A 57,601-nucleotide genomic window follows, 5' to 3' on the forward strand; every position below is an offset into this window, starting at 1 on the left:
TTCACCCAGTCACTCCTGTATCAAGACCAGAAACTTTTGGGGAACTCGAGTATAGCTTTTAGAAAGACATCCAATCTTGTTTGAAAGACTTAAATACACCAACTCTTTATCTGGGCCTCTCTGTAGTTACTATGGTCCATAATAGCCATTATGTGGCAACACTTTGGAAGAAGGCACAGGTTTTTCCTGTGCCTGTAATGCAGTATATTAGAGTTGCCTTCACCCTTCTATCTTGTTTGACATGCCAGACACCTTCATTCCCAATAAGTAGGACAGCCAGCAACTGCCCCAGATAGCAGATAGCAGTTTCCTGGTTTATTTTGACTGAAAGTGCAGATGCACACTGAAAAAGTATTGCAAAAATGGCACGGAGCAGGAGGGTTTCCATTATGATTGTGTCTAACACTTCTTGCTCACTTTCCAATTGGGAAAAAGAGTTGTTTTAATTGCCAATCCTGCAAACTCATCCTGTTATCTGAAAGTCAAAATGAGTTCTTTCCTGCTTGCATACCACCATATTGGCGCCCCCTCCCCCCACAGTCTGGCACCTGAGGCAGCCGCCTCAGTTCGCCTCATGGTAAGGCCAGCCCTGGATATTCTTCTCAGCTGAGGTGGATTTCCTTTTCTTTGTGGTTCTCAACACAGTCTCCTTGAACGCACTAACTTAGGCCAGCATGAGGTACTGAGCATCTTATGTCAGGCGCTACTGTCAGGAAGATTAAAATTCATACCAAGGGCCTCTTTATTGTTCAATGCCACTGGCCAAAGAAGATAAGCATTCGTTTGACATAAATAAAAATAATGTTTAGGATAATGGTGGGCATCTGTCAGCACACCAAAGAAAACCAAGTTCAGCAAGTAAAAGCAGGAATATAATTTGGTCATTCAAAAAAGCCATCTGGTTTAAAATTAATCTGGTTTAAAACGAAGTAGGTGGAAACCTCAGGTCACATCCACACACAGACACACACACACACACAAACCTGATTAACAACTGCAACTAAACTTGGTTGCCACTCAACTCTGTTCTTACATGGTATAGCCCAGATTGCATGGATGGGTCAGAATCACGTTATAATGGGATTCAGAACCCTATCCCAGTTGTTAGGAACAAGCTTGAACTTCAACCAAATTTAATGACTGTTTTAGGTGTGGTTGGTTTTAGCTTGTAAATGAGGTCTTAGCTCGGTAGCATGTAGCATACTTTCATAATGAGGTTCTAACACGATTTCCAGTCAAACAAATCTTTATTCAGAGTGGTCAAGGAAATTTCCAATAATAGTAGTTAATCATGGTTAGAATTAGTATAGTTCTTCTCCTACTTTGGCTAGAGTAAGTATACACATAATTAATACCTAAATCTTCATGTGAAAGGTGGTGCAGTAAAATTGTGCTGTGTATGAGGAAAGAGGGTGGATTAATCCATTTGCAATTTGTTATAGGAAAGGCAAGTGAGAAAATGGTGTATTTATAAGAAAAACTTTAGCACTAACCTGCCGCAGCATGGCTTTAAATGCCATATGCCTTAATCTCATTGTTAGGATTTCTCCTGACCTCCCATAAAGGAATCTCTGCAAGAAGAAAAAAACAGTAGTGCCTCATATCTTTGATTTTTACTACTTGTAATTTAAATGGCAGTCTGATGCTATTTATACAGTCATTTATTACAAGCATAGCACAAAATGGTGAGATGTGAATATAAAATTAAAAAAACCAACCAGAGCTGAACAATACAGCTGCAGAACCAGACAGACATTCCCCCATCCCGTCATGCCATGATCACTCAGCTGCCAAATTTAAATCCACAGCTGATTAAAGCAGTTACTAGAGTGCAAACTGCTGTTCCAACCAATTGTTTTATTGATTATGAGAGTTTACCTGCAAAACTCAAGTGATAAAGCAAACACCACCTATAACAGCAAATGTGACGGAGAAAATGTTAGCTTCATGCCGGATCCTCTCCCAATCATCTTTTATTGAAAAGATCTGCAAAAATAGAAGGAAAAACATCCAAATATTTTGTTAGCCAGCCTATTAATGATGCCGTATAACACTATATAGACTAGAATGGAGTTTCTTACATACTTGGGGAAGAAGAGAGGAGAGCATTTATATGAATGAATATTTCAAGGTTAAAATTAACGAGGACTAAGGGTTAAATTTTTAAAAGCCTCACATGGACTTTTCTGCCTCACACTCACTCCCCTCCTGATAGTCATGGTGCTGTACCTCTGCTGCCTGGCTACAGAGAATTACCTTTGTTCAGACCTTTACCCACTGGTCATGGGTGGCAGGTTTGTAGAAATTTTGATGGTGCCCAGTACCCGCCCCCCCAACTCCGCCCCCCCAAACTCCGCCCTCCCCACCTGCCTAAGGCTCTGGGAGGGGGGTTGGGTGGGCGGAGGAGGTCTGGGGTGCAGGTCCTGGGCTGGGGATTAGGGTGCAGGAGAGGTGCAGGGTGCAGGCTCTGGGATGGAGTTTGGGTGCTGGATGCAGGCTCTGGGCTGGGGCAGGGGGTGGGTGTGCAGGAGGGAGTGAGGGGTGCAGGCTCTGGGATGGAGTTTGGGTGCTGGGTGCAGGCTCTGGGCTGGGGCAGGGGGTGGGTGTGCAGGAGGGAGTGAGGGGTGCAGGCTCTGGGATGGAGTTTAGGGGTGGGAGGCAGTGCAAAGGGAGGGATACAGGCTTTGGGAGGGAGTTTGAGAGCAGGAGGGGGTGTGTGGGAAGGAGGAGGGGGTGCACACTCTGGGAGGGAGTTTGGGGATAGGAGGGGATGCAGGGGTGAGGGCTGTGGGGTGGAGGATGAGGGGTTCATGATGCAGGAGGGGGCTCAGGGATGGAGCAGAGGATTAGGGTGCGGGGGATGAGGATTCTGGCTGGTGCTGAAGGGTTCATGATGCAGGAGGGGGCTCAGGGTGGGGGGCAGAGGATTAGGGGGCAGGGGGATGAGGGCTCTGGCAGGGGAGGAGGGGTTTGGGGCGTTTGAGAGGCTCAAGGCTAGGGTGGAAGGGCAGGGTAAGGGCAGCCTGCCCTGCCATTAGTGGGGGTAGGCACTAGGACCCTGGGGCAGCAGACAGCAGTTGCTGCGGGAGCAGGGCTCCGCCTAGGAATGTGCTACTCCAGCAGCATAAGCAGGCACGGGAGAGGTGTGCGCTGCTTTCTTTCGGGCAGGGATGGTGGGGGAGACCCAGGGCGGGGGCGGGGGGACATGACACGTGGTGGGGGGTGGCAGGCAGAGGCCCGGACCTGCTCCAGGCAGGGACGTGGCGGGGCTGGGGGGGAGACCCACGGGGGCCGGGGCCCCTCTCCAGTCAGGGCCAGGGAAGAGACCCAGCTCCAAATATTGCTGGAGCAGGGCACCCGGCCCTGAATATTGCTGGAGCTCGGGCACCACAAAAGAATATAACCTGCCGTCTATGCCACTGGTGTCAAAGACTACAGTAATGATTGTGCCCATTCCCTGGCTTTAGAGCGCTGACACAGCACTGACGTCAAAATTAGAAGGAATGAAAAAAGCAATCTTGTTAGCAACTGGTTGGTCAGTAACTTCCTAATAGAAGTTGGCCCTCTGATGCCATCAGGAAACCTTTTTTCTTGATGATATTCCAATAGGCATAATCTTTCAGGAACAGGAGCACTACAAGAGGCCCTATTTCAACCAATTCAGCGCAGAAAGACCCCCATCCACATTAGAGAGAGGAAAAGAAGGTGTGAGCCAGCGATTAGCCCTGGCCGAGATAATTTAGTTGGGGTTGGTCCTGCTTTGAACAGGGGATTGGACTAGATGACCTCCTGAGGTCTCTTCCAACCCTAATATTCTATGATTCTATGATTAAACTACAGGAATGGGAACTTCTCGGTTCTACAACATGATCCAACAATGATATCCTCTGTGGCTTTGGACAACTCACATCTCTCTGCCTCGGTTTGTGTAAAATGGGGATAATCCTTCCTTCCTTCCTTCACAGATAAGTTGTGAGGACTCATTCATTTATGTTCATAAAATGCTTTGTGAATGGGAAAAAGTGCAATATAAATACTAAGGATTAATATACTACAGAGAAACTATGTTAGCCAGAACCATTTTCAAATAGAAAGATGCAAACATGTTATTCCTATGTTCTGAATTGTTTTACAAACCATGTTTATAATCTGCTTATGTTGGGTGCTCAGTGACCCAAGAAACAGTGGTGAAACTATGCTAGCATATGTTTTTGAAGAACTATGTATAAAAATGATTCTAACTACCCTGATTTCACTGAAGTGTACATAGGGCCAACGGTACCAACCAGGTCAACTTAACTAGCCTCCTTCTACAATTACATTACGGAAAGATCAGTACTGCACTTACTGTTATAATTTTAGCAAATATGATGGAAAAGATAGGGTGAAATGCTCCACTAATAACAGCAGTTAGTGTCCCCAGTGCAATGAAAGGCCACTCAGACTTGTTTACTCTAAAAAGCTTGAGGAAAGAAACTTTGGGAAGGTGTTCCTGGAAAAGAAAAACAGATTAAAATCAGATCTTTTATTTTTGTCAAATACAATTCAATTTTATATTTTTAAGAGAGCTGAGCTGCATTATAGTGCTGTCAGGGTTCCCTCCCCACTCTGAACTCGGGGGTACAGATGTGGGGACTCGCATGAAAGACCCCCTAAGCTTATTTCTACTAGCTTAGGTTAAAAACTTCCCCAAGGCACAAATCCTTCCTTGTCCTTGGATGGGTACTGTCGCCACCACCAAGGGAGTTAGACGAAGATTTAGGAAAAGGACCACTTGGAGTTCCTGTTTCCACAAAATATCCCCCCAAGTCCCTTCACCCACCTTCCTGGGCAGGCTTGAGAATAATATACCAACCAAATAGGTAACCAAGGTGAGCACAGACCAGACCCTTGGGTTTTTAGGACACTAAAAACCCAATCAGATTCTTAAAAAAACAGAATTTTATTATAAAGAAAAAAGTAAAAGAAGCACCTCTGTAAAATCAGGATGGAAAGTAATTTTACAGGGTAATAAGATTCGAAAGACAGAGGATTCCCCTCTAGGCCAAATTTTAAAGTTACAAAAACACTGGGAATAAACCTCCCTCTCAGCATAGGGACAATTCACAAGATAAAACAAAAGATAAACTAATGCATTTCCTTCCTATTACTTACAACTTGTAATCTTAGATGCTTAGTTCAGGTATGGCTTTGGGAGATGTATTTTCCCTGCCCTGATTCCTCGCTGACCTGGAGAGAACCCACAGAGAGACAAAACAAAAACCTTCCCCCACAGATTTGAAAGCATCTTCTTCCCTCATTGGTTCCCTTTGTTCAGGTGCCAACCAAGTTATTTGAGCTTCTTAATCCTTTACAGGTAAAGAAGGGATTTTATGCTACCGTTAGCTGTAAATTCATGACAGGTGCCTACAAGAAGAGTTCAGTTTAAGAACCCTGGACTAATAGAGAACAAGGCAGGTAAATGGAACGACTACAAGTGGCAGGACAGGCGAAAATCCATTCTAAAAACACTCTGGAATACTCTTAACAGCAAACTTTACATGGTACTTTGTACTTACAATCAGTAGCACCTTTCACTCAAGAATCTCAAGAAGCTCTACAAAGGAGGTTATGTATTACCCATATTTTATAGATGAGGAAATGACACATTCAGAAGTGAAGTGATTTGCTGAAAGTTGTACATTGAATCAGTGATACAATTTTAGGAAGAGGACACAGTCCTCTTGACTCTCACTGAAATAATTTTTGATATACACCACCTTTCAGAAATGTTCTGATCTCTCTGGAAGAATTGTGCAGGTTTACCACTGAACTGCTGAATCTTTTTAGGATGAAAACAAAGACCCACAAACCAAACAACCAAAACCAAACCAAAACAAAAAAATCTCGACTACGCTACAGTAAACCATTACCTCTTCGGGTGCAGCTTCTTCTTCAGCCTCTTTTTGTGGAACATGTTTTAAGCTTGCTCTTTTGGAAATCAACCCACTGATGGGGAACACTTCTTCGTGATCTTTTAAGGTAATAGTTTCTGTTGATTCTTCATGGTCTTCTGTTTTAATAGACTTTAACACAACATAAATTCAGTCACAAATACATCCAAAAGGTCAGTGCAGTTGCATTAGGTAGACTTAGGGTGACCAGATGTCCTGATTTTATAGGGACTGTTCCAATTTTGGGGGCTTTTTCTTATATAGGCACCTATTACCCCCCACCCCTGTCCCGATTTTTTACACTTGCTATCTGGTCACCCTAGGTAGACTCCACTTCCATTTGCAGTTTCATGTAGGTTCTTTGAGACCCTGACTGCTATTTTGGATTTAGTCCTCTGATTGAATTTGCTACTCACACCCTTATTTGGCAGAAACATAAGAACATTTCTCCTAGTTATTGGATTCTCACTCCTCACGTCCTGAACTCCAGCTACAGGCATCTTCTGTGTTCTCTACATATTTACACAAAAAGCTAACATTTTGTGCCACGCATTAAGGAAGCCATGCTCACTTTCTTCCAAAGAGCCTAATTCTGTGCAGTTATTCCTGTGAGCTTCCATTGACTTCCATGAGAAATGAGGCTGCTCTGCCTCTTTCAGAAGTGGGCCCAAAAGGTTGTAAGCAAACAATACATTTAAAAATACTTTGAAATATTGTTTTAATTCTGTTTTTCAAATGGTTTGCAAAACTCTTGAGAATACATGTGTGTTCTCCCATTTTAGGCCAAAATCCTGGCCCCACTGTTCTGTTGCAAGTGAATAATATAACCCCCTTTTCTCCATCAGCTCTGAATGTGTTCCTACTTCAGCCACAGCACCATCCGCTATGGCCACTATTACATTTGCAGTCCGAATGGTGGAAAGCCGATGAGCTATTACAAGAGTGGTTCGACCTTTGCTGGCCTGTAAACAAACAACCAAATTGTCATGTGTGTCCCCTGTGGCTTGGAGATTTAGTGCAATTTACTCTAATTGGTCATATTGAGACTGTAGTTCCTCCAATCGATTTCATTTGCTAAACATCCTGACAATCCGTGAGTTTTTCCACAGCTGGCAACTAAAACCTTTCATATCCTGGTCCTGTCTCTGCTGAGCTACAGGAGACCTGCTTGCCGGCATCCACACTCAGCAAACTCAGAAAGCTTCTTTTGCTTCGCCTGATTTTCTTGACTCTCTCTCTTTTTAATTATTCTATTCAAAATTAGAAAAGCTAAACTCTGAGCTGCTTTAGGTTATGCCACATGGAACAGTCTCATAGGGACTGATTCCTTGCAGAGGCTCAGATGGAGCAACATGTGCTCTGGCCCTGCCCCAAAATGCCGCTGTATAGGGGTCCAGGTAGCATGAAGTTGGCTATGCTAGCCTCACACCTCCCAGGAGTTTTCCTGAACTGTGGGAGCTCTCAACTGTCTTCTTGAGGCTTCTGTAAGTGCAAGAGGCTTCAGAGTGGCATAAAGACACCCAGGATACATCTACTCTGCAATATCTCACCTGAGGCTGGCCCAGGTCAGCTGACTCAGACTCATGGGGCTCAGTCTGTGGGTCTTTAAAATTGCAGGGTAGACATTCAGGTTGGAACCCAGGCTCTGGGACCCTATGATGGGGGAGGGTCCCAGAGTTCAGGATCCAGCCCAAGCCCAAATGTCTACCCTCAGTTTTACAGCGTGAGCCCCACAAGCAAAAGTCTGCAGACATGGGCCCACTCACAGGTGTTTAATTGGTGTGTAGACATACCCTAAAAGGTACCTGGTTCACATTCATGTAGTCCCACTTGAAACAGGACTATATAACAAGAGACACTATTAAGGGCCCAAATGCAAGCTATTCCACTGGGTAGGAAAGATAGAAAATGTGGCAAAAGACCACCTTGGCTTAACCATGAGATCTTGCATGATCTAAAAAATAAAAAGGAGTCATATAAAAAATGGAAACTAGGACAAATTACAAAGGATGAATATAGGCAAACAACACAAGAATGCAGGGGCAAGATTAGAAAGGCACAAAATGAGCTCAAACTAGCTACAGGAACAAAGGGAAACAAGAAGACTTTTTATCAATACATTAGAACAGGGGTCGGCAACCTTTCAGAAGTGATGTGCCGAATCTTCATTTATTCACTATGATTTAGGTTTTGCGTGCCAGTAATAGATTTGAACGTTTTTAGAAGGTCTTTATGTCTATAATATATAACTAAACTATTGTTGTATGTAAAGTAAATAAGGTTTTTAAAATGTTTAAGAAGCTTCATTTAAAATTAAATTAAAATGCAGAGGCCCCCGGACCTGAGTGCCACTGAAAATCAGCTTGCGTGCCGCCTTCGGCACACTTGCCATAGATTGCCTACCCCTGCATTAGAAGCAAAAGGAAGACCAAGGACAGGGTAGGCCCACTGCTCAGTGAGGAGGGAGAAACAGTAACAGGAAACTTGGAAATGGCAGAGATGCTTAATGACTTCTTTGTTTCGGTCTTCACCAAGAAGTCTGAAGGAATGCCTAACATAGTGAATGCTAAGGGGAAGGGGATAGGTTTAGAAGGTAAAATAAAAACAGAACAAGTTAAAAATCTCTTAGAAAAGTTGGATGCTTGCAAGTCAACAGGGCCTGATGAAATACATCCTAGAATACTCAAGGAGCTAACAGAGGAGGTATCTGAGCCTCTAGTTATTATCTTTGGAAAATCATGGGAGACGGGAGAGATTCCAGAAGACTGGAAAAGGGCAAATATAGTGCCCATCTACAAAAAGGGAAATAAAAACAACCCAGGAAACTACAGACCAGTTAGTTTAACTTCTGTGCCAGGGAAGATAATGGAGCAAGTAATTAAGGAAATCATCTGCAAACATTTGGAAGGTGGTAAGGTGATAGGGAATAGCCAGCATGGATTTGTAAAGAACAAATCATGTCAAACCAATCTGATAGCTTTCTTTGATTGGATAACAAGTCTTGTGGATGTCCGAAATAGATTGCGGTTCGATCAGCTTTATATTGGGAGAGGAAAATCAGGCAGGACCAGAATAAGGTGCAAAGCCAAGTGGCTGCGTTTATTTGGGGGAAAGTTACAACTTGGGCCAAGGGAGAGAGGAAATTTTTAGCTGGGATGTTGTTAGGCAATATAAACAACCCAAAAATCATTAACAGTACAATTGTATACTGCTCACTGCACCACACTGGATAGGCAGACACACCAATCACACAAGATGGGAATCGGGTTCGTCAGGGCGGTGCCCGGTGCAACACAGGAAAGAGACCCACAGGCCACTGCCTCAACCACCCTTGCTTTCACACTAAGGGTAAACCCAGAGTGTGGTGCGGCTGCAGTTGGGCAGATTCCACTCACACAGACCGCGGGGACAGGAACCCCTTGGTCAGCTAATCCCCAGGTGGAGACAGCTCCCAGACACAAACACTCCGGACAAAGACAGAGCAGTGACTCACACACTTAAAACAGTTTACAATAAACAATTTATTAAAACCTTAAAACAACTATACACCTAGGCAATTGTGCAATTATGAGCTCAATACTTTAATCCTTAACACTGTGTACACACTTGGTACTGGGTTAGGGAGGGGAAAAATAGGAGGCTACATAAGCAAACTGCCAGAAATTAGAAAACAAATACCGCACTCCAGGCGCAGCTGACCAGCAGAGCAGACACCAGAAGCATGATGAGGTGCCAGGAACAGGTCCAAGGCGACAATGAAGATGACACGACACGAGCAGGGAGGAGACCCTGGCCGAAAGGTTGATCAGGTCCTTCAGCTGACACGCGGATACTCCACCCAGATTTTGGGGGGAAACCTAGTTTTATAGAAAGGGTCTCACTCACTCGTGTCAACATCTGATTGGTCCCTGGTTCCCCCTCCCTCCAGGCTTCGAGCTGTTGCCCCCCACGCCGGCAGGATTTGCACACGGCACACTGGGGTATCTGGGCAGAATTAGGTCTCTGTATACAGTACTCTGGAGTTGCTGGGCAGAACTAGCCTGACCTCCAGATGACCGGGCCCAAAAAGAGCGGGAAAATGCATACTACGGAGTTGCTGGGCAGAATCAGGTCTTTGCACACTGCACTAGCCTGACCTTTAGACGGCCCAACAGAAAAAAAAAAGCAGGAAAGTACACACAGGACTTTAGTGTTGCTGGGCAGGATTAGGTCTCTGCCCTTTCCTATGCAACAAGAACCTGGTCCAAGATGGAGGCTGCCTTGTCCTTTTAACAGGACAAGATGGCCGTGGACCGACAATTGGCCATACAGAGCCATAACTGCGTATCAGGTTGCGACAGTGGATAAGGGAGAAGCAGTGGTTGTGATATACCTAGACATTAGTAAGGCATTTGATATGGTCTCGCATGATATTCTTATCAATAAACTAGGCAAATACAACTTAGATGGGGCTACTATAAGATGGGTGCATAACTGGCTGGATAACCGTACTCAGAAAGTAGTTATTAATGGTTCCCAATCCTGCAGGAAAGGTATAACAAGTGGGGTTCCGCAGGGGTCTGTTTTGGGACCAGCTCTGTTCAATATCTTCATCAATGACTTAGATATTGGCATAGAAATTATGCTTATTAAGTTTGCAGATGATACCAAACTGGGAGGGATTGCAACTGCTTTGGAGGACAGGGTCATAATTCAAAATGATCTGGACAAATTGGAGAAATGGTCTGAGGTAAACAGGATGGAGTTTAATAAAGACAAATGCAAAGTGCTCCACTTAGGAAGGAATCATCAGTTTCACACATACAGAATGGGAAGAGACTGTCTAGGAAGGAGTAGGGCAGAAAGGGATCTAGGGGTTAGAGTGGACCACAAGCTAAATATGAGTCAACAGTGTGATGCTGTTGCAAAAAAAGCAAACGTGATTCTGGGATGCATTAACAGGTGTATTGTGAGCAAGACACAAGAAGTCATTCTTCCACTCTACTCTGCACTGGTTAGTCCTCAACTGGAGTATTGTGTCCAGTTCTGGGCACCGCATTTCAAGAAAGATGTGGAGAAACTGGAGAGGGTCCAGAGAAGAGCAACAAGAATGATTAAAGGTCTAGAGAACATGACCTATGAAGGAAAGCTGAAAGAATTGGGTTTGTTTAGTTTGGAAAAGAGAAGACTGAGAAGGGACACGATAGCAGTTTTCAGGTATCTATAAGGGTGTCATCAGGAGGAGGGAGAAAGCTTGTTCACCTTAGCCTCTAATGATAGAACAAGAAGCAATGGGCTTAAACTGCAGCAAGGGAGGTTTAAGTTGGACATTAGGAAAAAATTCCTAAATGTCAGGGTGGTTAAACACTGGAATAAATTGCCTAGGAAGGTTGTGGAATCTCCATCTCTGGAGATATTTAAGAGTAGGTTAGATAAACATCTATCAGGGATGGTCTAGACAGTATTTGGTCCTCCCATGAGGCAGGGGACTGGACTCGATGACCTCTCGAGGTCCCTTCCAGTCCTAGAGTCTATGAATCTATAAAACATGAACTAGGTATCTTTTAAAGGGCAGTTAGAGCACAACAATTTACCACGTTTCACAAATCACACCCCTTTGGTGCACTTTGCCAGTGCAATGTAGACAAATCGTTCGTCAGTGCTGAGGATCTATTTTTTGGAGTGACATGCAGTGGAATAATAATCAATGCACACTTCTTCGGCAGTGCACATCTCTATGAAAAGCATTAACTAGAAAGTATCAAGATTTACACACCCAAAGGATTAACATTACTGTAGCACTTCTTAATACCCCATTTGGCATTTTTGTTAGCATTGGTCTGATGATCTGAAAGTACAGAAATATCTATTGTACCAATTCAGATGTTTGTGTATTTAAAATTGATTTTCAAGAAACAGACAAGATGTTGATTCTAAAAGTTCTAACAGTGACAAATTATTTGCCAAAGGGCAAATGTTGCCCTCAATGATTTGCACCTATTTACAATCTGGTGGTAGCCAATGGGTTTGCATGTGCATCAGGGCAACTTTTGGGCCCCATAACCACATAACAATACATTCATTATATCTTAGTGATTTAGACCCCAGTCTTGCACTGAGGGCTTACCCGTACAGAGCCTCACTGCAGGACTGGTCCCTGGTCAGAGTTACCATGTGGTTACTGTTGTTCCCAATGGGGCTACAGCATTGTTACAGCTGAAGAATGGGCAGCATTTGGCAGTAATTGAGTAAATCACCCCTGTCATTGCAGTACAATAATAATCTTGTTCATCTATTCCTTGCTTTGAAAGAAAATATATTTGATTGAAGAAGATGGAAGTAGAGGTTGTGTCATTAGCCCAGCATTTACCTTTTCCAGTGCAGCTTGGACTACTGACTCACTTTCTGTATCCAGGGCAGATGTGGCCTCATCTAACAAGAGAATTTTAGGGTTGCGAATCCAAGCTCAAGCTATGGCTATTCTCTGCTTCTGGCCACCACTCATCTGTGCTCCTCTTTCTCCTACAAGGGTATTGAATTTCTGAGAAAATAGCAGCGACACCATCAGTTTTGCAGTATAGACAATTAAACACTAAACAGAGCTTGATCCACAGTCCATTGAAGTCTATGGAAAGACACGCCACCCCCCAACCTTGATTTCAATGGACTTTGGATCAGGCCTACAGTGAGAGAAAGATAATTATGTATTATGGGAGCAGCCTAGTGAAATGAAAGCTAAGGTTATAGATTGTCTGATCCCCAGAGTGCAGGACACAAATCCCATTTGAAATGAAATCTACACAAGTCATTTTCAGTAGCAAAAATCTTCCCACAAGTAGGTGGTCATGGGATTTTTTCAGATGAGGTACTAAGGACCAGAGGGGCAGCCCAAGGCGATAGAGGGAGTTTCTGCTTGATCTGGTACTGGAACACAGATTTCTGATGTGAAAGACCCAAATCTTATCCACTCAGCCACAGCACCCCTCAAAAAATACATGTCAGATCTGCTGCCCTGATTCAGCCAGGTACTGAAGCACCTGCATAACTTGAAGCACTAGGGTGACAAGATAGCAAGTGTAAAAAATCGGGCTTGGGCTGGGAGGGGGGGTAATAGATGCCTATGTAAGAAAAAGCCCCCTATAAAATCAGGACATCTGGTCACCCTATGAAGCATGTAAGTAGTTCTATTGACTGTGAGGATACTCATGTGCCTGAAGTCATGCACATGCTCAAGTGCCTTATTGAACTGGTGCCTTTGTGCCATAAGCACTACACCGATCACCACCTTATATGCCTAAAAATACAAATTTTGAATGACACTGCAAATTCCACTCGTGGCCACACGGTGGCTGTAAAAAACAATGTTTTGTGCTTACATTTATCAGCTGCTGCTGAGTTTTGGTTACCATATTCTGTGATTTTGCAGAGGGGCAGCTGTCCCTCAACTTGGGGCTGAGATTGAAGGAAAGACAACCATAGTTCTTACTTTTAAGATGCATTTATATCAGAGTCATCCATGCTTCCAGCTTTTGGATTCACAGTTATCCCTCCCCTGACCCCAGCCTAGATTTGTTTCCATTTCCTTAGATGTCTGTTTCAGAGAACTTAGAGAAACATTGCAATTGCTGGAAATTCCTTCTGTCACACACACACAAAAAATGGTTTCTTTTATGGTCATATCTCAATATCTCACTTTATTTCAGTTCATTTCCAAGAATGCAGGTTATTTTAAGTACCATACTTACATCAGGAAACTCCATGATAAAATCGTAAGCATTTGCTTCTTTTGCTGCATTCTCAATTTCTTCATCAGTTACATCCTCTCGACCATATCTTATATTGTTTCTAATTGTTGTCCCAAACAGAACAGGTTCCTGACTGACCACACCAATGAATTCTCGGTAACGTCTCAGATTAAGGGACTTTACGTCGTGTCCATCCACTGTGATCTAAAGAAAGAAAAAGACTATGAGAGCCTGAGGTTGTATATTATTATTTTTCTTCTTATTTTGTATTACTGTAGCACCTAGAAACCCTGGTCATGGACCATGACCGCATTGTGCTAGGTGCTGTTCAAACACAGGTCAAAAAGACACTCCTGTTCTTGAATCTTTCTAAACCTACAGATGTTTAGGACAAAATCTTCCCATTCAGTTTGTTAGGGCAGATTTAGGATTCATGAGAAAAGTGAGGATTTATTTTTGTTTCAGTGAAGAAATAGTCCTTGGCCAGATGTTTCCATACACCAAGTGGAGATTTGCCTCTGCCAGCACCACATCTGCAGTAAGGCCAAAGTAAAGGAAAAAGGAAGGGGCCCTCAATCTGAATCCTTCCATCCCTTACATAGTGTTGGCTGGAGATATTTTTCATTTTTGCAGGAGAGGAAAACTTGAACCTGCAGAGGCCATTTCTGCTTATCAATCGTATGGTATTATGGTTTCTTGACACACACCCTAAGGCCTGCATGAAGCATGGTGCAAGGAGGATAGATGGGGAAAAGAACAACCATCCTGTATCTTAAATGGGAGATCAATCCAATGCAGGTAATCCATAAGGTGAAGGAGGTAACACAAGGTTTGGCACTTTACACTTTAGCTGTGCTCAGAAATGCCCAAGAAAATTCTTTGTCTGGATAGCAAATAGGAGAGGACAGATATAAGCGTCAGGCAATCGTTGAGACCAACACCAGTCTTCTACATGCACTCTCACAGGACTGTGCGACACTGAAGCCGGGGTGGAGTGTGCTTGGCTGTATTTTGTTACAGTGTTGTTTTTTCCCATTTCACACATGAGGGGGATCACCATTACGTAGTGGTCTGGAGGACAGAGTTGCGAGAAGGTCAAGCCCAGAGACTGTCCTGTCAGGACCCTGACCCATCTCTCCAAAACTCGCTTGCCAATTCACAGCACCAGGACAAGAAGTTCAGGTTCTGGAGTGAGCAGCAAGGATGGAGTAACTTAAGTATGGATAATCAGTGGCCTCACCTTCCTATGTGGTCATGTTACCTCAATCAAATTAGATACATATATGGCCCTATCAGAATGGCATATGAACACCCCTAAAGTAGTTAAGCTTAAAAAACAATAGCTTCTCTCTCCTCTCATCACATACTGTATTAAATACCATGAGACCCCAGGTCCCTCGGAGGAGTGTAGATCTGATCAGCTAGATCTACTGGAGCTAGATCTGAATAGCAGATAGCAGGTGATTCAAACTGAGATCTGGGGCCAGACTCATTGGCAAAGATCTGCCAGCAAAGGAGAGATCTGCATTTAGAGGGTGCCTCCTGAATAATATTTAATAGTTAAACATTATATTTATTTCAATTCAAGGCAATATCTACCCTCCACAGGAAACCCTATAAACAACACTGTTAAGCAAGTAGGCTACCCAACATTCAGGACACCAGCCAAGTGTGTGTTTGGGTGTTCTAAATCCAAGCTGAGCATCTGCAACAAATTCCTAATGTAAAGGGTGAGGCTGCTCAGAACAGAAAACACACGACAGTATTTAAAAAGCTCCCAATGATTTATGTAACTTACAAGTGATCCACACTCTGAGGGCTGTAAGGCTCACTTTGTAAGAGTTAGACTTTTGTTAAATCTCCCAGCATCAGATGGGAGGAACAGTGGCTGATTGGCTCAAAATCTCGTGTATTATAGTTGGGTACAATATCCCCAACTTTGTGCTCCACTTGTCTCCTTTTTCCTTGAGGACTTGTATAGCTATAATTCTTTGTATATTACTATTTTAATACCCATGTAAACAGTACTATGCTCTAGAATGGCTGTACTCACCACTCCTTCCTGTGAATCATAAAACCTCTGAAGCAGCTGGACCATTGTGCTCTTAACACATCCACTGCTTCCAACCAATGGCACCGTTTGTTCACAGTCAATTTTCAGAGTGAGACCTTTCAAAACCTTATGGTAGTTAAAAATAAAATAAAATGTAGAACAATCTCAAATTAATGAGATTCTGTCACTTAGGGTGACCAGAGGGCAAGTGTGAAAAAACAGTACAGGGGGTGGGGGGAAAATAGGTGCCTATATAAGAAAAAGCCCCCAAAATTGGGACTGCCTATAAAATTGGGACATCTGGTCACTCTACTGTCACTAAATCCTGCCAGGTTTATCCCTGATACATTTTAAAAATGCACTCATTCCCATTGCAAAATCTGGCTCTGATCTTGTCTCATACCTCAACCATTGGAACCTGCCCTTCCTGACACCTCACATACTCTAATTTCTCCAGTGTTCTGCAGCAAAAAGTCATCTACTGACATGATTCTGACCACATTCAGTCCCTCTTGAAGTCCTTCCATTGGCTCCTGCATGCCTCCTGCATCACATTCAAGCCCCTGGGCTCACCTTTAGGACCCTGCATAACTTTGCTCCTTCCAATCTCTCTTCTCTTCTCCTTTTTAGAGGCCACACCTTTCTTGCCTCACTCAGCTCAAACATTCCATTGGCTAACAACCCCTTTTTACATTCTTCTCCAACACTCTTCTCCATGCCTTCTTTGATGTTTCCTCTCTACGCATGGAACTCAAATCAACCTCCTGACTCCAAACTGCTGTGCTTCCATCCTATCCTCTAAAGCACACAACTCTTTTAGCATAATACACAAGTAACATGCCATATTTCAAGTTGAAGTCACTGTGACTACAACACAGCACAGAATAGGTGTTTCTCCTACCTGGACATCTGGTCTTGAAGGATAACTGAATTGTACATTAATAAATTCAAGAGTTCCCTTTATGTGACAGAGTATGTGTCCATCTGAAGAAAAACTATCTATAGACATGCATCCGACGAAGTGGGTATTCATCCACGAAAGCTCATGCTCCAATACGTCTGTTAGTCTATAAGGTGCCACAGGACTCTTTGCTGCTTTTACAGATCCAGACTAACACGGCTACCCCTCCGATACGATCTATAGTGGGTTTCTGGGGAGTGGAAAAAATTAAAATTTAAGCAAATAATTTACAAATGCATAATTGAGGGAGGGAGATATTATAGCCTGAATATTTCATATTTTTTAGTCTACAGTTTAAAACATCTCCCACACCACACCTGCTTTAGCATTGGGTAGTTTGCAATCTAAGAGTAACTGCCACAGTTACTTTGCTTTGGTAACTGCATTCTATTGTTTGCAATTTCCTTTTAAGAGCCTGAACATAATGTTTCCTGCTAAGCCAGTTTGGTCTTTTTCCATTTGACAAACACTATTTTTTTCCTCCTTTATTTTTCAGTGGAAATTACCATGGCTTTTTGCTTTTTACTACTTTATTTTTCTATTGGCATTGTTAGTGCTCTCATATAAGATAATAGCCCAATTATGAGGACAGGGTAGAAGGGTCCATACCTGATCAATGATCTTGAAAACTTTAAAGGCAGCTCCTCTAGCAATAGAGAAAGTTTCACAGTGTGGTGCTGCAGTGCCAAGGCAATAACTACTAAAAGTTACACAGAAGAAAACCTAGAGGAAGAAGAAGATGAAACCCACACTGAAAACAAATCCAAAATTAAAGGCTGGTCCTATAGTCTTGATTTAGGCAACACTCCCATTTCTGACCATTGGAGCTATGCCTCAGAAAAGACCGCAGGATCAGCCCCAGCATCGATGTGTCATTCACAAGACATTCCTAAGTATCGAAATAATTAAGTTTAAACCTTGGAATTCCAGCATAATACCTTATAGTCTGGAACAATAGAAACTGAGAAGGGTTTTTGGCAAAATTCTATGGAATTTCGACATAAAACAGAAAGAAAAAGACTATTTTTGTTTTCTGTTCTATTTGTCTCTATTGTAGTATATTTTAACACCAAATATTGTTAAAAATACAAAAAGGTCATTCAAAAATATTTATTGGCTCATTAAAGTGAATGGCCTTTACCGCTGCTAGATCAAGTTTTACAGAAAACTCAGAAAACCCGCAAACCACACTGCGAAAGTCCAGCATATCTTTAGCTGACTACACCATAAATCCCACTATTACTCTGAGTTTTAAGGCAACCAGTAAATAGAGTTTCAATTTTCCAAACAATTCAAAACTCCACATAGTCAAACTTTCAACTTTATTCAATAGAATATCCTTCAAATGAAGAGAAACACAAGATGTGAGGAGTACATGCAGTCACCCTACCTAACAGCTGATCACAGAATTTGTGAGGAAGAATCTATTAGGCAAATGTCACCTTCTCTTCTGTTTGTGGAAAATCCATGAGCAGATTATGATTTTTTCTAATTTGTTAGTTATTTTAAATGATCTGAATACGTTTTCAATTAACTTCATTTACTGTTATTTAGTTCTGATTGGTCATATAGTCGCATGGTATTGTTTCTGTTCTCTGACTGCAATTATTATAATCCTTGTATCTGGTGTGAATGCTTCTGGAAAGCAAATTTAACATTCATCTTCTATGCACATTTGTGCTGGTAAAACAAACTGCATGAATGTTCATGGAAAACAAACACAGAAGAGACGCAAATATGGCAGAGACAAATTTTTATACAAATTCAAACTAATATCATGAAAGAAATCACTATTTGCCTCACTCTATTAGATAAGCATGTTGGCTGAAACAGCTATGACTGTGAAGTGCAAAATCAGGTGGATTTAAGTCATCTTTATTTGACCTCAGAGTGAAAACTTCACTGAGAAGAATGGGGGAAAATTTTACATCTGCTTTATTGTTACATTAAAAAAAGACAACAACAAACCAGTTATGAGGTGAAGATTCTCTTCTGCCTATCTAAATTCTTATATTAGTGCCCATTACCCTGGTATCCAAACACAACTTCACAATCAAAAGGGCAAGGAACTTAATTTTAACTTATATTTTACAGAACACAACCAGCTCTGCAGGAAGTTACAGAAAGAACCCAGCTCCTGAGCAGTTGCGGATTCTCCACACATACGATATCTCTTGTCCCTGCATTTAGCCAACATATCATATACTCAACATCACCTTCACAATGAAGTTAGTTTGTAGAAAGACACTGATGTGAAAATATGACACTTACAGCCAGGACAGTCCCAATTAAATAGCCAATATTCTCATCAAGAATTAAGGTAGTTCCATACCAAAACCCAAGGCCGTAGCATCCATTTATAATTAGGTACAAAAAATCAAGAGACAGCTTAGAAGCAATAGCCTTTTTTATACCAAGGTTTTTTGCTTCTCCTAGTTTATTTGTATATCTGTTAAAAAGACAAACATATGTTAGTCATTGTGGCTGCAGACAAAGTTATACATTAAAAAAGACATTAACTATTGAGAGAGTCAGACCTATTGATTTCCTTCTCTTGTTCTCCAAAGGCTACAACAGTTCGCACTGATGACAGGACGACTTCTGCTATTGCACCTGCTTTGGCATAGGCTGTTAACTCCTTACTGGTTAATGTGATGATCATCTACAGTCAATGGGAGCAGAATGAAGTGAACTTCTCAAACAAATTGAGAGTAGCTCTATACCTCATATTTATTATGTTATTTCTCCAAGCAAAGAACTGCCAGATTCACAATGATCTTTAGAAGTGCTGCCTGGGTCATTATTCTGTGTCTGATGAAGTATCCAATCTTGCAAATACTACCGTGCTGATGTAAGTATGCACTATCCCAGTAATGTTTACAGAATTGGACCCATAAGAAACATTTAAAATTCTGTTCCATATGTACAGAACTTGTTATGGAATATAACTTAGAAGCATAAATAGCTGTGATCTTATAACTCTGTCCCGGCAGTCTACTAGACCTACCTAAACAGGATGAGTGCAGAGATGTTCATTAATCAGGATTCCCAACACCACACCTAGAGACCTTGCTCTGGGCTAAGTGAGGCCAGGAGAAAAATGCTAGGCCCAGAAGGGGAGGGCTATTGAATCTTCTCATCTTTATTTGTAACAGGTAGTGGTCCTCCTAAACACATGCCTTTATGATTTTAACATTGTTTTTGAGATCTTAAAATGTATAAATAATCTGTTACTGAGACTGTGAAGTCTTTGGGACAGGGACTATCTTTTTGTTACGTGTGTGTGTGTGCGTGTGTGTGTGCGCGCGCGCGCGTGTGTCTGCAACACCTAGTAGTATAGTGTTGTGATACTGCTTGTGGCCTCCAGGTGCTACTGCAAATCTACTACCATCGCTAACAATATAAGAAATTTGAGACTAAGAAATATACCGAATTCCCTTACATATATCTTTTTCAGGCTCAATATTTTTTGTAATTTTTTTTTTTTTACTCCAGCTTCAAACTTACTACTGGAGCTGCTCAGAAATTTTTCAACAGAAAACAGATTCATTGAAGCAGAACCTTTCACAGAAACGTATTAGCTTCAACCAAGCTTTTGTCCAGAAGGTTTCTCAGGTCCAGAATGGGATTTCTGGGGATAATAAGAGAGTACCCGGAATAGCCAGTTATTAGGCAGTCAGCTGAGATGTGGGAAACCTATGTTCAAATCCTTGCTCCAAATCAGAGCAGGGGCTTGAACCTATAGTTCCTACATCACAGAGGAGTACCCTAACCATCTGGCTACTGGCTGTTCTGTCTCTCATGCTCTACTTTGCAAAAAAAAAAAAAGGAAAGGTCTCAGTTTTGTCCCGATGCAGAACAAAAATTAATGTTGAGGGTGATAGAAGCCACTGAGGGAAGTAAATGCCCCCTCCCCCTGCTTTCATGCTCCCCATCCCAGCTCTGCCCTTTTTCATTGTTCTCTACCTGCACAAATGAAGTGGGGAGAGAGGTTCCAGGCCCATGGTTATAACATTAAGTTACCGAGCACCATCAACCTAAATAAAGTAGAACAGAAGCCTTTATTTCCATAGGCAACACAGCTAGTGATATCTTGAAGAATATTAACGGGTCACCACCATCTGTAGAGCACATCAAGTGGGATCGGAATTTATTATAATTTGTAACTCTTCCATGTAAGCATTTCTTCATGAAGACGCTGCCCATTTTCATAAGGTGGATTCCATCCCTGTGCAGAGGCCTGAACACCGCTTAAATCCTCTCAAGGACTATTAATCCTTGTGTGAGATTTGTAGTGAGGGATGAATTTCACTTATAAAATGAATGGCCATGATGAGTGAAGTTTAAACAAATGAAAGAAGCCAAAGAAATCTACTACGTTTACATGAAGACTTACTGCTTCCCAAACTTTTCTCTCAGGTAAGGATGATAATTACTTAGCCATGAAAACACCCACATAGCCAAGCTCTGCTACAGGAATAAAAATAAACAAATAAAAAAACAGACAAATTGGACTTACTTTTAGCCCTTCTTTTCACAGGAAAGCTAAGGCGATCACAAGGAAATAAATGGGTGAGGGGAGAGGAACATGAACAAAAGCAAAATAAATAAAATATATGAACTGTTTCCTTACATAATCTCTCCTGGGATATACAACCACTCACAAAACCGTCGTGCATTTCACCAAAAACCAGTGACATCAGAGGAAGGCAAACTCTATTCAGTACTGGTGCTATTGTTCCAAATACCATAAGAGTTATATCCAGCCCGTCTGCATATCGAAACTGATGGGAATGAGTAAAAGAAGTAAATATCAGATTATTTTAGTCAGTGGATACCAGTATGGCTTCTTGGTTGTTTGAATGTTAACAAAATAAACGATTTACAATAAAATGTTAGGAAGTTAATGCTTTGATTCATTTAACATTAGAATAGTATTTTGGATTATATATCACATCATCATCAGTGGAAATATAAAAGAGGTATAGAAAAGTTCAAGTGGCATCTCTCCTACATTACCCTGTGTGGTGAAATGCCTACAGATGGCATTGGGAGTGCTTCATATGGATGGAGAGCAGCATTTGTAATTAGTTGTTACAGAGTTAACTACAATTCTAAAGCAGCCGAGGGACAAAAATGAATGCAACAAACCTGGGATAATATGATTTTGGAAGACATGAAAACTCACATTTCACTGCATGTGTACTAGACCAACATGTAGTTACTATCATTACAAGTGTATTCTTGCTTACAATTGTGATTGGACCAACGATTTCAGATGGTTTGCTTTTTTCTTCTTTTTCTTTGTGTCTCCTGAAAGATTGGCACAAATATGTACATCATTTTACTTCCTAGCTATCTTGTGTACTTACATAGCCCCCATTGCCATAGGAGCTGAGTGCATCACAGTATTTTAAGAGTACCTACACTCACAACACCCTTGTGTGGTAAGGAAGTACTATAATCCCCATTTTGTAGATGGGGGATGAAAGACAGGGAGATTAATGACAAAACTGTCAGGATTCCACCATTGACTTCAACACGTTCAGGAGTTCACATTAGGTGACTTGCCCAAGGTCATACAGGAAGCCTAGAGCAATGCAGGAATCTGAACCCATGTCTCCTGAGTCACCAAGTGGTGCTGTAACCACTAGACCATTTGTGTTGGCTCTAATACCGTTTGAACTCGGGCTGTTCTAGCAGATGTGGTAATACTATTAAACCACTGAACCTTAATGGGATCTTAAAGTAAAATATAAAAAACAAAAATTGCAAAAGAAAAAAAGGATGTAGTAAGGAGGCAACATAAATTAAAGTCATGATCCTGCAAGTGCTCCATGTGGCTGGATCCCTACATCCATATGGAGGTGGTGTCCGTATCAGGACCTTGATGATCCTAAAAGCTCTTATCCACATCAGTAGTTTCTATTTGTGTGATGTTTGCAGTGTTGGTGTAGCTGTGTTGGTCCCAGGATATGAGAGGCACACCATAGATAGAGTAATATCTTTTAGTGGACCAACTTCTGTTGGTGGATAGCTCAGTCTTGTCCTTTCCACCAATAGAAGTTGGTCCACTAAAAGAGGATCTCTCACCTACCTTGTCTCTCTTTATTCATGTTGAGTAATTCTATTGATTCCAGAGGGAATATTTATGTGACTAGAGGGGGAAGAGGTGGGGGGGGGGGAAGACCCACCTGTAGATCTCCTCACCTAAATTAATTCCAACCCCAACAATTATGTATTATCTTTGGGAGACACACAGTTTTGTGTTTTGGGGAAGAAGAGATGCAAATCTACGTAAAGAAGGAAATTATACAACTAGGATAGTAAAAATATTACTATTGTTTTGTTTCTTTCTTTCTTTTTTTTTTGCACAGGTAACATAAGATGTTCATTTCTTCGCCAAAGCTGGGTTAGTAATAGGAAATAAAAATGTAACTTGATTTGCTGGGAATCATATTAAAAGGCAAGAAATTAAGGCCCAAACTTTAGTAGCTGTTTCTTTTAAAGCAACAGTCCTCCCAGTCTCTCTGGTGGGAGGGAAAGAGAGGGGGCAGAGATACCAGCCAGTCTCTCTCACCCAGGGCTAGTCCTTGGAGATGGGGAAGAAACAGCTATTGAAGCTGTCAGTGACCAGCATGAGCTGGAGCAGGGATGGGGGATCCCTCCTGGGACACTGGCCTCTGTGACCCCTGGACCCAGCTCCCTGCTTTCCAAAACCCCAAGATGCCATCTCCTCACTCTGCTTCCTCCACCCCTTCCACTTCTAGGCCCACTCCGGAAGGAGAGATGGTGTTTGGGGAAGATACACATGTGCTGCATGACAATGCAAAGTGTGTGTGTGGGGGAAACCCCATACACACACACACACACACCTCTCGGAATGCAATGCATGTATAAAGTGGGATCCTGGCGATGAGGAAAGTGGGAATGCAGCATATGTGCAGAGCTGTGCAGCTCTTGATTAGCTAGTCCCATAGGTCAGTGTGCAGCAACATGGCATGTATAGACTTTATCTGTACATGTATTATACAGAGTATTATAGACTTTTAGCCCCTGCATTTTTTGTAGTGACCCTGCCACTTGGCCCCCTCCTTAGGAAGAGGCTGGCTGGGCCCCAGCTGGCAGTGAGAAGGGCATGTCAGGGGTGGGGCTGCAGTCTACAGTGCTATGGGCCATAGGGCAGCCTGGGGAGATTTTTGTAATTTAGACAGACCCTCAGGGCTGAGTTACTCCTGGGGCCTCTCCACCTCACACAGCAGCCTAGACTTGAAAGGGTACAAAAGGTGACCGAATTCTGTGCTGCCTCTCTTAAATTGTTATCTCAGTAACCTTTTAATTTCATAGTTTTTTATTTTTTTAACTGCATAGAGGAAAGATGTAAGATACAGTCAAAAGAACCACAGTTTATGGCCCAGCTTCAATCCAGTGGCTGGCATAGACAGCGACCCTGCCAATCTTTGTTAGAAATGATGTAGCGTTCATCCAAAAACTGCAACCCCGAGGAGGCTACCGGGTACCATCACAACCCACAAGTTGGTGGTATTAGTTGGGGATGGCGCATAGTCATGGGTTGCCAGGATGCGCTGATTCAACCTCAACGGGGCTCTTATGCCATTTAAAGCTGACTACCCTCAACAAACCCTACAGAAGCATAGGTGATGGCAACACCTTCCTTCAGGGTGAACACCCCCTTCGGGACTAGGGAGCTACAGGGGGACAGGGAGCTGTAATTTATATCTCTGAGCCATCTTGTGACACTTGCCCTTTTAAGATGTGCTGCCAGACTGGAGTGCATGCCAAAAGCAGAGCAGCATATTGAATATCTTTTTATACATTATTAAGAAATCAATAAAAAGCCTGCACAGTTCCTCTGAGGCCTGGTCTACACTAGGACTTTAATTCAAATTTAGCAGCGTTAATTCGAACTAACCGCTCAACCGTCCACACCAGGAAGCCATTTAATTCGAACTAGAGGGCTCTTTAGTTCGAATTTGGTACTCCACCCCGACAGGTGGAGTAACGCTAAATTCGACATGACTAGCTCGAATTAGGCTAGGTGTGGATGCAAATCGAACTTAGTAGCTCCGGGAGCTATCCCACAGTCCACCACTCTGTTGACGCTCTGGACAGCAGTCGGAGCTTGGATTCTCTGACCAGCCACACAGGAAACGACCCGGGAAAATTTGAATTCATTTTCCTGTCTGGGCACTTTGAATCTGACGTCCTGGCTGGACATCGGGGCGAGCTCCGCAGCACCTGCAATGACGCAGAGCTCTCCAGCAGAGGAGTCCGGCCAATCCAAGAATAGAAAGAGGTCCCCAGCATGGACAGACCGGGAAGTCCTGGATCTGATCGGTGTGTGGGGCGAGGAGTCTGTGCTGTCGGAGCTGCGCTCCAGCAAGCGGAATGCAAAGACCTTCGAGAAGGTCTCCAAAGCAATGATAGAGAAAGGATACAGCCGGGATGCAATGCAGTGCCGCGTGAAAATCAAGGACCTGAGACAAGGCTACCAAAAAGTCAGCACGGCAAATGGACGCTCCGGAGCCCTGCCCCAGACATGCCACTTCTACGAGGCACTGCATGCCATTCTAGGTGGGTCTGCCACCACTGCCCCACCAGTGACCGTGGACTCAGTGGATGGCATAGTGAACCTGGACAGTTCCTCCTCGATGTTCGCCGATGTGGAAGATGAGGAAGGGTCTGTGGAGGACGGCGCAGGTGACAGCCAACACAATACCGCTTTCCCTGACAGCCAGGATCTCTTCATCACCCTCACAGAGATCCCCTACCAACCCTCCCTGGCCATTAACCCGGACTCTGAATCAGGGGAAGGATCAGGCGGTAAGTGCTATAAACATGTAAACATTTATTTTTTATAAAACAGGTATAAAAAAATAGAAATACTATATATAAAATTTTCAATGAAAAACTATATGAAAAGTAGGTCCACACATATAGGGATTGAACAATAATCCTCCAGGGACAATTCAAGAAAGGTCTCATTTAGGTCCTCGAAAAGCCTCCGCAGGAGGTTCCTGGGGAGAGGTGCCTTGTTGGTTGCTCCGTGGAAGCACACTCTTCCGCGCCAGGACATCCTTATGTAGATGGGAATCATCGCCTCCACAAGCATGGCCGCATATGGTCCTGGTCTCTGCAGGGCTTCCCTTAGCATCCACTCTTTGTGACTCCGAGGGACCCGCATCAGGGTGATCTCGTTCATGAAATGCTGCATCTAATTAGGGCAATTAGTGTATTATTACTGTTGTGAATGGTTTACTTTTACTTTGCATAACAATGACCCTCGCTTAACAGCCACGTGTTGTAGGCCACATAGGAAAAGCATACATTGATCTTTCCCGTGCACTGGCGGGAGTGGCTGGAAAAGGGTCAGAGTATATGATTTCCAGATTGCCTTTAGCGGGAGGGCACAGCTATCCATTAACTGATAAGCAGAATGTACTGTAAGGCTTACCAGGACTGTCTGCTAGACGGATTCAGCTGTCTCTCCCCACTTGTCCGCTCTCCTGTGCAATGCCGCAGCCAATGAGAGCGTATTCCGAAATCTCGAACTTGTCCTGAGATCTCGTGAGACTTGTTGCCCTGTATGGTCTTGTTCAGAGAAACTGACTAGACTGTGTTCACTGTTCGCAAACATGTATCTGTTCAAGGAAATCAGTTACTTTTCCCATCACACAGCTTCGGCTCTTTCCCGGACTGCCCCGGCATCCCCCTCGCAGAGGCTGGCGCAGATTAGGCGGCGAAAGAAAAAGACTAGGGACGAGATGTTCGCGGAACTGATGGCTTGCTCCAGAGCCGAGGCGGCAGAGCAGAGACAGTGGAGGGAGACCCTATGTCAACAGCATCGCACACACATCGAATGGGAGGACAGGTGGCGGCAGGAAGACCAGCAGGCGACTCAAACGCTGCTTGGGCTAATGAGGGAGCAAACGGACACGCTCCGGCGCCTTGTTGATGTTATGCAGGACCACAGGCAGGAGGACAGAGCCCCCCTGCAGTGTATCTGCAACCGCCCTCCCCCGCCAAAAAGTCCTGCCCCCCCCTCACCCAAAAGTACAAGACGGCGGGGCGGTAGGGGCCGTGAGAACTGTCACTGCACCACTGCATAGCGGTAATGTACCACACACCTCTCACGCTATAAATTTGTAGAAGTGCTTCCCTTACAGGCTCACCCAGTCCCAAATCCAAGTTTCATCCCCCCAGTGTGTATTAGATTATTAAAAGCTGTTTGCTGTTATTCACTGTTTCGGTCACGTCTTTCGTGTCAGAGGATTTTTTTGTGTATGGGGGGGGGGAGGGGATTTATAATTGCACGGTATAGCCTACATTACCAGGGTACAGACTTGGGGCCATGATCAACTGCAGGGCACACACACACTGCAGTCAGTAGGCACCAGGGTCACTCTGTGTGGTGTATGCTGCCCCGGGTCATTCTGTGATGTGTATGCTTGTCCAGGGTCCTAGCGTCTGCCACCCCCTTAATGTTAAGGCATGCTGCCCTTACCATGCACTTCCACCGTAGCAACGAGCCTCTCCGCTGCCCTGAGCCCCAACAAGAGCCCTCATCCACGGACAGATACTCACCCTTCCCCCACACCCCTCACCCCTTCCTACGCCCAAACCCGCAGCCCACTGCCGTCATCCAAACCCCTATCCAAAGAAGGCACCACTCGCCCCTTCCTGCAAACCCACCCCTTCCTGCAAACCCTCCCCTTCATGCACAACCACTTGCAACCGTCCCCCACCCCAGAGACCTATGTAGGAGCAGGAGGATGTCATTCCTCTATGGAACAAGCGGTCTGTACATCAGTGCACACCGTGCCCAGCACAGTATGCGTCCATGTTTCAACACCTGAACAGAAATGCAAAGTAAAACAAAGATTTATTAATAATGAGTGTTACAATTAATTTGCTTTAAAACGTGCTTTGGAAGTGGGGGAAACTTGGAGAACGGGGTATGTAACCGCAGATCGAAATCGACACATACAGACACAGGCCCAGGGTCAGTTTCTCTTGAAAGCAAGTGGAGAGTCATAGGTTACCCTGCTCTCCGAGGAAACTTGCTTTCAAAGCCTCCCGGATACACAGCGCTTCCCGCTGGGATATTCTCTCGGCACGGGTGTCTGGCTGAGCGTAAACTGCAGCCAGGCGATTTGCCTCAACCTCCCATCCGGACAAAAAGGTCTCGCCCTTGCTCTCACAGAGATTGTGTAGCACACAGCAAGCAGCAATAACTACGGGGATATTCTTTTCGCTGATGTCCGAGCGAGTCAGTAAGCTCCCCCATCTCCCCTTGAGACGTCCGAAAGCACACTCCACCACCATTCTGCACTTGCTCAGCCGGTAGTTGAAGAGTTCCTTCTCTCTGTCCAAGGCGCCTGTATAGGGCTTCATGAGCCAGGGCATTAGCGGGTAGGCTGGGTCCCCGAGGATCACTGTAGGCATCTGCACATCCCCAACCGTTATTTTGTGGTCCGGGAAGAAAGTACCTGCCTGGAGGCGTTTAAACAGACCAGAGTTCCTGAACACACGCGCGTCATGAACCTTGCCCGCCCACCCAACGAAGATGTTGGTAAAACGTCCCCTATGGTCTACCAGTGCTTGCAGCACCATTGAAAAGTAGCCCTTTCGGTTAATGTACTCGCTGGCCTGGTGGGCTGGTGCCAGGATAGGGATGTGAGTCCCATCTATAGCCCCACCGCAGTTTGGGAATCCCATCGCGGCGAAGCCATCTATGATGTCCTGGACGTTTCCGAGAGTCACTACCTTTGAGAGAAGTTGCTCAACGATTGCGTGGGCTACTTCAATCACAGCAACCCCCATGGTAGATTTGCCCACGCCAAAGTGGTTCGCTACTGACCGGTAGCTGTCTGGTGTTGCAAGTTTCCAGAGGGCTATGGCCACTCGCTTCTGCACACTCAGGGCTGCTCGCATCCAGGTGTCCTGGCGGTTCAGGGCAGGGGACAGCAAGTCACGGAGTTCAAGGAAAGTGCCCTTACGCATCCTGAAGTTTCGCAGCCACTGTGATTCATCCCAGACCTGCAGCACTATGCGGTCCCACCAGTCCGTGCATGTTTCCCGGGCCCAGAATCGCCGTTCCACACCATGAACTTGACCCATTGCCACCATGATCTCCACGGCGCGGCGTACCCTGCTTTGTGAGAGGTCTGCGCCACTCTGTGAATTCCTGTCCTCACCGCGCTGCCAGAGCCTCCTCGCACGATTTCTCAGCAGCTGACTGTGGAAGAGGTGGACGATAAGGTGCGAGGAGTTGACAACGGCCATAAGTGCAACGATGATCGCAGCGGGCTCCATGCTCGCAGTGCTGTGACGTCCGCGCTGTAACCGACCAGAGAAGGGCGCGAACAGATTTCCCGCCGGAGCTTTCAGGGAGGGAGGGCGTGATTGACGATTCAATGACAACAGTTAACCAAAAGCACCCTCGACACATTTTTCCCCCAGGAGGCATTGGGAGCTCTACCCAGCATTCCAATGGGCAGCGGGGACTGCGGGAACTGTGGGATAGCTTCCCACAGTGCACCGCTTCCAAAGTCGACGCCAGCCCCGTTACTGTGGACTCAGAAATTCGAATTAGTGTATTTACTGTGGATACACAAATTCGACTTCATAAGGTCGAATCCACAAATTCGACTTAAGTAGATTCAAAATAGTCTTGTAGTGTAGACAAGGCCTGAGATGAGAAATTAGAGAAAATGGCTGTGTAGGTGGAACACTTGGAAAACCGTTCCAACAGCAGCAGTCCCCAGGAGCTCAGGTTAGCTCAAGTTTAATTAAAATAGAAACAAACACTTTTGTAAAGAACAAGAAATTCAATCTATTGCTGGGCACATGACACAAAACATTGAAAATTAAAGATGAAATCCACTCTGAAGCCAGTGGGCCTGAACCCAGTCTCACTTAAACTGATGTAAATCAGGAGTAATTCCATTGAAGTCAATGGAGTTAAACCAGTAGAAAACCTTTGTGAGAAGACAATAAGGCTCATTAGCTGTTTTCTATATGTGCGTTACCCTTCTTGACCTGAAACCTTAGCAAAATTCAGGGTGTTACAAGTTGTTCCAATTAGGAGGGAAAACTGATGGTAGAATCAGATGTTTTCTTTGAATCATGTTTGTTTATTTACAAGGACTGTCCTGTTTTCCCTGAATACTGGAGGAATCAAACAATAGGAGTTAGTTCTTTGCTTAGTATCAGAGAGGTAGCCGTGTTAGTCTGGATCTGTAAAAGCAGCAAAGAGTCCTGTTGCACCTTATAGACTAATATATGTATTGGAGCATGAGCTTTTGTGGGTGAATACCCACTTCGTCGGATGCATGTAGTGGAAATTTCCAGGGGCAGGTATATATATGCAAGCAAGAAGCAGGCTAGAGATAACGAGGTTAGTTCAATCAGGGAGAATGAGGCCCTCTTCTAGCAGTTGAGGTGTGATGACCAAGGGAGGAGAAACTGCTTTTGTACTTAGCAAGCCATTCACAGTCTTTGTTTAATCCTGAGCTGATGGTGTCAAATTTGCAGATGAACTGAAGCTCAGCAGTTTCTCTTTGAAGTCTGGTCCTGAAGTTTTTTTGCTGCAGGATGGCTGCCTTTAGATCTGCTATTGTGTGGCGAGGGAGATTGAAGTGTTCTCCTACAGGTTTTTGTATATTGCCATTCCTAATATCTGATTTATGTCCATTTATCCTTTTCCGTAGGGACTGTCCAGTTTGGCCGATGTACATAGCAGAGGGGCATTGCTGGCATATGATGGCGAATATTACATTGGTGGACATGCAGGTGAATGAACCGGTGATGGTGTGGCTGATCTGGTTAGATCCTGTGATGATGTTGCTGGTGTAGATGTGTGGGCAGAGTTGGCATCAAGGTTTGTTGCATGGATTGGTTCCTAAGTCAGAGTTACGATGGTGCGGTGTGCAGTAACTGGTGAGATTATGCTTCAGGTTGGCAGGTTGTCTGTGGGCGAGGACTGGCCTGCCACCCAAGGCCTGTGAAAGTGATAGATCATTGTCCAGGATGGGTTGTAGATCCCTGATGATGCGTTGGAGGGGTTTTAGCTGGGGAAAGTATGTGATGGCCAGTGGAGTCCTGTTGGTTTCTTTCTTGGGTTTGTCTTGCAGTCGGAGGCTTCTGGGTACATGTCTGGCTCTGTTGATCTGTTTCCTTATTTCCTCATATGGGTATTGTAGTTTTGAGGATGCTTGATGAAGATTTTGTAGGTGTTGGTCTCTGTCTGAGGGGTTGGAGCAGATGCAGTTGTACCTCAGTGTTTGGCTGTAGACAATGGATTGTGTGGTGTGCCCGGGATGGAAGCTGGAGGCATGAAGGTAGGCATAGCGGTTGGTAGGTTTTGGTATAGGGTGGTGTTAATGTGACCATCGCTTATTTGCACCGTGGTGTCTAGGAAGTGGACTTCCCATGTAGATTGGTCCAGGCTGAGGTTGATGGTGGGGTGGAAGTTGCTGAAATGGTGGTGGAATTTTTCCAGAGTCTCCTTCCCATGGGTCCAGATAATGAAGATGTCATCAATGTAGTGTAGGTAGAGAAGGGGCTTGAGTGGATGAGAGCTAAGGAAGCGTTGTTCCAGGTCAGCCATAAAAATGTTGGCATATTGTGGGGCCATGTGGGTGCCCATAGCAGTGCCACTGATCTGGAGATATATATTGTCATCAAATTTGAAATAGTTCTTTGCTTATGACCTCAAGTCTATTTAGCCAGCTTCTCTAGACCCAGAAGACCCAGAAGTCTTGGCTTCTCCCTGGGTCACACTCTGGACACCCTGTGCTTGTCCAAGCTTTCTCTGTCTCTCCCTGTCTCTGTCTCCTCATCTCTGAGTATGTCTACACGTAAAATGCTACAGCAGTACCGCTTCAGCACTGTAGCACTTCAGTGTAGACATCACTACGGTGATGGGAGGAGTTCTCCTGGCACTCGAGTTAATCCACCTCCTTCACGAGAGCCAGTAGCTAGGTCAATGGAAAAATTCTTCTGTTGACCTAGCACTAGGGGTTAGGTTGGTCTTTCAGGAGTGCAGGTTTTCACCCTCCATCCCCTGAGAGACATAGCTATGCTGATGTAAATGTTCAGTGTAGACCAGCCTTCTATCTCCTGCTTCTCTGTCTTTAACACACCCCCTTAGCCAAAGGATGCCCAGCCTAGCATTCTGCCTATATAGCTCAAATTCCTGAGTGGCATTGGGTGAGCATGAGCCCATCTTTTTAGAGCACTATTGTTTCTTACCCTGAATGAAGGGTGGCTGCTGCACTCATCAATGTAAGGGGCTTTAAGCCAGCTATGACACCTGCTTCATTCTGAAAGCTATACTAAGGTTGTTTGAGACAGTTTGTCCCACTGAGCTACTGAAAAAAATAATCAACCCAAACAAGATCCAAAGCCAAACTCAGACAAGAGGTGATACCCAAACACTTACTTGTCATCTACATCCACATTAGTAGAATACTTTGGTGCTTGTCCAGCGATTTCTATGTGGATAATCCACATAATTATGTGGATAGGTTATTTATTCTAAAATAAAATGCTGTGCTGTTAATATCATTACTCACCATGAAATCCAATATAGGACACACTTTGTTTAGGTGACACCAATCAGAAATCTCAAACATAACAACTTTATATTAGATATATTATCAGCTTGTCCATTGAAGCTTTTAAAAAATTTATTAAAAAACAGGATTAACCTTTTGTGATGTCATCTGATTAAAATATGATCAAATATGTTGCAACCACTGTTATATATTTGCCACAAATCTTGTACAAAATATGGTATGTAAGATGTCTGTGGAAAGGTTATGATTTGCTGAATATGATTATGCTATTTGTAGGCATGTATCATTTTTGTATTTGAAGTTATGAGTATTGGCTCTATCCCTGTATTTCAAATGTTTGCTCCTGGGGTCGCGCCCAAAAGGTATTTAGCCTGCACATTTTGAATGAACTATTCAAGTAGAATGGCCCATTACAGTACACTTAACTTACAATGGAAGACGCCTAACTACTCTTAATGGACTTCTGTGACTAGGCGAAATCATGCATGGACATGTGACTCAAAACACCATCACGCTACTGTAAATTTCCACAGTAAGAACAATGGGATTCCCTCCACATGGCAGAAGATATAAAAAGCCTGGAAAACCTCAATTTTGCCTCTTTCCTGCTCCAGCCTCTTTTCTGCTCAAACTTCTGGACTATGGGCTCAGGGCTGGGGCAGTAGCGTGGGGCTGGGGTGCAGGCTTACCTCGGGCTGCTTCCGGTCAGTGGTGCAGGGAGGCTAAGGCAGGCTGCCTGCCTGTTCTGGCTCCATGCTGTACCCCGGCAGCAGCCAGCAGGTCCGGTTCATAGGCGGGGATGGGGGGGGTGAGGAGGGGAGGGGGAAGAAGCTACGTGCCCCAGGACAGGTAGGGACCAGCCTGCATTAGTGCCACAGCACCACTGACTGGACTTTTAACGGCCTAGTTGGCGGTGCTGACCAGAGCAGCCACGATTCCTTTTCAATCAGATGTTCCAGTCAAAAACTGGACACCTGGTCACCCTAACCTAGAACTTTGTATTTATTGTATGTATTTGACTCCTTTAACCAATTTTAACTCTCACCTTTCTTTCTTTTTATAAATAACCCTTTAGATTTTACATACTAAAGGATTGGCTTCAGCATGATTTTTGGGTAAGCTCTGAGTTGTATATTGACCTGGGTGTGTGGCTGGTCCTGTGGGATCAGAAGAACCTTTTATTTGAGGAGACTGGTTTTAAAGAACCACTCGTCTCTAAGTCTAATGTTTTCAGTGGTGATAGAAGGACAGGTATGCCTAAGGAAACTGCTTTTATGGCTTCTTGTTAGCCAGTGTGGTGAAACAGAAGTTTACTTTTGATGCTGGTTTAGTATATCTCATGGGAGAATAATCTCCAGTTTTGGGGTGTGTCCACCCTATTTCTCAGCAGTTTGTCCTCAATTTGGTATTCTCAATAGTGACCCACAGAGGCATGGTTACATGTGTTTTCTCCAGTATTACCACTTTTTTTCTGGTTTCCCTATTGAATGAGTTGTCTCGCTCCCTTCGATTAAATAAGCAGCTATGAGAGTCAAAGGAAGCAGAAGACACAATAGCTTCAGAAATGTCAAATATTACAGACACAAGTACAGTGCATGGAGTACACTTGCTCTATGACAGGGGTTCTCAAACTGGGGGTCGGGACTCCTCAGGGGGTCGTGAGGTTATTATGTGGGGGGTCGCAAGCTGTCAGCTTCCACCCCAAATCCCGCTTTGCCTCCAGCATTTATAATAGTATTAAATATATAAAAAAGTGTTTTTAATTCATAGCGGCGGTGGGGGGGGAGGGGGGTGTCACACTCAGAGGCATGCTATGTGAATGAGGTCACCAGCAGAAAAGTTTGAGAATCACTGTTCTATGACATTATTCCAAGCTCACACTGAGAAAGATGACAAATTATGAGGAAAAAAAGCTTACCTATGAAGAGAGACTGAAAAGGTTAGTATTCTTTCCCTGAGAAAGGAGATAAATAAGAGATGCCATGATAAAAGTATTAGAATAATGAATGGTATAGAGAAAATGGATAAGGAAAACAGAAGTTCTCACTCTCATAATACAAAAACAAAGGCTCATCAATCTGGCACCTATTAGGAGCATAAACATTTGCTTCAAAGTTGTTTTAGGGACCATGTCCAGTATAACCGCCTGTACAGTACGTCAATTGTGTCAATTTGAGATCCATTTCTTTTTATAAAGTCCCACACAGAGGAAATTAGAAGCATGGTACCAGGTACCCTGTTTTAGAGATGCCTCTTGCTTTAGTCTTCACTCAGCAAGGGAAAATATTAAACAAGTTATCCAATACCACATACTTACAAAAAAAATCACAGCATGCTTTATAAACAGAAACAATTCTTTTGCACTGATGTGCTAAAAGAATAAGAAATCTCACTCTCAGCTCATATACTGCAGTGGAGTATGTAGCTTCAGAAGATTTTACTGGGCACCATCCGAAATAGCTCCCAGGTAGGCAGAAGATGAACAGTGAATAGCAAATGCAACTCATTTCAACAGAAATATTAGTTCAGCTGGAACCAACTTCCTGTCTTTTATCATGGACTGTTTTAATGTATGATCCTATTTTTTCCTGGTTATTATTTCTCTGCTCTGATACAATACTTCTAAGAATATTATTTTCAGTTAATCTTTTACATTGTAAGCAGAGTCAGGATGAGCTGTACCCTGACATCTGGTGGTGAATTATGGCAAGTGTGGAAAAGAAGTTAGGGGGCTGATCTTGTTTGCATAGGCACACCCACTCCGCCTAGCATGAGCCCACGGCAGCCCAAAATGGTCACTCTGACAGCTGTGCGATCCCCAATTTCTCAGTTATTGGGGTAGGAGGAATAAAGTGTTGTTACCCTGATTATGTGAATGAAGGACTATGAGACTGTTTTATGACAGAGGGTCTCACCATCAACCAAGTAGCACTCGCTAGACAAGGGACATGGGTTCTAAAACCCAGTGAATTGAGAAAGATTAGGGACAGGTATGTGTATCTGATGATATGGGCCCTGTTTGAGGACCTGGCACACCAATTATACCATCTTCTCCTTCTCCATTATTGCATAGCAGAGCTAATTTTGATTCCATTAGGAGCCTAGCTAGAGACTGCTGAACTGAATTCACTTTGGGCCAATGGTGCACCAGCACTGGGTCTCCCCTACTACAAGCTGAAATCACTAAGAACTGAAACCACTAAAAGAGCTAAAATTACTGAGCTGAGATCACTGAGTGCTGTGTTAACTAGTGGGGGAGCCTGAAGATATATTGCTAAGCAGCTGGCAGAGCAGTTTGCAGGATGGTTGGAGCGGCGAGCACAGCGGAGTGGAGCTGAGCAATTTGTGGGGACAGCTGGTGGAGTGGAGCAGCTTGTGGGATGGTTGGAGCGGCCCACAGAACAGTGAGTAGAGCAGAGCAGAGCAGTTTGTGGGGACGGCTGGAGGAGCAGAGCGGCTGGTGGAGCAGAGCCATTCGTGGTGAAGGCTGCAGCAGACCTCCATGGAGAGGTAGGGCAGTCAGCCTCGGCCCACGTAAGGTACCCCTTAACATCCTGTTTGCTCCCCCCCTCACAATTCCACCCAGGCTGGAGGGGTAAAACTCTGCAGATGAACTTTTGAACTCTGGGGCAGCACTGACCAGGGACAGAGACTTTTGGGTTGTTGGACTTTGGGGTGATTTGGACTTAAGACCCTGAGGGGAAAGGGACATTGCCAAACTTACTTGGAGGTGGGTCTTTTGCTCATGGTTTGTGTTATGAATCCTGTTTGTGGTGTTTCCCCAACGTAAGACCGCACTGTTTCCCTCCTTTATTAAAAGAATTTTGCTACACTCAGACTCCGTGCTTTCAAGAGGGGAAGTATTGCCTCCTAGAGGCGCCCAAGCGGGGGAGTGGTATGTAATTGTCCCAGGTCACTGGGTGGGGGCTCGAGCCGGTTTTGCATTGCTTTATTGAAACGGAACCACTGGATACTGAACCCGGCCCTTGTTGCTGCCAACTCAGAGGGGCAGAAGGGTTACAACATATTTCCTTTTATTGTATTTATTTACTATTTTTCAGTGCATCCATCAAAAAATTAGCATAACAAATGTTAATTAAGGAAAAATGGACTCACCATCAAAGCAGGAATAATACACTTTAGGCAAAACCATAAGTAAGCAGACGGGCATGGTGCCGTGCCCTGATTTAACAAAATCAGGCTCTTTTGGACTAATGGAGAAAGTAAGTTTCAGAGCTGAGCTCAGCTTCTTGATGACAGCTCCTGAGCATTCAAATATAGGGCCTCTCCCAGCCTAGGGGTACAGCTACACTGCAAAGACAACCCCGCAGCAGGAAGTCTCGGGGTTCAGGCCACCTGACTCAGGCTCTCATAATGGGGCTATAAATAACAGGGTGGACTTTCCCGCTTGGGCTGGAGCCTGAGCGCTGAAACCCAGTGAAGGGGGCATCTCTCAGAGCCAGAGACACCTGCCCACTCACACTAGGTTTCAGAGCCCGGGCTCCAGCTGGAGCGGGGAAGTCTACACTGCTATTTGTAGCCCCATTGCACAAGCCTGAATCAACTGAGACTCACTCACTGCCACAGGGTTGCTTTCTGCAGTGTAAATTGACTCTAGTAGCCAATAGGAATTCAGTGCCATCTATACAATGCTAGTACAATACTTCCAAAATGGCCAGCATAAATAGTAGAATCATAGAAATGTAAGGCTGAAAGGGACCTCAAGAGGTCATCTAATCAATCTCCTCACACTGAGGCAGGACCATGTATACTAGATCATCCCTCACATGTGTTTGTCTAACCTGTTCTTAAAAATCTTCAGTGACAGGGAGTCCACAACCTCCCTAGGTTTTAGGAACAATCTTGCTTTATGAGCAGGTTATTCAATAAATATATTAGTGTCAACATGTTGTTTGCAATTTTGTTTCACATTGGTCCCAGGATATTAGAGACCCTGATATTATTGGTCCAATAAAAGATATTACCTCACTCAACTTGTCTCTTGAGTTTTAATATTTTTTTTAAAAAATGATTTCATAAAAATGAAGATGACATAACATTATTTTGGATGAGAAGGAATTGGAGAAGTGATTTAGAGAATAATTTACTCGAGCACCTTCCAGCCTCAGACACATTTCAGGTCATTTAAAGCTTATTTCACTGAATCAACAGTATCTGAAAGGGTATCATTTATAATTAACATCACACACAGTATGATTTGACAGAGAGTAATTGGTACTTAAACTCTTTTATACATCAGCAAGATTTGAGTTCTGCACCAAGGAGGTAAAAATAAAGAGAAGCTGTAGTACATTATCTTATGACTAAAAATGTAATAAGTGGGGGAAAGTAATTGACATTTCTACAAATGACATATCTCCTTTTAACTGCTTTGAACAGCTGTTGAAAAATGGAAGCCGTTTTTATGAAGGAGACAAACTCCAGGATTCCGGTAATAGAACAGAGCTTCCTTTGGGTGGTTTGGAGAATCCTGTGTGACTTGGAAAAACATGGGTGGCTAGGTCTGGAACTAAGCTGGATATGGTCCTATTTCCCTCCCCTGTTCTCTGTCCATTTCACTAGTGCACTATTATGTCAACTCTCCCCCTTTGCAGATCAGTCTCCCACTGAGGTGCCAAGTAATAAAATAATTCACATCTAATCCTATCCATAAGGAATGAGGGCAGATTCTCCCCCCACTTCACTCCCTTTGTGCCACTCAGGTGTTACGAAGAGAGGAAACCTCCCTTAAATTCCCCTCTGATACCCCAGTACAGTGCATAGCTCCTATGGGGCCATACAGAGGCGTGGTAACTGTAAACATGCGTACACATGGTATGTCTATGCTGCGTTTTAAAACCTGTGGCAGAGAGTCTCAGAGGCCAGGTCTACAGACTCGGGCTCACACTATGATGCTAAAAACAGCTGTGTAGACATCATGGCTTGGGCTCTGAAGTCCACCCCTCAGCCTTGAGCTGCAGTGCACAGAACATGGCCAGATCCTTCTTGCATGGAGCTCCTTCTGGCCCCTGGGTCTGAGCTGGCCCCCGCAGCAAGGCATAGAGGCAGACCCATACATAGAGGCAGACCCATTGTACATGACCCATACATAGAGGCAGACCCATTGTACATGCCCCTCTTACCTGCATTCAGTGCACACGATTAGGTGTAGGGCCCCGCTTCTTCCCTTTCTACATGTGCAGCAACCAATTCTTTTCTAGTTGCTATAGCTCCTGCTGTGGCTGCCTGGGCACTTCCACAAATGGGAACTGGACCCCCTGAAGTCATCGTAAGCCTCCATATGTTGATTGGGGAGGGTGGACACCTCACAGCCAAGGGTTTGTGCCTGGCTGCTCGGTCACCCCTTCTTGACTGTAGGGGGTTTCAGATCCCACTTCTGGTACCAGTGACAGTGGGGCTGCCCTAGCGCATGCCCCCGCTGGTAGTCCTGTTGGTACACTCAGCACCTGCTCAGGTTCTTCCAATCAGTGACCAGAGACTGATTCCTTCAAACAAAATGTCCCCTTCATGGGGTCTGGTTTATTAACATTTTTTTTTAAGTTACAGAATCCAAACCACTGATTTTAGTCTCAAGTTCATGCATGCTCTCATACAAGTCCATACAAGACTCCTGGTAGCTCTTCTTCTCTGTTCAGAAGACCCAGTTGTGCTCCTGGAGCTGGGTTAAACTTTGAACAGTCAGCTATTCTCCCCCCTCAAGAACAAAAGTCCCTCAGCCCTTCTTGTGGAGCTGGGTTGTATTTCAAGCCATCTGCAGGGACTCAGCCAGCTTCTCCAGCCCAAGTGAGTTTCTTTACCTTCAGATTTGGAAAGTTCAGCTGTCAGAAATTTTCCTGCTGGCGTCACCCTTGCTAGGATGAAGGGGGCAGAATTTATGCTAGTCCTCTTTCAAGAGCTCATCCTGATTGGCTGGAAGTGAGGGGGGCCTTTCCCCACCTACTTTGCAAGTCTCTTCTGGCCCCAGGCCCTTAAAGTAATAGGAATGAGTTTGTTTATCCCTAAAATAAAACTTATTCCTGGAACTGCATCCCTTCACCAATAGCTCCTGTTTCCTAGGTCCTTGCATCCATAAGACCTCCAAAAATATTAGAACAGGGCTGGACTGACTCCAGCTCCTTTCAGTCTTAAGAGGATGGGCTACCCTGTCACATTAGCCTTCGCACTCTATATGGCCATGGAATACCAGAGATTCCCAAAGAGAGAGGAAAAAAGGATTTAATGGTTTGTCCTTACTCCTCTTCTTGGGTTAGCTGATTTCATTAAGTATTTAAACCAACCAACAAACATGGGGGAGGGAAGTGGGAGAAGGGGAGATTCTAGCCAACTTTCTCCAAAACAGATGAATTGCAAGAATATAAACTACTTGTGGTATATTTGTTTCACATAAAAAGATAGACTCTAGCTCAACAGAAATAATTTTCCGGAGGTCTATAGACTGTTTTATACAGGATGTCAGAATAAAATATCACAGTGGTCCCCTCTGACCTTGAAATCAGGGAATCTATAGTGAAAATAGAGCCTGCATATTTAAGACCATAAGTTCAGCTCCTTCCTATAGAAGTTTTCAAACAGCTTGCACTTATGTCTAAATCTTGCTGGTCTCCAGGGATTAGTTCCCAGGGTTGTATTCTACTTTAAGTTATTAAATACTATTATTTGACAGACTGCTAGTTAAAGACAGACTGCTAAACACATTCATGTTATTGATAATACACCTAAAAATTACTGTAGAGATTTTAATCAGAAAAAAAAACAAGTGCAGGGTACCTTCTTGAACCATTAGAGGTCACTGTTGTGTATGGAATGCCATCTCGCTTACATATTTCTTGCAAACACGACAGCATGGTTGGGCTCAGAAAAGTGACTATATAAAGGGCCCCATTTTTACTCTACAGATCTGGCCCCTGTAGATCTAGCTACTCCTACTGCAACAGAGCTACCTAATACGACATTAGGAATGTGAGTTGGATGGTCTTCAGGCTTATGCATAACCTAGAGAATTGTTAAACCAGTCCCATATTTCAGATTGTGCCAAAAATAAAACAGCTGGACCCTTGATCTCATTTTAATTTGTGAAGCTGGTAGCTTGAAAAAACACCTTAACTGTAAACTGGTGATTTGATATTACTGAAAAACAATGGCCCCCACAACGTCAATGTTAGAGTCACTTATCGTAGTATGGGCACACTCCACTACATCAATTATAAATGAGCCAAGGTATCCTTCACTGGGGCAGATTTCTACTTGCACCCACTGAGGCCAATAGGGCTGCATGTAGGTAACTGAGAGCCACATTTAGCACAGAGCATTTGGCAAGGCCACCAAACAAAGCTATCAGCAATACCCTCTGTCACAGCTGTCTCAGTAATCAGAGGGAGACTCATCTGATTGTGTGGAGAAACAGCAAATCCTTCAATAGAGGGAGCTGGTATTTCTAATAAAAGATGGATCGCTACTTTAATTTCTGGCTGAATTGCTCTGACCAGCTCATTTCAAAACACATACTGTCCTCTGGCCCTGGTTACAGGGCAGGGGGCTTTCAGAAACAGAAAATGCTACTACCATTAACTTCTTGCTACTAGTCTTGTCCTCCTTGTTCTCTCATTCTTTTCTAATGAGTCATCCACTTTTTATTCCTGGAATGAAAATGTCTTAATACTTTGTTCCAACCTTTTTCTTTTTATTTATGCCAAACATGCTCCCAGTAAGGCTGATAGTTAGAACAGAAGGCAGATTTTGATCCCACCAGTGCTTCCAATATTTCCATCCGCGGATGCTGTTCATAAGATCCCAGAGATTTTTGGGGGTCCCTGAATTCCCTGCATCTCATTAGATTATTGTCCATTCCACACCTGTAACAATCTGGATCCAAGACTGTCAGAACCAAATTTACGGCACACCATTAGGGAAACCCCTTGTGTCAGGGTGGGATGTTCCAGGAATCTAAGCTTCTAGAATCACCTGCAGGTCTTCTGTCTGTACACAATCCAGCCCTCCAACTGAGAAGCATCTAAGTCCAACACCTTTCAGGGCAACACAAACTCACACCAGCACCCAAAGTTTCTCAACAAATCTACCCTTTTTTGGACTCTGTCTTCAATTGCCTTCCTCCAATACCAGAGGAGACTTCCTGAGATTTGTGTTTTTCCTACCCACCCAACTCCTTTACAGGAGTCCCTCTTTTCTCTGTGGTTCTTCCCTTCACAGTGAACTTTATCCCCCTTTTATGAGGACCAGGTGTCCATAAGCATCACTTACTGCCTCTTAGTTCTTTTCTTCTGGCTGAGAAGCAATTAGCTAATTATTATTTGCAGTACTGAAGAATAACCTGTGTAGCTCATAGGCTTGTGTCTTTCACCAACAGAAGCTGGTCCAATAAAAGATATTACGTCACCCATCTTGTCTCTCTATTAATTAATTATGGCACAGGTGTAATAGATATGACTAATAACTCCTTCCCATCGCATTGACACATTAAAAAACTCCTCATCATGCATGCCAAATCATTTCATCTTGAATCCTCCCATTCCCTACACAACCCAAATACTGGTTTGTGTGCTGGGTATTTCCATGGGGGCTTGAGGGAGGTGGACTCTTTCTCACCAGATGATGGACTTACTCTGGAGATGCAGTAGTCTCTGTGTCCCTAGAGAGTCTCTCTCTCTCTCTGAAGACTGGAGAAGAAAATCTGTGTACAGAAGTCACTGACATGAGGAAATCACAATTTAAATAAGCCACGATAGAACAAGTGGTGATTAATTCTGTCTTGTAACTCCCCTTGCAATTTTATTATTGAGTAAAAATAATGTCAAAATATTAGTGATGTTGTTGTTTTGTTTTGTGTGGGGGGGAGGGTTGGTAACAAAGTTAATGATTTGATTCAAGGTTAAGATGTTTTTTAATCCATTTGCCAGTTACTAATTAGAACTAAACTTCTAGTAAGATATTGCAAAGCTGGTAGCTTTAAACAAGTGAATAGTTAAATATATTTCAAAAGTCAGAATGTCTCAGGCTGGAGGAGCTGGCATTAAAGTGTCCTAAATGAATTAATACTTTTAGACTGAATTCTTAGTTGATAATTGGTTTCCTCACAATAACAAAATGTGAAGTTAAAAAATTGCAGACTATCCTCCACTGTAGTTCTTCTTTCCTCAGGAATCTAGGACATTTCCTGGATTGGGGATGCCTGGGGAGTTCTCAGGAAAGCACCACTCTCATTTATTTAGACTAAAAACATCTCCTTGATTAATGGCAACTTTAAAATATTTTCAACTGTCCGCTGAAGAATTAAAAGGCAGCGAGAGGTTTGTGGGTTTTCTTTAGGAGGTGGGTAAGAGTGGAGTTTTATTTAATACTAGCTGCTAATCTCCTGCTGCCTTTTTTTTAAATGATGAAAATGGGATTTAGACAACCTCTGGGAGGGGATGCCATCCAGCATCACTAACTCAGGTTCTTGCTAGAACACCAGCTTTGCTTCCTGATTTATATACGTTAGGGCAAGGCTGATTCAAGCACATCCCTGGCCTCCTGAGAATCACCTCAGGTTTATCCCCTCCTCCCTATGTAATATTTTTTTCCTCCTGCCTCTGGGATTATAATTAAAACTGTATGTTGGCTGAAATAAAAAGCTACTATTTTGGGTGTGGAAGTGGGCTGGCGGGGAGGCTGAGAGAAGGGCAGCCGAGGGAAACGTACAAAAGCGCAGCTTTGAGCAAGCTGTGGGGTTGAAGGTGCAGAGAAACATTGTGGAGAGAAGGGAGGAAGCAGCAGGAGCACAAAGCAGCAGGCAGCTCTGAGCGGCAGGGCGGCAGTGCCAGAATTGAGGGAAGGGAACTGCCACAATAAGGCAACAGGTGCCATCAGGCAGAGAGAGCAAAAATGACAGGGGACCCAGAAGGAATCTTCTCACCTGAGCAGCAGGAGCCACTTGGGCAGAGGTTGGCTCAAATCATGAAGTTCTTGAGGTCAGCAGGTGACAGGAAGGTTGTGGGGGTGGGGGCGTCTGTCACAGAAAACCCCAGTGGAGGCAGGAGGTGGGCAGCAGAGGGAAGAGGGGAGGAAGTGCAAAGGAAGCCCTGGTAGTGGATCAGCCTTGTCAGAAAGCGTCTGGTAAAAGGCTCTGATTAGGCAGGAACAGTCACAGGAGGAGGTAGAAAAACTCCTCAGCCAATGGCTACAATAGTAGCATCAGGTAAGGCACCTGGCAGGCAGGAGCCACAGCCTCTTCCTAGGTAGTATTTTAATGCCTTTCTCCTTGACCCTCTTTTTTTCCTCTTAAATCTTCCTTTTCATTTATGCGTGTGCGTGTGGCTGGGCTGGTGCCCCAGTGCTGGGAAGTGGCAAAATGTAGCCAGAAGGGTTTTGAGTCTTCGAGATACAGCGAGAGGTTCAGCTCAGCTTGCTCACACTGTCCCTTTGCGTGCAGTACAGAGGGGGGAAATGAGGAGCAGGAGCCGAACACTCTTTCTCACTGCCTCCCTGTGAGGGGTCCCTCCCACCCCAGGTGCAGCCTGTCACCAGTGGGTCTGCAGCTTCTGACACATAGTCTAGTACTGATCCTGCAAGAGCTAACAAAATAACCAGGTCTTCAACCTATGTTAATCTCCCTGTTGTTCCCCTACGACTCACTTGTTAATGGCATTTGTACAATTTCCTGTAGAGACCACATGAAGGTCAAGGGGAGCTTTATGAAAAAGGCTGACACGCTCTCATGCTTCTGAAAGCTGGAACCGAACTAACACATTGCTCACCTCTGCTGTCACTGAATGGAGAAACTCCCAGCCATGTGATCCAAAGAGAACAAGGCTTCTTACTAACATGCAGCCTTCTGACATCTCTCTTCCTAGTCATTGGGTGACCAAGAATTCCCATCAGCAATTTGCTCTCTTTTTTTCAATCCTTCCCCCATAAAGCTTTTCCCAAAGATCATTATTCACTGCATGTGGAAATGCCGGGTAGAATTTTGTCAATTGCTTTTAGCTGCAGGACTTGGTTAACCTAGATGCTTTATCATTCATAATAATAATAATAATAATAATAATAGTTTGTGTTGTGCAAGTGTCTGAAGGCTCCAGTCAGGATTGAAACTGCAGTGTGCTAGGTACTGTACAAACACATACAAAGACCGTTCCTATCCCAAACAGCCAAGACATGGAAAGTGGGTGTGACAGACAAGAAGAGGGAAGCGGGCAGAGAGGATACATGGTTACACCATTAGTGCCCTACACAACTTCCAAATCATCTCAAGTAGCTCTGTTCCCCTGTTGAACATGTGAAAATCACCTGTACCTGACTGTCGTTCAACTAAGTCATCAATGGTTGGATACTTTTTTTTAAAGTTTTACAGCAGAAGTGAATTTTGAGAAAATATTTGGAAACGTTTCCACTTGTGTATGTCCATTTTATTATGTTTCTCATGTGTCTGTCTTTTTAGATTGATTATTCTTTGAGCCAAAACTCTGTTTTTGGAAAGAGACTAGCATATTTTGGATGCAACCATAATCTAAATAATATAATAATAATAGTTAGGGCTGTCAATTAATCGCCGTTAACTCATGCGATTAAGTCAAAAAATTAATCATGATTAATCACACTTATAACAATAGAATATCAATTGAAATTTATTAAATATTTGTGAATATTTTTCTACATTTTCAATATTGATTTCAATTACAACACAGACTACAAAGTGCACAGTGCTCACTTTATATTATTATTTTTTATTACAAATATATGCACTGTAAACATGATAAACGAGAAATAGTATTTTTCAATTCCCCTCATACAAGTACTGAAGTGCAATCTCTTTATCATGAAAGCGTAACTTAGAAATGCAGATTTTTTTTTTTTGGTTACATAACTGCACTCCAAAAGAAAACAGTGTAAAACTTTAGAGCCTACAAGTCCACTCAGTCCTAAATCTTATTCTGCCAATCGCTAAGACAAACAAGTTAGTTTACATTGATGAGAGATACTGCTGCCTGCTTCTTATTTACAATGTCACCTGAAAGTGAGAACAGGCATTCACATGGCACTTCTGTAGCTGGAACTGCAAGATATTTACATGCCAGATATGCTAAACATTCGTATGCCCCTTCATGCTTCAGCCACCATTCCAGAGGACATGCTTCCATGCTGATGATGCTCATTAAAATAATAATGTGTCAAATAAATTTGTGACTTTACTCCTTGGGGGGAGAATTGTATGTCTCCTGTTCTGTTTTATCAGCATTCTGCATATATTTCATATTATAGCCATTTCGGATGATGACCCAGCACATGTTCATTTTAAGAACACTTTCACTGCAGATTTGACAAAACACAGAGAAGGTACCGATATGAGATTTCTAAAAATAGCTACAGCACTTGACCCAAGGTTTAAGAATCTGAAGTGCCTTCCAAAATTTGAGAGGGACGAGGTGTGGAGCACGGTTTTAGAAATCATAAAAGAACAACACTCTGAAGCGAAAACTATAGAACCCAAACCACCAAAAAAGAAATTGAACCTTCTGCTGGTGGCAATTGATTCAGATGATGAAAATGAACATGCATCAGGCCACACTGCTTTGGATTGTTATTGAGCAGAACCCATCATCAGCATGGACGCGTGTCCTCTGGAATGGTGGTTGAACCATGAAGGGACATATGAATCTTTAGCGCATCTGGCACGTAAATATATTGCAACACCAGCTACAACAGTGCCATGCGAATGCCTGTTCTCACTTTCAGGTGACATTGTAAACAAGAAGCAGGCAGCATTATTCTCTCCTGCAAATTGTAACCAACCTTGTTTGTCTGAGTGATTGGCTGACCAAGAAGTAGGACTGAGTAGACTTGTAGGCTCTAAAGTTTTACATTGATTTATTTTCGAATGCAGGTTATTTTGTACATAATTCTACATTTGTAAGTTCAACTTTCATGATAAAGAGATTGCACTACAGTATTTGTATGAGATGAATTGAAAAAAAAATTAGTTTTTTTACATTACAAATATTTGTAATAAAAAACAAATATAAAGTGAGCACTGTACACTTTATATTCTGTGCTGTAACTGAAATCAATATATTTGAAAATGTAGTAAAAATCCAAAAATATTTAAAATAAATGGTATTCTATTGTTGTTTAACAGCGCGATTAACCGTGACTAGTTTTGTTAATCATGTGATTAATGGTGATTAATTATTTAATCGCTTGACAGCCCTAATAATCATTAATTATAATAATAATAACTAGCAGTGTGTTTGACCTGCCATCAAAGCTAAGGTCCTGTACACTGTGCCTCTTCAGATGGTGAAGTTTTCAGAACTGTCCAATTTAGTCATATTATTTATATTTATCTTTTCCCTTGAGGAGTTAATTTTTCGAGTCAAGGTGAACAGTACAAAATAACTTCTCTAGAAATGGGGAAAACAGGCGACAGGCCTAATTTTGAATTTATGCAGAACTGTCATTGGCTTCAAAAGGCTGAGATAACATTTCAACAAAGTGTGGAACTCCCTTTGTGACCAGAAGAAGTCCACCATGCCCGGCTGTTCTCCACTAAGAAATTCCAAGGAAGACCAGTTTATGTGTGTGTTGGGGAGGGGGTTGTGAGCAGACTGCACTCTGTTAAGAAATGTAGAACTGGGTGTACTTCCCTTACTTTCAATGGAGCTCCAGAGGGAATTCTCCCATCCTAAGGCAGAATGCCTCATGGTGATTGTTCTGGTTTGATGGAGCTGTGCACGTCCCATAGCTGTGGACTATGGCTAACAGGCATGATCTGGCCCTAAATGAAACATAACACAACATTTTTTGTGTACCTATATTTGCTGGAAGGCATAATCAAGGCAGTTTTAGATCTCCCCAAAAATGTACAGAAATACCCAGAAGCACAAGTTGCCAACAAATGTTTTCTTTTCAGAAATGTTTTTTGGATTGTTTTGTCTTTTGCATTGCTGTGATAGTGTGTAGACTCAGACTATCCTTGCTGGACGTAGCCACATGTTATCAGAAGCAGCGTGTTTTCTTCATGTCAGACTGAGGGTATGCAAACATCCAAGAAATTGAATGATGTGGTTAATAACTACTGGCTGTTGTCAGGGGATTATACAGTGTTGTCCGGGGATTATACAGTGTTTCTTCATCTTTAGAATGTACATAATAATACAAAAAAGATGTAAAACATAAAATAAATATAACAGTACGTGCAGTTGTTTACACTACAGTGCAAATCCATGTAAATAATACTGTACATATATTACATACAGTATTTTTGAACATCCACCAGTTCATATTTGCAAAAACAAGGAGGAGTCCTTGTGGCACCTTAGAAACTAACAAAATTATTTGGGCATAAGCTTTCGTGGGCTAGAACCCACTTCAGCAGATGCATGGAGTGAAAAATACAGCAGCAGGTATAAATACATGAAAGGATGGGGGTTGATTTACCAAGTGTGAGGTAAGTCTAATGAGATAAACCAATTAACAGTAAGATACCAAGGGAGGAAAAATAACTTTTGAAGTGGTGAGAGAATGGCCCATTACAGACAGTTGACAAGAAGGAGTGAGTAACAGTAGGGAGAAATTAGTTTTGGAGAAATTAAGTTTAGGTTTTGTAATGACCCAGTCACTCCCAGTCTTTATTCAGGCCTAATCTGATGGTGTCCAGTTTGCAAATTAATTCCAGTTCTGCAGCTTCACTTTGGAATTCATTTTTGAAGTGAAGCTGTAGAACTGGAATTGATTTGCAAACTGGATACCATCAGATTAGGCCTGAATCCAACGTGAACTTAATTTCCCAACCCTAACCTCAACTTAATTGTAATTATCCTCAAAACAAGCACGAGAAAGTCAAGAAAGTCATAATTAAAGTTCCATTTAAAAAAATCAAAACCTGTTAAAAGTGTGGAAATGCTCAGGTAAGGCACTCAAGCAATCTTATTTTGTCCTATAGAAGGCAACAACCACATCATTATGGTTAAGAAATTGTGGTTTGGTGTCTGTGGTCCTAAGCTGTTCCTGCAGAGGGAGAATCCTCCCATAGCCAGTTGTGGTTCCTTTTTGTTCCCTATATGCCACTAGAGTGGCATACAGGAGTTGGGATCTGAATTGGGCTTCATGTTTTCGTTGAGTACTTTATAGGTGCTATGTGTTTGTGGGATGGCTGAGTGGAAAATGAAAATATGTGACTTTCTAGGCAAAGCTGTATTTTGTTCTGGAAGAAGGAAAGTCTGTGAAATGAGACCACATGAGAGGCTCTGATTTTGTGGCAGGAAATGCTTTCTGAAGAGTTAGGGTTGAATTCTGCAGCCTTTTATTATGCAATTTCCCATTAAAGCCAAGGGGCAAATTCTGGGCTCCTTACGTTTCCTCCATCCCCATCATAAAATGAACTAGCTTGGCTATGTAAGTGCAGGGAATATGACCTTTTCCCAGGAGGGCCGGTCATCAGGGCTTACATACAAGAGGCAGCACTGGTTTAACTAATTGTACAATCCCATCCAACCCCGTAACATACTCAGGCAGCTGCCCTGACCATGCTGTGATTTTTAGGAGCTAGCTCAAGCTCAGCTAGCATGTGTACATCTACCCGAGCTGGGAATCACAGCTCACAGCTGCTGTATAGATGTGCTCTGTATAGGTAACTAACATCATGTAGGCACGTGTTCACATGACATCTCTGTGTGATGGTTTACGCAACTGACCAGACTGAATAGACAACTTGTAATAACAAAGGTTAATTACTTTCTTAAGACCCTATGCATGATTAAAAGAATCCACTGAAAAAAGTAGGAATTTCCTATGAGGTGTGTGGGGGGTGGAGGTGGGGAAATGAAAAACATAACAGTGGAAAACCTCCAAGAGGATTGGCACAAAAGCATGAAAAATGTTGCTTCAGGTCTCCAACTATGTGTGAAATAAGAAAGTGTTAAAAAAAATAGGAACGTGAGTCTTAATAGGGAACTCTGTTTATTCCAACTAAAACCACTTTACCAAGTATTAAAAGTAAATGACATTACAGACAGATGTCTCTTCACTTCACTCTTGCATCATAAAAGAGACCCATTACATTTTTGTTTTCATGCTCACTGATTACCGATGTGATATGCACTTCAGTTATAGTAAATAAAACACTAAGCCCATTAATGCTGCATAAAGTGATAGTGGTTTGATCCAGTTTTCTCTGAAGCAACAAAAAAACTAAATTGCCAGGTGTGTTCATATGAATAGCAGATATGAAAATGAGAATTCTACTTATCACCTGAGAGGAAGGTTCATAGGAACAGGCAAGGTGTGGGTAAGAACTGTCACAGAAGCCGTTTGTTGTAAACAAAAGTTTTACTTAAAATTGTTCAGAAATCAAAATAATGTCCCACCACCACACCCAAGAGGAAAAAAAAAATCTGTATCCCAGGCTCTCTGGTTATTCACTCAGTCATTCTTGTAAAATGTTCTGGGTGCTACTGCTGCTGTAATCTACAAATAACTTTCTCATTTTATATACTCAACAACAATAACCCTGCTTTTCAGAGCTTTACTCCTGCATCTACCCCTCCAGAAACCAGGAAATGGATTTCTCCTCATCCTAGAAATACTCACCAGCAACATGCCTGTAAAATGTGTGAAACCATTTATTCCCTATTGCACTTGGGGTCTGTGCCTTGTTTTTTTTGGTGCCAAGGTGGACCCCAAAGACTATTTCTAGGGGCTGGTACTCTGACCCAGAAATCCCTTCCTGGCATACCAGACGTTCAACACCTGCTCCCCTTGTAATGTACTGCTTCCTCCCATAATTACAGACAGGTACAAAACTTTGTCACCTCACTATCTACCCTCTTTTCCAGATCATTTATGAATATGATGAACTGCACTGGTTCCAGTATAGATCTTTGGGGGACCCTGCTATTTACCTCTCTCCATTGTGAAAACTGTCCATTTTTCCTAACCTTTGCTTCCTATCTTTTAACTGATCCATGAGAAGACCTTCTTTCTTATCCCAGGACCGCCTAATTGTCTTAAGACCCTTTGCTGAGGGACCTCATCAAAGGCTTTCTGAAAGTCCAAGTACACTATATCCACTGGATCAATCTTATCCACAAAGAATTCTAATAGATCGGTGAGACATGATTTCCTTTTAAAATGCTGTGTTGACTCTTCCCCAACAAATCGTGTTCATCTAGGTGTCCGATACATCTGTTCTTTACTAGAATTTCAACTAATTTGCATGGTACTGAAGTTAAGCTTACTGGCCTGTAATTCACTGGTCTACAATTTTTGAGAAGTCGTCTGCTTCAGAGATAAAATGTGCTATTTATTATGTATTTTGATGTGCTGAATTCAAATATGACAATTACAACAACTGATTGGCTACTGTTTCTAAGATATTTAAGTTTTTACATTTTATGTCTATGTATATTGTGTAGATAGTAGAGTTTTAATCATACATTGTAAACCTAGGTCTTTTCATGTGTTTATGGTTGCTTTACATGATAATATTTCACCTGTCCTGTTTATGTAACACTTTAAAAATCAGCAAAAGGGTTATATAAATAAAATTTATTATGAAACAAAAGGCAAAAAACTATTATGTACATAGTGTAGTCCTATTCAGTGTCTACTCGGTGCTTCTTGGCTTGTCTCTTGTATTCATTAAATGGAGCATCTCTTGTCACTGTCCAGCAATAGTCTGCAAGCATTGATGGGCTCCATTTGCCCTGAAAGCGTTTCTCCATTGTTGCAATGTCCTGGTGAAATCGCTCGTCATGCTCGTCGCTCACTGCTCCGCAGTTCGGTGGAAAAAAATCTAGATGAGAGTGCAAAAAATGTATCTTTAGTGACATGTTGCAACCAAGGCTTTTGTATGCCTTGAGGAGGTTTTTCACCAACAACCTGTAGTTGTCTGCCTTGTTGTTTCCGAGAAAATGTATTGCCACTAACTGGAAGGCTTTCCATGCCGTCTTTTCCTTGCCACGCAGTGCATGGTCAAATGCATCATCTCGAAGAAGTTCACGAATCTGAGGACCAAAAAAGACACCTTCCTTTATCTTAGCTTCACTTAACCTTGGAAATTTTCCACGGAGGTACTTGAAAGCTGCTTGTGTTTTGTCAATGGCCTTGACAAAGATCTTCATCAGACCCAGCTTGATGTGTAAGGGTGGTAACAAAATCTTCCTTGATTCAACAAGTGGTGGATGCTGAACACTTTTCCTCCCAGGCTCCAATGACTGTCAGAGTGGCCAATCTTTCTTGATGTAGTGGGAATCTCTTGCACGACTATCCCATTCGCAGAGAAAACAGCAGTACTTTGTGTATCCAGTCTGCAGACCAAGCAAGAGAGCAACAACCTTCAAATCGCCACAAAGCTGCCACTGATGTTGGTCATAGTTTATGCACCTCAAAAGTTGTTTCATGTTGTCATAGGTTTCCTTCATATGGACTGCATGACCAACTGGAATTGATGGCAAAACTTGCCATTATGCAGTAAAACAGCTTTAAGACTCGTCTTCGATGAATCAATGAACAGTCTCCACTCATCTGGATCGTGAACGATGTTGAGGGCTGCCATCACACCATCGATGTTGCTGCAGGCTACAAGATCACCTTCCATGAAGAAGAATGGAACAAGATCCTTTTGACGGTCACGGAACATGGAAACCCTAACATCACCTGCCAGGAGATTCCACTGCTGTAGTCTGGAGCCCAACAGCTCTGCCTTACTCTTGGGTAGTTCCAACTCCCTAACAAGTTCACCTTGTGTTATGAGGTGTGGTTCAGAGGAGGAGGATGGGAGAAAATGTGGGTCCTGTGACATTGATGTTTCAGGACTAGAAGTTTCATCCTCTTCCTCTTCCTCGTCTGACTCAAGTGAGAATGATTCTGGTGCATCAGGAACCGGAAGTCCTTCTCCGTGGGGTACTGGGCGTATAGCTGATGGAATGTTTGGATAATGCACAGTCCACTTTTTCTTCTTTGACACACCTTTCCCAACTGGAGGCACCATGCAGAAGTAGCAATTGCTGGTATGATCTGTTGGCTCTCTCCAAATCATTGGCACTGCAAAAGGCATAGATTTCCTTTTCCTGTTCAACCACTGGCGAAGATTTGTTGCACAAGTGTTGCAGCATATGTGTGGGGCCCACCTCTTGTCCTGATCTCCAATTTTGCAGCCAAAATAAAGGTGATAGGCTTTCTTAACCATAGTGGTTATACTGCGCTTTTGTGATGCAAAAGTCACTTCACCATAAACATAGCAGAAGTTATCTGCACTGTTCACACAAGTACGAGGCATCTCTGCTCACTTTGGCTAAACAGAAAAACTAGAGTCAATCAACATGTTTAAGCATCATTTTCGTACTCAGTGACCCAGAATTAGTAAAGTTTGACTACATTTATTTCAGAAGCATTTTGGCTGTAAAGCAGTGTAATTGCCAGGATCAGCTCTGGAGCATTTAAATAAACAAATAAATAAATAAATCAGTGTTACATTAGTTGTCTGCCAGCCACCTAGTACAGAGACTGATTTAAGTGATAGGTTACATACCACAGTTAGTATGTCTGCAACGTCATATCTGAGTTCCTTCAGGACTTTTAGGTGAATACTATCTGCCCCTGTTGACTTATTAATTTATCAATTTCTTCCAAAACCTCTTCTACTGATACCGCAATGTGGGACAGTTCCTCAGATCTGTCACCTAAAAAGAACGGCTCAGGTGTGGGAATCTCCCACAAATCCTCTGCACAGAAGATCGATGCAAAGAATTTATTTAGTTTCTTTGCAATGACTTGGTCTTCCGTGAGTGCTCCTTCAACACCTCAATCATCCAGTGCCCCCACTGATTGTCTGGCAGGCCTCCTCCTTCTGGAGTACTTAAAAAAAATTGATGTTAGTTTTTGTGTCTTTTGCTAATTATGCTTCAAATTCCTTTTTGGCCTCCTAGTTACCCTTTCATACTTGACTTGCCAGATTGTATGTTCCGTTTTATTTTCCTCAGTAGGAGTTGACTTCCATTTTTTCAAAGATATCTTTTTGTCTCTAACTGCCTCTTTTACACTGTTGGTTAGCCCTGGTGACATGTTTTGGGTCCTCTTACTGTTTTTTTTTAATGATTATTTCAGAGTATACATGTAGTTTGAGCCTCTATTATGATATTTTAAAGTTTTCATGAAGCTTGCAGGCATTTCATTCTTGTGATTGTTCCATTTAATTTCCATTTAACTAGCCTCTGTATATTTGTATAGTCCCCCTTTTTTAACTTAAATGCTACTGTGGTGGGTTTGTTTGGTATTTCTCCCTTTCCGAGGATGTTAAATTTAATTATATTATGGTGGCTATTAATTGAGCAGTTCACCTATATCACCTTTTGGACCAGATTCTGTACTCTACTTAGGATTGAACCAAGAATTGCCTCTCCTCTTGTGGGTTCCAGGACTAGCTGCTCTAAGAAGCTGTCGTTAATGGTGTCTAGACATTTTATTTCTGCATCCCATCCTGAGGTGACATGTACTCAGTCAATATGGGGATAGTTGAAATCCCCCATTATTGTTATTGAGTTTTCTGCTTCTAGCCTCTCTAAACTCCCTAAGCATTTCACAACCACCATCACAGTCAGGTGCTCGATAGTATATTCCTACTGCTATACTCTTATTATTCAAGCATGACATTTCTATCCATAGAGATTCTATGGTAGTTTGATTCATTTAAGAGATTTTTACTACCATAGAATCATAGAACTGAGAGAGACCTCAAGAGGTCTAGTCCAGTCCCCTGCACTGAAGGCAGGACTCAGTATTATCTAGACCATCTCTGACAGGTGTTTGTCTAACCATGTCAAGGTTCCCTCCCCACTCTGAACTTTAGGGTACAGATGTGGGGACCTGCATGAAAGACTCCCTAAGCTTATTTACCAGCTTAGGTTAACAGTAAGCTGCCACCACCAAGCCTGTTTGGAATCTTAGGGGAGAGCAACTTGGAACTCTGCCTTTCCCCAAATATTTCCCAAGTCCCTAACCCCCCCTTTCCTGGGCAGATTTGAGACTAATTCCTCCCCCTCCAAGTCCTTACACCCCTTTTTCTGGGTAGGCTTGAGAGTATACCCTCACCAATTAGTCCTGGTGAACACAGATCCAAAACCCTTGGATCTTAAAACAATGAAAAATCAATCAGGTTCTTAAAAGGAGAATTTTAATTAAAGAAAAAGGTAAAAATCATCTCTGTAAAGGATGGAAAATAACTTTACACGGTAATCAGATTCAAAGAGCCCAGAGGAACCTCTAGTCTTACGTTCAAAGTTACAGCAAAACAGGGATAAACCTCCCTCCAGCAAAGGAACATTTACAAGTTGAGAAAAAAAAGATAAAACTAACATACCTTGCCTGGCTGTTACTTACAAGTTTGAAATATGAGAGACTTGTGAAGAAAGGTTTGGAGAACATGGCTTGATGTCCGCTCCCTCTTAGTCCCAAGAGCGAACAATACCAAAACAAAGAGCAAAAACAAAACCTCCTCCCACCCCCCAAGATTTGAAAGTATCTTGTCCCCTTATTGGTCCTTTGGGTCAGGTGTCAGCCAGGTTACCTGAGCTTCTTAACCCTTTACAGGTAAAAGGATTTTGGTGCCTCTGGCCAGGAGGGATTTTATAGAATTGTATACAGGAGGGTTGTTACCCTTCCCTTGATAGTTATGACAAACCTTCTCTTAAAAATCCCCAATGATGGAGATTCCACCACACTCCTAGCCAATTTATTCCAGTGCTTAACCACCATGATAGTTAGGAAGTTTTTCCTAATGTCCAACCTAAACCGCTCTTGCTGCAATTTAAGCCAATTGCTTCTTGTCCTAGCCTCAGAGGTTAAGCAGAACAATTTTTCTCCTTCCTTCTTGTAACAACCTTTTATGTACTTGAAAACTGTTATGTCCCCTCTCAGTCTTCTCTTTTCCAGACTAAACAAACCCAAATTTTTCAATCTTCCCTCATAGGTCATGTTTTCTAGACCTTTAGTCATTTTTGTTGCTCTTCTCTGGACTTTCTCCAATTTGTCCACATCCTTCCTGAAATGTGGTGCCCAGAACTGGACACAATACTCCAGTTGAGGCCTAATCAGTGTGGAGTAGAGCTGAATCACTTCTTGTGTCTTGCTTACAACACTCCTGCTAATACATCCCAGAATGATAGTTTTTTGGCAACAGTGTAACACTGTTGATTCATATTTAGCTTGTGGTCCACTATAACCTCCAGATCCCTTTCCATAGTACTCCTTCCTAGGACGTCATTTCCCATTTTGCATGTGTGCAACTGATTGTTCCTTCCTAAATGGAGTACTTTGCATTTGTCCTTATTGAATTTCATCCTATTTATTTCAGACCATTTCTCCACTTTGTCCAGATCATTCTGAATCCTATCCTCCAAAGCTCTTGCAACCCCTCCCAGCTTGGTATTGTCCTCAAACTTTATAAGTGTACTCTCTATGCCATTATCTAAATGATTGATGAAGATATTGATTGGAACCGGACCCAGAACTGATCCCTGCAGGACCCCACTTCTTATGCCCATCCAGCATGACTATGATAACTACTCTCTGGGAACAAAAAGAACAGGAGTAGTTGTGGCACCTTAGAGACTAACAAATTTATTTCAGCATAAGCTTTCATGGGCTACAGCTCACTTCTTCGGATGCATAGAATGGAACACATAGACAGGAGATATTTATACATACAGAGAACATGAAAAGGTGGAAGTATGCACACCAACTGAAAGAGTCCAATCAATTGAGATGAGCTATCATCAGCAGGAGAAAAAAACCTTTGAAGTGATAATTGAGATGACCCATAGAAGATGTGAGGAGAACTTAACATAGGGAAATAGATTCAATTAGTGTAATGACCCAACCATTCCCAGTCTCTGTTTAAACCTAAGTTAATTGTATCTAATTTGCATATTAATTCAAGTTCAGCAGTCTCTCTTTGGAGTCTGTTTTTGAAGGTTTTTTGTTGCAAAATTGCCACCTTCAAGTCTGTCGCTGAGTGGTTAGAGAGGTTGAAGTGTTGTTCCACTGGTTTTTGAATGTTATGATTACTGCTGTCAGATTTGTGTCCATTTATTCTTTTGCATAGAGAACAGTTTTCCAAACAGTTGTGCATCCACCTTGTAGTAGCGCCATCTAGGTTGTATTTCCCTAGTTTGTTTATAAGGTCACGTGAGACAGTATCAAAAGCTTTACTAAAGTCAAGATATACCATATCTACCACTTCCCCCCATCCACAAGGCTTGTTACCCTGTCAAAAAAGCTATCACAGTGGTTTGACATGATTTGTTCTTGACAAATCCATGCTGCTGGTTACTCATCACCTTATTGTCATCTAAACGTTTGCAAATTGATTGCTGCTTCATTAGCTTTTGAGGGAGTATCCCTAGGTCACTAGCTCTCTGACCCATTTATCTGTGGTCAATGAAAACCATTCCTCCAGCAAATGAGGAATACTGCCCCTTAGCTTCAGTTCTGGGCAAATTTCTTCAAGATCTTTCTCAAAGTAAATTTTGGGGAGGGGAAAGGGCTGAGGTCCCTCCAGACTATCCCCTGGACCTCTATTCCAATGTTTTTCCTTGGGGAACCTGTCGTACCTTTGCTGGTACCTCTGTGAGGCATGAAAGAAGCATCTCAGTCTGAAGGCTGGTCTATACGCTCTCCAGTGGGCACTTAGTGGGGCACAGGGACACTGTTTGGTTTGTGCCACATTGTCAGCCAGCAGCTTCTCCAGATTTTCTCCTAAAAGGAGGAAGCCTGCAAACTTGGCCAAGCATAGGACCTGCTTAGAGTTAGTGTCCATCTTCTAGGGTCAGAGTCATAGCTGACAGCTGGCTACATGGCTTGGGTAGAGAAACTTATTGCATCCATTGAAGCATTAGGTACAAATGCTGTTGCTAAGGAGACTTTTGTTAAAGTGGAGCCAAAGTCAGGGTGATTCTGTCCTTTAGGCCTGGAGCCCTTCCAGCCAGGAAAGGAGCTGCTCTTGCAAAGCAGGTAGCTGCCAGGGACACTCAGAGGGTGGCCTCCATCTTTCTATCCTTGGGATCCTTAGGGTAGAACTCCCTTCTGAGGGAATAACCATATCTCTGGTGAGGGATGCTACAGTGTTGCCAACCTTCAGTGTCTCAGCAATAGATACCCTTTGGTTTCTGAATATTTAGAGAACCTGAAGTCACTCTTGTTAATGTGTGCCCTGACCCAGCTTGTTCCCTTCATCCCTAATCACTTTCTTAAAGGAGGAGTGAAGTGGTCTTGCAGCCTCAGGGGAGGAATTTACTCTAGGGCTTACTCTCAGGAGCCTG

At 43.1% G+C, this 57,601-nt stretch overlaps 1 pseudogene; it reads right to left on the reverse strand.

The window, feature by feature from the left end:
• Positions 1 to 4,321: 4,321 nt before the first annotated feature.
• On the reverse strand, positions 4,322 to 32,208 carry LOC123363268 (annotated as a pseudogene).
• Positions 32,209 to 57,601: the final 25,393 nt, after the last annotated feature.

The sequence above is a fragment of the Mauremys mutica genome, chromosome 2 (genome assembly GCF_020497125.1).
Source record: "Mauremys mutica isolate MM-2020 ecotype Southern chromosome 2, ASM2049712v1, whole genome shotgun sequence".
Lineage (NCBI taxonomy): Eukaryota > Metazoa > Chordata > Testudines > Geoemydidae > Mauremys > Mauremys mutica.